The sequence below is a fragment of the Callorhinus ursinus genome, unplaced genomic scaffold (genome assembly GCF_003265705.2).
Source record: "Callorhinus ursinus isolate GAN/ISIS: 27379988/994484 unplaced genomic scaffold, GSC_fseal_2.0 scaffold59, whole genome shotgun sequence".
Classification (NCBI taxonomy): domain Eukaryota; kingdom Metazoa; phylum Chordata; class Mammalia; order Carnivora; family Otariidae; genus Callorhinus; species Callorhinus ursinus.
In genome coordinates, this window is record NW_027397121.1 from 4,303,831 (window position 1) to 4,374,858 (window position 71,028).

Consider the following 71,028-nt stretch of genomic DNA (forward strand, 5'->3'; position numbering starts at 1 on the left):
TTATATTATTAAAGCAAGTAATCAATCAGTCATATTCACCGGAACACACCATGTGCCAAACTGTACTAAGGACAGTGTTTCCTCTTGTGCTCACCAGGGCTCCTCAATCATTCTCATGGTCACATATTAAAAAAATATATATATTTGGGGGCCTGAATGGCTCAGTTGGTTAAGTGTCTGCCTTTGGCTTTGGCTTGGGTCATGGTCTTGGGGTCCTGAGACCCCACCCCACCCCTGCCACCCCACTGTCAGGCTCCACGCATTCTTCACCCTGGGATCATGATCTGAGTGGAAGACAGATGCTTAACCGACTGAGCCACCCAGGCACCCCAGGAAAATCTTATCCTAAAATGAGGAAGATTAAGCTTTAAGGTCTTGAAACAATCTGAGATTCACCCTTAGGAGTTAGGAGGTGAAAACACTTGTGAGCTTCTGTTTGGCATAAGTTGGCCCATAGGCCTTGATGTCTGCCCTGAATGTACCTCCTGCACAAAAGGAACCGCCCTGAGGGAATTCTGTTCCTACGATACAGTGCAACTGAAAATAGGGCTTCAGGGATGAAATCCTATATGAAATCAGGATTGTCAGTGGAATAATAGAGTTCACTATTGAAAAGAACCCCTTTTAGATTACTTCATTTTGGTGTATCCGTCATTGGAACATTCTAATAACCCTTTAAAAATGAGGCAGTTTTATTTGTCCTGATAGGAAAGGATTTCCAAGATGTTTTCTTTCAGTGAAAAAGTACAAGGTGCAAAACAGTGTGTTTAGAATGCTCTTTTCAAAAAAGGATATATGTGGATATGTTTGCATATGCAAAAACTATGGAAAGATAACACAAGAAACAGACAACAGAGGTGACCCATGGGGAGGAGAGCTTGGTGACCAGGGATGAAGGTGGGGCATTTTCATTGTGCGCTCTTTTGTATTTTGTACCAAGTGTAAGTATCATTTATTTAATTAATAAAATATATGTAAATACATAAAAGATGCCTTTGGTGAATCATTTTGCAAGATTCATTTGTAATACAAACAGCCGCTCCCTCATTTGCTTTGGAAATGTTGACATTTGTGTCCTGGATTTTCTTAAAGCATGAAATACCAGAGTCTATAAACCACACCCCAAGTGTTCTAAATTTGAGGTCAACTGACAAAACCAGCCATGCAAGTGTGACTTTCCAAAAGGCCAAATATTGTCAAGAGGGGGCGAGTGAGAAGCAGGGGCTTAATTCATGGCCAGCATGTGAGAATGTCAGAGGGTGGGGGGAGAGAGTTGGTATAATATCCTTTCTTTATAAATGGGGAAACTAAGGCTTGAATGGGAAGAGACTTGCCAATAAAGAGATCATGCCATTTGTGTAAATAAGGGAGAAGAATGACTATCTGCATAAAGAACTCTGGAAGGAGGGGCACCTGGCTGGCTCAGTTCAAGGAACATTTGACTCTTTTTTTTTTTTAAGATTTTATTTATTTATTTGAGAGAGAGAATGAGAGAGAGAGAGAGAGCATGAGAGAGGGGAGGGTCAGAGGGAGAAGCAGACTCCCTGCCGAGCAGGGAGCCCGATGCGGGACTTGATCCTGGGACTCCAGGATCATGACCTGAGCCGAAGGTAGTTGCTTAACCAACTGAGCCACCCAGGCGCCCCAACACTTGACTCTTGATCTTAGGGTTGCCCCATGTTGGATGGAGAGATTACAAAAATAAATAAATACATAAATGAACAAGCTTAAAAAAAAAGAACTCTTGGGGCGCCTGGGTGGCTTAGCAGTTGAGCATCTGACTCTTGATTTCAGCTCAGATCTTGATCTCAGGATGGTGAGTTAGAGTCCCACATTGGGCTCCACACTCTAAACCCTATTTTAAAACTGTATAAGGAGAGGCCACGTGCCCGGTATGTGGTAGAGTTGGAGTATGAACCCAGGCAGTTATTAGGGTTAGAAGTGTCTGCGGTTGGGGCGCCTGGGTGGCTCAGTTGGTTAGGTGTCTGCCTTTGGCTCAGGTCATGATCCCAGGGTCCTGGGATGGAGCGCCACATCGCATCAGGCTCCCTGCTCAGCCGAGAGTCTGCTTCTCCCTCTCCCTTTGCCTCTCCCCCTGCTTGTGCTCTCTCTTTCTCTCTCTGTCAAGTAAATAAATAAAATCTTAAAAAAAAAAACTTTATAAGGAGAGATGGGCCATGACATCCACATGACTTAAAATTCAGTTTTCAAGGAAGACATCATGATGCTATGGCCTCAGAGATAAATGAAGAATCTGGTGTTGAAACCACAGGTCAAATCCTGCTGCTTCAAATGCCAATGATTGTGACTCTCTGAATTATTTTGTCACATTGAGGTTTGTTAGAGATCGTATGGGCCATCAGCTGGCTTAGATCTCATTTTTGATAATAGGCAAATTTGTCAGAATTGTGCAATGACAGCCCATTGCTAGTCTGTGGATTCAGTCATATGGAGAGGCACCAGAGAGCAGGAGAAAGATCAGTGGACAGGAAGTCAGGAAACCTGGCTCTAGCCAAACTGCAATTTAATGTACCCATGACTTTAGGTAACTTAATTCTTGTCCATAGGCCTGTTTCACCTCTGTAGAATGGAAGGATTAGTTGAAGTGATCTCTAGGTACCCTTTTAGCTTGGATATTGGATTCTAAAACAGTTGTTAGCAATTTAGAACTAAAGGGGAATTTATGAGATCGTATTTCAAAGCCAGGAGGTGGTAACAGGCCGTTGGGTCTCCTTTTACTCCTTTGATCAGAAGCTACACAAGAACTAGCAGGTGATCTTGGCCCTTCTCTCCTATAACCACACACACACACCCTGGTGTTAACTATCTAGTTCTGTGTTCCTCAGAGCACTAGTTAAGGAAATGTTAACTAGAGCTCTACGAAACATCTCAAATACATCTATGGAATCTTGCATAATAAATGTTCCCAATGGAGAGTCACAATGCTATTAAAGGTCCTGAGAAGGCCTGCCATAAAGAAACTCACATAATTATACTTAACCCAGCATGTTTCAAACTTATGGATATAGAACATTTTGGTGTGTCCTCTCTCTTATGGAACAAATGGGATTATCTCTATTTGGAACAAATGGGATTCACAAGCCTCCATTTTTAGGGAATATATGACATCAGCCATCAGCTGGCAGTTAGGACAGTTTCGGGGCCTCTGCGAATATGGGAATATTTAGTACATTCCTAAGGGAGCCTGAGAGTCTTGACTCTTGAAGCTCTCCACCCGACCAATTAAAAGAAAACCTTTCCACAGTGGAAACCTCAGGAACTCCCTTGTTTTACAGGAAGCCTTCCATCTAAGCACAATGAGGTCAGTGACATCTTATCCCTTTCACTTCTGGTTTTGATTTATTTTTGCTTTGGGGATTGCTTTTCAGCCTTCTGGCTAAGATCATGTGTATTTTTTCTTTGGGGAACTTGTTTTCATCACTCTTTTCGTTTGGCAATTATTGTTCTCTTTCTTTCCTTGCTCCATAAGGTTTGTATAATTTCTTCCCTTCTAATATTTTCACTACCAGATGGGTAGGTGGGAAAAGTTTATGCATCATTTGGTTACTGGACGTGCCATGCTTCGCATCCTTCATTTGTTTTTGAGATTTTTCACCTTCGATTCCCAAAGAAACATTGACTCATCATGACACACATCCACACACATACACGGGTGTGCACAGTCATTTGGAAAAAATTAATTTAAAATCTGTATTTCTTAAGACTTCTTAATTATTTTGGCCCCATCATTAAGCAGTTTAAAGAAAATAAAAATCCCTAAGCAGGCAAAGCCATATGATCAAAGCTATTATTGTACTATGTGTTAGCATACTTGTAAGTCTGCACCCAAGAAAAAATATGAAAAGCTACGTTTGCCTTTAGTGCTTTCTTCACGTTGAGGTTTTCAGGTTTGAAGCCTGAGCATCGGGATAAAAAAATCAGACAGCTGTGGCAGGCCCAGTCAATTATACTAATGCTTCCTGAAGGACTGCAGCTACAAATAAATTCTCTTTCTCCTGGCTATGCATGGTTATTGGCAGTTACCACAGATTATATGCTGTGTGAGCTCAGCACTGTCCCTTCTGCTCTCTTAGGACCATGGGAAAGAAATGGAGATGAGAAGGCAGCTGGATGGGGCTGGAGGAGGTGCCCACTGACTCTCCTAGTATTTAAATATTACGGTTGATATTTAAAGGGGAGGGGCTATGAAATTGAGTGGGAGGGGAACACTAATGAGAAAACAAAACTATGGTAAGAAAGAGATTACTTAGAAGGATGGTTAATTTCATGGGTCAACTTGGCCAGGCTATGGTGTTCAATTTGGTCAAACACTAGCCTAAATATTGTTGTGACTGTATATTTTAGACACAATTAACACTTATAATCCTTTGACTTTATTTTTTTAAAGATTTATTTATTTATTTGACAAAGAGAGAGCACGTGCATGAGCACAAGCAGGGGGAGCTGCAGGCAGAGGGAGAAGCAGGCTTCCTGCTGAGCAAGGAGTCCAATGCAGGGCTTGTGTCCTGCGCTGAAGGCAGACGCTTTACTGACTGAGCCACCCAGGCGCCCCTAATCCTTCGACTTTTAATTAAGCAGATTACTTTCTCTAAGGTAGGTGGGTCTCATCTAGTTAGGCCTAGAAGCAAAGGCTCAGGTGTCCAAAGGAAGAAGCAATTCTGCCTCAAGATGACAACATAGAAATCCTGCCTGAGTTTCCAGCCTGCTGGCCTACCCTGTGGATTTCAGACTCAAGGCTGCCACATCAACCCTTGCCTGGGTTTCCTGCCTGCCAGCCTGCCCTACCGATTTAGAACTTGCCAGCTCCCACAATCATGTGAGCTAGTTCCTTAAAACAAATCTCTCTCTTTCTATCCTATTCCTTCTCTTACTCTGGGGAACCCTGACTAACACACAGAGCTCCAGGAAGGATGACCCTAGAGAAAAAACTGGAGCTGATAAACTGTGAATTTGACCATGATCCAAGAAAAGTTTTCCAGTTTTGACAGAGAGCTTGCAGATAAATCAGTGATGGGTATTTTATTATTTTTTATTTTTTGAGAGGGAGAGAATGAGCACAAGGGGGAAGGGGAAGGGGCAGAGGGAGAGAGAGAATCTTAAGCGGGCTCCACTCTGGGTGTGGAGACTGGAGCCCAAGGCAGGGCTTGATCTCATGATCCTGAGAATCATGACCTGAGCCAAAATTAAGTGTCAGATGCTTAAGCAGCTGAGCCACCCAGGTGACCCGGTGATAGATATTTTAAAATAAAACTGTGCAAGGGGGAAAAAAAAACTGAGGCAATTGTTAACTTCAGGGAAAACAAAAAGTGGTACAAAAAGGCAGAGTAATTATTCTGCCTTGTTTAGGTCAGTTGTAAACACTAAATACTGATTTAAGGAGAACAGCAGTGGTGGAAATTGTGTTGAGTTCAATTGTGAGGAAAATTGAAAAATATCTTCACTGAGGAAATTAAAAAATATCTAAGACTGAGAATTGGTTATTGGCAGTTACAAAGTATATGCTGTGTGAGCTCAGCACTGTCCCTAAATAACAGTAATGTTATTTATTTTAAAGATTTTATTTATTCATTTGAGACAGAGAGATACAGAGAGAGAGAGAGCATGAGGAGGGGAGAGGCAGAGGGAGAGGGAGAGGCAGGTTCCCCACTGAGCAGGGAGCCCGACGCAGGGCTCAGTCCCAGGACCCTGGGATCATGACCTGAGCTGAAGGCAGACGCTTAACCATCTGAGCCACCCAGGCGCCCAACAGCAATGTTATTTAGAAGCAAGGAGGTAAATAGCAGAAGAACAACTATGTGTTGAAAACAGCTGTTTTTGGGGCGCCTGGGTGGCTCAGTTGGTTAAGCGGCTGCCTTCGGCTCAGGTCATGATCCTGGAGTCCCGGGATCGAGCCCCGCATCGAGCCCCGCATCGGGCTCCCTGCTCAGCAGGGAGTCTGCTTCTCCCTCTGACCCTCCCCCTCTCATGCTCGCTCTCTCTCTCTCAAATAAATAAATAAAATCTTTAAAAAAGAAAAGCAAAAAAAAAAAAAAGAAAACAGCTGCTTTTCTTTTTTTAAAGATTTATTTATTTGAGGGAGGGAGTGAGGGGAGGGGAGAGGGAGAGAGAAAATGTCAAGCAGATTCCGTGCAGAGCTCAGAGCCTGACCTGAGATCATGACCTGAGCCTAAATCAAGAGCTGGATGCTCAACCAACTGTGCCACCCAGGTTCCTGAAAGCAGCTGCTTCTGCTGAGTGAATCTGATAGGAGTGGATGGGGCAAGGAACTGTTGTTTATCATTATAAGTCTTGTAGACCTCTTTTCTTCCCCCCCAAGTCTATATGTGCCTTACTTTGATAAAAATAAATTAAAAGTTATATGGGTACAATATGGAAAATTTGGAAAGTAGAGAAAAGTAAAAAGCAAATAATAGTCATTCATAATTCTTCCATTCAGAGAAGCAACAATGTACATTTTAGAGGAACAGAATTATTAAATGAATTTGAAATTAAATTGTCAGAGGTTGAGGTTTTCAAAATATCACAACACAGATGTAAATGGACAAATAAGAACAGTATTGTGTATGTGTAATATCATAGGTATAATTACATACAGTATAATCATACACTGTATGGTCCCCATTTGTTTATATGTATATTAGAAAGTAGTCTAGAGGGACTTGGTAGCCAAGCAGGCAAACAAGGTGTCTTGTGTGCACAATATAAGGAGGTGCTCACTCTCAGGGTCATGCAATACAGTTGCTTCACCTGAGCTTGGAGCCTCCTTCAATGTTGAGCCGAGGTGCCTCACTTGCCTCCCCTGAGTCTGGCCATGGTAGGGACCTAGGGCTGCTGGATCATGGGCACTTTCCCCTTATTATTTTTCACTTGGGTATATATTCAAGTTACCCCAATATATATATATATATAATGTATATTATATAATTTTACATATATAATTATATATATTATATATATTATATATTATAGAATATAGAATATGTATATAATATATATACCCCAAATGTGGTACATGGACCACCAGCATTACTCTCACCTGGAAGCTTGTTTGATATGCAGAATCTCAGCTCTGCCCAGACCTTCTAAATCAGAACCTGTATTTTATTTGAATCCTAGGGGATTCATGTACATATTAAAGTTGGAGAAACACTGGGCTAGCAGGCACCAAGAACAGTTCCTACCTTCTTACAGAAGGAATATTCAGAGACAACTGTTGTCATTGCCCCCACTGGGTGAGACACACACTGCCAGGGAGTAAGATGCCTGTTCTTTGTGGTCTTCGACAGGGGGATGAGCTTCAGCCAGTGAAGCAATCGAAGGTCAGCCTGATGGACGAGAAACAGGTGATTTCCTTGGAACAAAGAACAATTTGGGCAACTTTTATTATTTTTTAAAGATTTATTTATTTATTTTAGAGAATGAGAGAGAGTGGGCTTGCTCTCACTCAGTGGGGGGAGGGGCAAAGGGGAAAGGAGAGAGAGAATCTGAAGCAGACTCCCTGCTGAGTGTGGAGCCTGAGGCAGGGCTCATCTCCTGATCCTGAGATTCTGACCTGAGATCCTGACCTGAGCTGAAATCAAGAGTTGCTCAACCGACTGAGCCACCGAGGCACCCCTGCAGCAACGTTTAAAGAGAAGGAAAAGTTTAGTGGGTCTGAAACGGGAAAAGAGCAAGACAAAAGTGTTAATATTTGCAGTGCCTGGCTGGCTCAGTTGGCAGAGCATGCAACTCTTGATCTTGGGGTTGTAAGTTTGAACCCTGCTTTGAGTATAGAGCTTACTTAAAAAAAAGTGTGGGGCACCTGGGTGGCTCAGTCGGTTAAGTGTCTGCCTTCCCTTTGGGTCATGATCTCAGGGTCCTGGGATTGAGCCCTGTGTCTAGCTCCCTGCTCAGTGGGGAGTCTGCTTCTCCCTCTCCCACCCCCACTGCTTGTGTTCTCTCTCTCTTTCTCTCTCCCTCTCTCTCAAATAAGTAAATAAATAAATAATTTAGGGAAAAAAGTGCTAATATTCTGACCAACTAACTCAAGTCCCATGGGGATGAAGATAACTTAGTATACTATAAGGTTGTTGGTATTCCAACGGTTTTTTTTTAAAGATTTTATTTATTTATTTGACAGAGAGAGACATAGCAAGAGAGGGAACACAAGCAGGGGGAGTGGGAGAGGGAGAAGCAGGCTTCCCGCTGAGCAGGGAGCCCGATGTGGGGCTCGATCCCAGGATGCTGGGATCATGACCTGACCCGAAGTCAGACGCTTAACGACTGAGCCACCCAGGTGCCCCTTTCCAACAGTTTTTAAAGATTATCTGTAATGAAACTGAGAATCTTGGGGGTGCCTGGTTGTCTCAGTTGGTGGAGCATATGACTCTAGATCTGGGGGTTGTAAGTTCGAGCCCCCCACTTTGGGTGTAGTGATTACTTAAAAATAAAATCTTAAAAAATAACAAAAACCAAAATGGAGGTCTCTTGCTGCAGCAACAGGAGCGAGTGCACCAGGCACAGGGCTCGAAGGGAAACTCCACGATGGCTTTAAGAAAATGGCAGACAAGCCGGGCATGGGAGAAATCCCCAGCTTCCATAAGGCCAAGCTGAAGAAAACAGAGACCAGAATACCCGGTCGACCCAAGAGACTATTGAGCAAGAGATGTGGAGTGAAATTTCCTAAGAACTTGGAGGATTCTCTACCCCCGTCATCTTTGAGACACTCTAGTCGTGATATGGATGAAGAAGAGCCACCTGCAAGATGGACTCGAGTGAGCGGCAAGCTGCACTGTGAACTCGGGCACTCTGTGCGGATGATACTGGCCTGTGGGTCTCTCAGGAGACCCCCAGTTGGACTGCCAAATTCTCCCGTTTGCCCTGGGATAGTACAGCAAATTATTTGTATGATTAATGAAAAGAACACATACTTTGTAGCAAAAAAAAAGACACATACACACACAAAACACACCAAACTGAGAATCTTGATTAGGTGAATTATATTGTAGTTATAATTATATGAGGACAGAGATAATACAGAATAGAAAATATAAAGGGATTGGGGCATCTGGGTGGCTCAGTCATTAAGCGTCTGCCTTTGGCTCAGGTCATGATCCCAGGGTCCTGGGATCGAGCCCCACATCGGGCTCCCTGCTCAGCGGGAAGCCTGCTTCTCCCTCTCCCACTCCCCCTGCTTGTGTTCCTGCTCTAGCCGTGTCTCTCTCTGTCAAATAAATACAATTTAAAAAAAGAAATATAAAGGGATTGACTGTTTAGTGTTCCCATTAACCAGAAGTCAATTAATAAGGGCCCTGGATGGCTCAGTTAGAGGAGCGTGTGACTTTTGATCTTGGGGTCTTGAGTTCAAGCCCCACACTGGGTGTGGAGAGTACTAAAGAAAATAAATAAACTTAAAGAAAAAAGCATCCTGCAATATGCTATTCTCCATTTAGATTAAGAAGTGAGATTAAAAGAGAATAGCAAAGTAATATATACTCCATGGTAGACATTATTGGCTGGATCACCCAATATCCATTTCACTCCCTTTCTTTTTTGCCTGCCTCCATTACAGAATATAAAAAAAACTGAGTACTTGCTCTCCCAGGAAGGGTGGCCATGTGACACAATTCTGGTTTGAGACCTCTGTGAAGGTCTCTAGAAGCTGTATGGAGCAGCTACACTCTGACCAGAATGGATTCAGAATGATTTTTCCAGGGTCTGGAGTAGGGTGAGGTGAGCAAGACACTTACCTTGATACAAGATTTATGAGGATGGCAAAAGACTCAGTAATCACAATAATATTTTAATACAATGTTTAAAAAAATAAAAATTAATGCAAAAGATGCATGATGAACAAAATATCAGCATTTAGAATAAAGGCAGGATCCAACAACACCAGTAGTAGAGGGAGGCAAATAAGGCCCAGTCCCGTGGGTGTAGGGTCAGATCACACTCGCTTCTTCCAGCTCACAGTCTGGGGTGGGTATAAGTTGACTGGTGGCATTTACGTTTTGTGCCTACTTCCTGGCCACAGGGGAGTCTACAAGAGAAAAGCAGCATATTCTGGCTGAGCTATTCTGAGGAAAACCTTAGTGTTTATTAGAGTTAGGGTACAGATAAATTAATATTGAACTACAGAGAATAGAGAATGAGATACTTCTTGTGAACCTGGGAAGGCTCCAAGGAAAAGTTAAGGTTTCAGCTGGGGAAAGGGGAAAGCAGAAAGAACACTGGATTTGCAAGCAGAAAACGGGACTCCCCTCTTTGCTGCTTGCTTTACTAGCTGTGAGAATTCAGGCAAGTCACTTTGCTTCTCTGAGTGTTAGTTACTTTACGTGTAAAAACTCATCCTATGTGACCTGCCAAAGACTTGTGAGGATGAACTGAGATTAAATGAGTGAATGGGATTTCTAAACTGAAAAGCTCTATGCAAACATCTTGCACTGTTAAGTCATTAAGGACTGGTAAGACTTTAACAAAAGGCATTGGGGGAGAAGGGCCTTTGGGCAGAGAATGAAGGGTGAAGTGATTTTTGTATGAGGCGAGACAAAAGGAAACTGGGTTTTGAAGTCTAGGAAGATGAAAGTAGTCAAGGAATGCCTATGTTTTTTTTTTTTTAAAGATTTTTATTTATTTATTTGTCAGAGAGAGAGAGCACAAGCAGGGGAGCAGCAGAGGGAGAGGGAGAAGCAGACTCCTCACTGAGCAAGGAGCCCGATGTGGGACTTGATCCCAGGACCCCGGGATCATGACCTGAGCCAAAGGCAGATGCTCAACAACTGAGCCACCCAGGCGTCCAGAATGCCTATGTTTTTAAGACCATTAAGGAAACAAAGCCCAGGACCCCAAGCTTGAAGGGTAAAACAAAGCTCTGTAGTCTTTTTTTTTTTTTTTTTTTTAAGATTTTATTTATTTATTTGACAGAGAGAGACACAGCAAGAGAGGGAACACAAGCAGGGGGAGTGGGAGAGGGAGAAGCAGGCTTCCCACGGAGCAGGGAGCCCAATGCGGGGCTCGATCCCAGGGCCCCTGGGATCATGACCTGAGCCGAAAGCAGGCCTTAACGACTGAGGCCACCCAGGTGCCCCCAAGCTCTGTAGTCTTAAAATTACTCAAGAGTGAGGCACCAGGCTACCTGGGTGGCTTAGTCGGTTAAGCTCTGCCTTCGGCTCAGGTCATGATCCCGGGGTCTTGGGATCAAGTCCCGCATCGGGCTCCTTGCTCTGCGGGGAGCCTGCTTCTCCCTCTCCTCACCACTTGTGCTCTCTCTCACTATCTCTGTCTCTCTCTCTCAAATAAATAAAATCTAAAAAAAAAAAAAAAAAATTAAAAAAAAGTGAGGCACCAAACTAGCACAAAACACCATAATGAATAACTTGCGCATTTTGCTTCCTACATAGTCTTTTTGAAGGCAGTTAGCCACCATATCTTACTCATCTTTGTTTCCGGGAGCCTGACACTTTCTGGTCAAGAGCAGTGTGCTCCATTCTCAAGGAAAGAATGAGTGTCCAAACGCTTGGGACCTTTTTACCCGGGGTTGTACAGACTAAGCAGTTGCATAGCCTTGAAAAGCAGGTTCTTCTGTGCACACTGGGATGCCCTCCTGATGGCCTGATGTTATGAGAGCTCTCCAGATCCCAAGCAAGGTGTGTTTGTCCTTACTTTAAGGAAGAGTAAGATGGGACCAAGGGCTCTAGCCGATTTATTGCTACGATAATCAAAAATCAGGGGAAGATGGGGGATGACGACTTTCCAAGTGATACAATTTAATAGAACGGATGAGTGCGAGAACACAAGCACACGCAGATGAACAAATGAGTGCGTGGCAAACTGGTTAAATCTGAGTAAGGTCTGCAATCTAGTCGTTTGTATTGGTGTAGTTAGTTGTACCGTGCCAATGTCAATTTCCTGGTTTTGATAATGTAGTATAGTTATGTAAGATGGTGAGGGAAGCTGGGAGGGTGATGGGTACACGAGACTTCCTTGTATTAATTTTGCAGCTTTTTGTGAGTCTATAATTATTTCCAAATAAAGCAAACACACAAAGAAACCAGAAAACAACGGGCACCTTCCCCGAGCCCAGCCTAGCCCTCCCAGAATCCGCGCCACATCTCATACTTCTGCCCTCCATACGGCCTCTACTGCTCAGGTAAGGCGGGCAGAGTGGGTGCGGCGGGGCCCGCGCACGCGCAGTCCTGAAATCCCCCGCCGCGGCGCTGGGAAGTCACGCTTGCGCAGTCTTGGCCCTTGGCCGCCGCGCCAGCCCCTCTACGCGGCGGGGGACTCGGCTGCCTTGGCCCCTTCGCGCTGCCGTCTTTTCCGGCAGTTGGAGCGCTTCCTGTTGTCCTTACCCGCACCCGCCCCTCGGCCCCTGCCTCAGAGACCCTAACGCGTCCCTATCTTCTTCTCTGGTCGGCGGGGTGCTGCCGCTGGGGCTTCGCCTGTCCGCCCGTCGAGAGAGGTCGCTGGCCCGGCCGGCGTCTGCGGCTGTCCGCCGCCCCCAGCTCTTCCTTCCCCGGGGCCCTGGTGAGTGTCTTGCTGCCGCCGTCTTCAGTCCATCCCAGTCTCTCCCCCTCATCTCCGCCGGTCTCTTTTTCGGGTTCTCCCTTCCCGCCGGCGCCCTGCTACCAGCCGTGTCCTGACGGCCCCATGGCCGCTCTCCTCAGCCTACTGACAGCCTCCCTCCTCCCGGTTTTCAGAGGCTCTGCTGCCGGTCCTCGCCACATTTTCCCAGTCTCAGGCTCCCCACCCCATTCTTTCTTTTTGTACAGCTGGGGCGGGGACCCGGGCTCTCTTCTCTTTTCCATGTTGCCAGCTTTGTCTGCTCGCCGCAGCCGCTTAAGTCTCCTCTGGAATCTCAGTCATTACCAGTTTCCATCTCTTTTCTTTTTTTCTGGGGTCTGAGAACCTAAGAGCTGTTGTGTGAGGCAGAGATATGGAAAGCCCGTCTTGGGGTGTGGTTCCTTTGAGTCGGGCCCCTTCCCCATGGCTAGTCTTAGAGTACTGGGCTTCAGATAATCTTAAAATCACAGGAAAATTGAGTGACGGTTTTTTTTTTTAAGACAAGAGTGGAAAAGGAAAGTCGATAAGGATTTGGAGGAAGTCTGTTTCAGAAAGTGTGCAGAAACAGCTAGTAGAGAGATCAGATCTCCCAGTTTGCACTTTGAATTGACTAAAAGGCACAAAGAGAAACTTGTTGGTTTTGAAATGTACAGAGGAAAGTTGAAGTGAGGTAAACCTTGTGCTTCCTCTCCCTTTCAGCTCACCTTGGCTCCGAATTAGAATTAGCTAGGCAGTAGATGGCGTTTCCCTAAATATAAAACAAACACCACGATAACAGGCTCCACTCATAAGAGGACCAGAACTCTATCCTCCAACTTTGTATAGAAAACCACTTGCCCTCCCAGTTCTATCCCCATCATACATGCATATTCTCAGTTCCTAGTAATGGTCAGGAAAGATGAGTGCTTTCTCAGTAAATCTTTTATAGGGTGCTTACTACGTGCATAGCATTGTGCATGAGATGGGAGAAGGATATTAAAAGTAGTGTATGTAAGACAGGTGCTTGCTTTCCCATGGCTTACAGTTCAGGAGGAGAAATTAAGATATGTGATTTTTAAGGAATGATATCCGTGTTCATTTACCCAAATGAAAGATACTGGATTGTCAACCACAAAGAAATAAATAATTGGTGAGGGAAGGGGTATTCATAGAGATAACAGTACCATTGTAAAGTCAGTCAATCAAGGATAACCATCTAGGTTGAATAAAACTGGTTTTCATTTAATCTACTCTTATGTTTGCAGTACTTTTGCAGATCACATTCTTTTGTTAAGTTTTTAAAACTTTTAAGAATTTCTTACCTACCTATTCCCTTATTCTGCAGAGATGGAGAATGAAATGAATAGGGAAGGGGCCTGTAGGTCAGGGCATGAAGGTTTGAATTATCAAAAGTGTGAGGGAAAGCCCTGTGTTATAAAAAGTACTTGGTTGACCCAGTAAAGCTATAAATTGCTATAGGGCAATAGTAATTGTATCTTTTGATGAAAGGTTATTAGAACAGGCTAAGCCTTTTATGAGTGGAGGAAGGGAAGGAGGAGGAGGTTTTGAAGAAAGGTCAAAGGGAAGGATAGTGCAACCTTTGCCATTACATTAGAGACTGTACGTGAAGGTTGAAAATCATTCTGCTAGGAAATTTGTTGGTCTGTTATGTGAGCATCTTTGAGTACACTTAATCTCCTGTTGATCTTTTTAAAAGCTTAGAAAGCCATGCCAGTGACTTAAATGAGTAAAAACATTCCACACCTCAGTATTTATATACTTATCAATGTAAATATAATTTTGTTCTTTAGTTTTGTTGACAACTAAAAAATCATTAACTTGCTCAACTTACATTTATTAACCACCATTAAACAGTGCCATATGAAAGGCACTGTTTGTCTTAGTTGCATTTTTGAATAATTTCAGTTGTTAAAATGTAACCACATATATGTATATAAAAAGGGTCTCTAGAAAGTGTTCAGACAAGGGAGGAGTACAAAGCACTCCCTTGCTTCAGACTTGTTTTTAAATCTGGTTTGAAAATTTCTTCACCAGACTCAAGAGTGCATGTGGTTTTCATTGTGGGTGGAGGGGGTACAGGCTGACAAATAAGGAACCACACCCAAGCTTCATAAACCAGAGGTCTTTAAACAATTCTACTGATATCCTAAAAATATTTGGGTTTGCTTTGGTATTAGCAGAAACTTCCTCATAAAAAATAACATTGTAACAAATAACATAGTAAGGTAGAGCTGAGTTCACTTTCTTGAATTTGTTATTACTTATAATTTTGGCACTTCATGAATAAAAATGTTTGAAGTAGAGCCCTGATTTTGAATCTTTGCTCTGAAAGGATTATTCTTTTACGTGATTTTCCCCTGAATATCTTTTAATAAAATTGCTTAATGTTAAGCCTTTTGTCTTAGTAATAAATAACTGCACATTCCTTAATAGCCCTAATCTATGAGAAAATTTAAAAAGCTGCTAAGTATTAAGGGGAGAACCTTAAGGAAACTTTCATAAAGTGTACTATCTTTGAAAATGGCCTCTGGCCCCTCCTGATTTTTACTCAGCTTTTTATTGGGATGAAAGGACAGACAGAGGCGGTCATGTTGGAGGAAGGCATGATAAGGATAAAATATTGAGCATTATTGCCAGTGCTGGAGCAAGTCCAGACGTGAATGGTCTGGCCAACTGTGAGAGTATGGGCTGGTAAAAATATCTGGGGGAAAATGAGATTTAAATCTATGAAAAAAATGTTCTATAAGCTATTTAAATCTTGTTGGTATCAGTTTTCTCATATGTAAAACGAGGAAGTCAGGGTATTTTGTTTTTAAGATATCTTCCATCACTAAAATTATGATTCAGGTTTTTTCTTTGTAACATTGTTTTTATCAGTTTTTTGTTTTAACTTGTAAATGCAAATAACATACATTTTTCAAATACTGTAAGACATGTCAGAGTACATATATACCTGTAGATGAGCATTTTAGTTACAGATTTTTTTTTAACTGTAGAAATGGTATAAATTAAAAGTTATTGGTAATTTGGGGCACCTGGCTGGCTCAGTCAGTAGAGCATGTGACTCTTGATCTTGGGGTTGTAAGTTTGAGCCCCACATTGGGTGGAGAAATTACTTAAAGATAAAATCTTTAAAAGTTATTGGTAATTTAATAGTAATAGTACATGCTCATTGAAGAAAATATATAAAGTGTGGAAAAGCCCAAACAAGAGTAAAATGATCTATTGCATTCTTACTGCCTAGAGTTATGCCATTAGTAGCATTTTGATATATATTTCAAATAATTCTGTGCACATCTAGTAAACACATAAATAAAATTGAAATCATGGTATATATTCTGGTTTGTAACCTTTTCCTGCTTAATTGGAAACCTTTCCCCTGACATTAAACATTTGAACATATTTTAATTGTGCATTATTCAATTATAGGACTTTTTATAATTTAATCAGTTCTACTGTTGTGTATTCAAGTTTTATCATTACAGTGCTACATTGAACCCCCTGCGTATGAATCCTTATGGGTCTTTGATTTCTTCAAGGTAGATTTTTGGATGGTAAAAAATTATACTGTGTCTGTATTATATATTCTTAATTTATGTTTATATTATGATCTTGTTCTCTTCCTTTTTAAAATTACAACATATGTTTTAAAGATATGTTCATGTCACTTTTAGGTACAGATAGATTTGCTTCTGACTGCTGCATGTTATTTCTTTGTGCACCCACAGCATTTTATTTCCTTACTGAATTGGCTTCAACTTCCTATAACACAAATGATGGCATAATAAACATCTCCTGTAATGCACAAGTTTGTGCATTTCTTAAGAGCCTATGAGACAATTTCTTTAGGCCTAATACCTAGAGATGGTATTTCTGGGTCATAGGACATTAATATATACTTATTTTCATCAAGTATTCTGTTTGTCTGGCTTTTGTTGTATATTATATGTTTGTCCTTCAGAAAACTTGTACCAATTTACTATCCTACCAGTAGGTGAGGAGAGTGTATGATTGGTGGATTCTACTCCAAAACTAATACCTCTTCTTTTTTTGTTTCTAGCAGCCATGGCAATGACAGGCTCAACACCTTGTTCCTCCATGAGTAATCACACAAAGGAAAGGGTGACCATGACCAAAGTGACACTGGAGAATTTTTATAGCAACCTTATCGCTCAACATGAAGAACGAGAAATGAGGTAAAGAACTGTTTGAGAAAATTGTGTCATGGTTTTGGCATTTGTGTCTAGTATCATGAGACACATTCATAATATCGTTGAAAGGAGATAAGAATAGCAGCAGCAATGTAATAGCCTATCCCATTACAGTTGCTATTAACCCACTTATTTCTACTACTAGTCAATAGCACAGGGGCACCTGGCTGGCTCAGTTGGTAGAGCATGCAACTCTTGATCTTGGGGTTGTGAGTTTGAGCCCTACTTGGGTTCAGAGGTTACTTAAACTCTTAGGAAAAGAAAATAACACACAATTCCATAGTAGTATAAAAAAATAAATTGGGCTAAATCCTTGGATTCATTGTTAAGGCAGTATGATGTAACGGAAAGAACAGCCCTTATAGAATCAGACCTGGGTTTAGAATCCTGCCTTTATCGTTTGGTAGCTGTCTGAGGCCAGAATAAGTTTCCTAGTCTTTTTGTGTATCAGTTCCCTATCTGGAAAATGGGGATAATACTTACCTTGCGGGATTGCTGTGGGGATTATATGTATAACGTATGTGAGTAACCACCATAGTGCTTCTCACATAGTAATCACTTAATCACTTGGCACCTGTTGTTATTGACCTGGTGTACACTATTCATGTAGTAACTTGTAATTAAAATTTTATTCCCAACATTTTATTATGAAAATATTCAAAAGTGCAGAAAAGTTGAAGGATTAATATGCTGAATACCCTTATATACATCATCTAGGGTCTATAATTGTCATTCATTGTTGTGTTACATATTCATCCTCTATCCGTTCATTAAACCATCTTAATTTTTTGCTATGCTTCAAAGCATGTTGGAGATTTCAGTGTTTTACTTCTGAATATGTGTCCTTGTATAAAAAACGGGTTCAATATGTGTGTATATATATACACGCACACACACACGTATACATGTGTATATATACACACATATGTATATTTAAGAGAGTGTAAATCTTGCATACGGTAAAATGCACAATCTTCCTCTAGGTGTGTTCTTTTCTTTTTTTTTTTTTTAAAGTAATCTCTGCACCCAGTGTGGGGTTCCAACCGAAATGCACAATCTGAAGGGTACCATTCAATGAGTTTTGACAAATGTATATACCTGTAGAACTTGAACTCCTATCAAGACATAGAACATTACCATCATCCCAGAAAGTTCTTTGATTCCTGGAGATGTTCCTTCAAACCCAGGCAACCACTGTTGTAATTTGTTTCTATCATAGATTAATCTTGCCTATTCCATACAAATGGAGAATGTAAATGGATTCATATAGTAAGTACTCATTTGAGTAAGGCATCTTTCACTCAGCCTGATGTTTTCAAAGTTCATCCATGTTGCTGTTGTATCAATAGTTTGTTCCTTTATATTGCTGAGTACCATTCTGTTTTCTGACTGTACCTCTGTTTTACATTCTTCTGTTGAAGAACATCTGGGCTTTTTTCAGTTTTGGGCTGTTTTGAATACGTTTCTATGAACATTTGTGTACAGATCTTTTTGTGAACATTTGTTTTCAATTCTTGGGTAAATATTTAGGAGTGGAATTGCTGGATCATAAATATACATAAGTATATGTTTAGTTTCATAAGAAACTGCTAGACCTTTTTCCAGAATATTATCAGCATTGTGTGAGAGTTTCCAGTTACTTTACATTTTTGCTAACAAAATGTCTGTTTGTATGTCTTTTTTTTTTTTTAAGATTTTATTAGAGAGAGAGTGAGAGAGCATGCGTGCGCGCGAGAGAGAGCTGGGTGGGGGAGGAGCAAAGGGGCAGGGAGAGGGAGGGGAAAGAATCTCCAGCAGACTGCTGAGCACTGAGCCCAACATAGGGCTCGATCACACAACCCTGAGATCATGACCTGAACTGAAATTAAGAGTCGGAGGCTTAACCAACTGAGCCACCCAGGTGCCCCTCCTGTTCATTTTCTTTATAGTGACTTTAGATGAGCAGAGGTTTTAAATTTAGGTGAAATCTAATTTGGCATTTTTTTTCTTTTGTAGTAAAACTTTGCTGCCCCCAAGTCATAAAGATATTCTTCTGTATCTTCTTTGGGAAGTTTTATAATTTAGTTTTTACATTTAGGTCTATGATCCATCTTGAATTAATAAGTCTATGAGATGGGGGTTGAGATTTATTTTTTTTTCCTTATGGATATCCAGTTTTTTAGCATCCTTTGTTGCAAAGATTTCCTTTTCCCCATCAGATTCTTTGGCACTTTTGTCAAAAATCAAATACCCTGTAGTATGTGTGTATTTCTGGGTTTTCTTTTTTCTTTCTTTTATCTTTTTTTAAAGATTTTATTTTTAGGTAATCTCCACACCCGATGTGGGTCTTCAGCCTACTACCCCTAGATCAAGAGTCACATGCTCTACGGACTGAACCAACCAGGTGCCCTGATTTCTGGGTTTTCTATTCTATTTCATTGATCTGTTTGTCCCTATGCCAGTATCACACTGACTTCGTTACTGTAGTATTGTGGTAAGTTTTGAAGTCCTCTAGTTAGTGTAAGTCTTCAGCTTCATTGTTTTGTTTTGTTTTCCCCCAAGATTGTTTTGGCTATTCTAGGTTCTTTGCATTTTTTTTTTAAAGATTTTATTTATTTATTTGACAGAGAGATAGATAGGGAGAGCAGGAACACAAGCAGAGGGAGTGGGAGAGGGAGAAGCAGGCTTTCCACTGAGCAGGGAGCCCGATGTGGGGCTCTGTCCCAAGACCCTGGGATCATGACCTGAGCCAAAGGCAGATGCTTAACGACTGAGCCACCCAGGATCCTGGTTCTTTGCATTTTTTATATAGATTTTAGAATTAGCTTGTCAATATCCAGAGGAAAGCTTGATGGAATTATGATTATAATTGTATTGAATCCGTAGATCAGTTTGGGGGAGAATTGACATCTTAACAGTATTGAATCTCTGATGCATGGACATACTATATCTCTCCATTCTCTTAGGTCTTTAATTTTTCTCAGCAATGTTTTGTAGTGTTTAGTGTGGGGATCTTACATGTTATTTTGTTCTTCTGTTACTAGTATTTTGGGTTTTTTTTTTTATGCTGTTTTAAGTGGATATTTAAAAATTTTTTTCCAATTGTTTGCTTCTAACATATGGAAATATAACTGAATTTTGTATATTGACCTTATATCCTGAAACTTACTAATTTATTTATTCTACTAGCTTTTTTGTAGATTCCTTAGGATTTTCTGTGTAAACAATCATGTCATATTCAAATAGAGAGTTTTACTTCTTGTTTTCCAATCTATACACCTTTTCTTTCTTTTTCTTGCCTTATTGTATTGGCTGGGATATCAGGTACAATGTTGAATATAAGTGGTGAGAGTAGACATTTTCGTTTTCTTCCTGATTTAAGGGTGAAAGCACTCACTATTTCACTGTTGTGATGTTACTTGTAGGTTTTTCAAGGATGCCTTTTGTAGGTTGGGGAAGTTTTCTTATGTTCCTAGTTGGCTGAGAGTTTTTTATTAGAGTGGGTGTTGAATTTTGTCAAATAATTTTTCTGCATCTTCTGCATCATTGTTTATTCTTTTAATATGATGAATTCAGTGGACTGATTTTTTGCATGTTAAATTAACCTTGCATTCCTGGGGTAAAACCCTCTTGATCATAACATATTATTCTTTTTGTATGTTGCTAGATTTGATATGCTAATATTTTGATAAGGGCTTTTGCAGTCACATTCTTCATGAGGGTGTAAATCATGTTTAGACTTTAAATATGCAGATCTGTATGTGGAATAGCAAAATATTTTATAGCTGGTGGTGGCTAGCTGCTGCTCTTTGAAATAGACAAATGCCTGCAGAGTGCCCTATGTTAGGATGATGGGGAATTCAAAGATAAATTTGCACAATATATCTCGAGGTATGCTGTTGGAGGTAGATAGTTCTTTTTAATACAACCACTGTATTGAAATCAGTTTCTGGTGGTGTAGTTACAAAACAAATACTATGAATTCTGATTAAGTTCCTTGTTTTGTTTATTTACTTAAAGATTTATTTATTTTTATTTTAGAGAGCACGCACATGAACAGGGAGAGGGGCAGAGAGAGAGAGAGGGCAAGAATCAGACTGCTTAGTGTGGAGTCTGATGTGGGGCTTGATTTCAGGAACCTGAGATCATGACCTGAGTCGAAACCAAGGGTCAGACACTTAACCACCTGAGCCACTCAGGCACCCCAATTTATTTCTTTATTTAAAATTTTTTTTTAATTTATTTGGGAGAGAGAGAGAGAGCAACCATGCAAGCGAGCGGGAGGAAGAGGGAGAGGGAGAGATAATCTGAAGCAGATTCTGCGCTGAGCACTGAGCCTGATGCGGGCTCAGTCCCATGACTGTGATGATATGACCTGAGCTGAAACCCAGAGTTGGATGCTCAACTGACTGAACCTTGTTTTATTTAATAATAGTTGATTTTTTGGGGCACCTGGGTGGCTCAGTCGTTAAGCGTCTGCCTTCGGCTCAGGTCATGATCCCAGGGTCCTGGGATCGAGCCCCACATGGGGCTCCCTGCTCAGCGTGGAGCCTGCTTCTCCTTCTCCCTCTCCCATTCCCCCCTGCTTGTGTTCCCTCTCTCGCTGTGTCTCTCTCTGTCAAATAAATAAATAAAATCTTTAAAAAAAATAATAGTTGATTTTTTAATCCTACTGGCTCTGCCTTATGGTTCATTATTAATATATATCACATTCTCTAGGAATAGTATGACATATGGTTTTGTTTATGTTTTATATAAACATAAGTGTTATAAGTGTTACATTGTGGGGGTGCCTGGGTGGCTCAGTTGGGTTAAGCATCTGATTTCGGCTCAGGTAATGATCTCAGTTATTAGACTGAGCCCTGTGTGGGACTCTGTGATCAGCTGGGAGTCTGCTTGTCCCTCTCCCTCTGCCCCTTCCCCTGCTCATGCTCTCTCTTTCTCTCAAATAAATAAATAAAAATCTTTATTTTATTTTTTTAAAAGATTTTATTATTTATTTATTTGCCAAAGGGGGAGAGAGAGAGAGAGAGAGAGAGTGAGCACAAGCAGGGGGAGTGGCAGGCAGAGGGAAAAGCAGGCTCCCTGCTGAGCAGGGAGCCCAGTGAGGGACTCCATCCCAGGACCCTGGGACTATGACCTGAGCTGAAGGCAGACGCCTAACAGCTGAGCCACCCAGGTGTCCTAATAAATAAAATCTTAAAAAAAAAAAATAAGTGTTACATTGTGATTTATGCTAAAATTGCATCCAGAAATGAGTTGAAATCAGTGCTTTTTGTTTTGGATTCTTAAGATGGAAACACCTTCCAAAAGCATTGGTGGTTTTGCTTTTCTTAAAGACCAAATTAAAAGACAGGTGTAAGAAGAGAATGTTAAACATTTAAGAGGATTAGAATGTTTGTTTTTGGTAATTTTTGTTGTTATCAAATCATCATTATTTTTCATTAAAAAAAAAAAAAGCAGTAGGGGTGCCTGGTCAGCTCAGTTGGTTAAGCGTCTGCCTTTGGCTCAGATTATGATCCCAGGGTCCTGGGATTGAATCCCGCATCAGGCTCTCTGCTCAGCGGGGAGCCTGCTTCTCCCTCTCCCTGCCACTGCCTATTTCTGCGCATGCGCTCTTTGTCAAAAAAAAATCTTAGAAAAAAAACTGTTAGATGGGGTGCCTGGGTGGCTCAGTTGATTAAGTGTCTCACTTTTGATTTCAGCTCAGGTCTTGATCTCAGGGTTCTGAGTTTAAGCCCTGAATTGGGCTCCATGATGGGCGTGGAGCCTATTTAAAAAAAAACCCCAAAAAACAAAAAAACCCAACCCTGTCAGAAATGGATTTTCAGGAATGGGTGGCTCAGTCGTTAAGTGTCTGCCTTCAGCTCAGGTCATGATCCCAGGGTCCTGGGATTGAGCCCCGCATCGGGCTCCCTGCTTGGTGGGGAGCCTGCTTCTCCCTCTCCCTCTGCTGTTCCCCCTGCTTGTGCTCTCTCGCTCTCTCTGTCCAAAAAAAAAAAAAAAAAAAAAAAATCTTAAAAAATAAAGAAATGGATTTTCAGGCTTTTTCATGTTATGGGTGGAAATGTCATAGAACCTTGATAAATAAGCAGAGTTTAAATAATATGAGACAATCAATGATAAAGAAACATTTTATTATGAGTATATAACTAGTATGTGATGAGTGGTTTGAAATAAGTATTGGGCTAGTAAATTTTGAGATCAGGTTGTAATAACTTTTCAATGTATATGCCTTGTCTGGGTGCCTTAAAATCTCTAGTATTTCTTCCACGCATATGTACCTTTTGCATTGTTCTATATATAGTAGAAATGCACTATATATTCAGGTTATATTTGAAACAAAGTACTTAACAACAGGGGAGATGAAACCAAAGCCTAGAAGTAGAAGAAAGAATAAAAATCATTTAGGAATGGTTTCCTGTATAAAAGTAGAATATGAGAACATTGGGTGGGTTTAGAAACATTACAGAAAGTTCTACTGATCGATTTAAAAACAATTAAACCCCCTGAGTCTGGTTCTGTTTGATGGTCTCCTGTTAATGCTACTGGTAGACTATAAACTGAACCCACTCAAGAGTGCAAGTTCATCTTCTTTATTTAAACTTTGTTTTGCCTCTGATGGTAAGGTTATCTAGGAATAGCAGTTCTCCTTCTATTCTCTCTCTTACGTGATCCTAGGTACCCAGTAAATATTGATGATTGCCTAGTTATTCATACAAAAAATAATTTATAGCAGCCTGAAATCAAAACCAAGGAAGCTGACATTTTTTTCTTATAAAATATTCTGTGTTATTTTTGTTCTTCATGAATACTATTTTGGTGGATTAATTAAAGCCACAAAAATCCAATTTATAGGAAGTAATGGTATGCTTCCCTCCCCTCCTGCCCCCAAATCAAATAAGAACTTTCCTACATTTTACCCTTTGAGAACCAGCACTGTCTGCTACTCCTTTTAGGTATTCTTACCCAGGTTTTCCTGTGGCTGTGTTTGGTCTGATCTGGTACTGAGTTGCAATATGTGATTATTATTAATGAGCAAGTGTCAGTTTTATTTAAGTCCCAGAGATGAGTAAGTCTTGACCTTTGAATGTTATTCACTGACTAGATGTATCAGTCAAACCAAAGTAATTTGTTGAGTTTTTTTTTTTTTAAGAGAGCAGTGGGGAGGAGCAGAGGAAGAGGGACAAACGGACTCAGCTCCAAGCACGGAGCTGACCCAGGGCATGATCTCATGACCTTGAGATCATGACCTGAGCCAAAACCAAGAGTCGGACACTTGACCTAGGGCACGACCCACGCACTGCAATGTGTTGAGATTTTTTAAAAAATCTGTGTAAAACTCTTTTTAGGGTATTTCTTGAGATTTTTCTCAGTTTTGATCATGGAAATAACAGCTAGTGCTTATTTCTGTACTGTTTTTCCTGGTTTTAAATGTCTCCTCAACAGAAATGAGAAATATTGTCTAGTCAGCTCTCGTAGAACGGACTAGCCCTTTTCTCTCATCCCTGAAACCTCTGAATCAAGTTGTGCTGTGAGATGAACTTAATTTACGGTTAGCAAAGGGAGCTAATCACACATAGTCATGAATGTGTCTTGCACATTGTTACAAACTCTGATTTTCTTTTTCCCCCCATTTGGCAACATGCATTTTATAAAGTTGCTGTGTACAAACACTATTCTTAGTGGAGAAGGAGGATTCAGATATGGGCCCTGCCTTCCAAAGATCTTACTGTCTTCTATGAGAAGTGGGCTCACACGCAAATAAATAGAATAGAGCTCATGGAAGGCCTTGATGGGGTGAGGATGGGTGTGGCCTCTACGTGTGAAAGTGGCCAGTCTCTCTCCCAGAGTTCTGCTCTGGAACATTGGAGTTGAGTGGAAGAATGGCTTCACCAAAGCCTGGAGTGTTAGCTAAACTGGTCTTTGATCAGAGACATACCAGTAGAGGGGCCTGCTTTTCTTTTTCATTATGAACACTTTTTTTTTTAAAGATTTTATTTGTTTATTTGGCAGAGAGAGACACAGCAAGAGAGGGAACACAAGCAGGGGGAGTGGGAGAGGGAGAAGCAGGCTTCCCGCTGAGCCCGATGTAGGGCTCGATCCCAGGACCCTGGGACTATGACCTGAGCCAAAGGCAGACGCTTAACGAGTAAGCCACCCAGGTGCCCCCATTATGAACACTTTTAAACACACACACAGAAAGACTAATACAGTGAACTCCCATATATTCATCCCTCAGATTCAGTAATTATCAAGATTTTGTTAAATTTGTTCCATTTTGGGCGCCTGGGTGGCTCAGTCGTTAAGCGTCTGCCTTCGGCTCAGGTCATGATCCCAGGGTCCTGGGATCGAGTCCCACATCGGGCTCCCTGCTCAGCGGGAAGCCTGCTTCTCCCTCTCCCACTCCCCCTACTTGTGTTCCTGCTCTCGCTATCTCTCTCTCTGTCAAATAAATAAATAAGATCTTAAAAAAAAATTTGTTCCATTTTATTTTTTCTTGCTTTTGTGTTTTAAAGCGAATTTCAAACATCTGTCCTTTCAATCCTATGTAGCTCAGTGTACATCTCTAAAAATATGGCCGTTTGCTTGTATAACTGCAATGCCAACATGAATCTAACAAAGTTAGCAGTAATTTCTTAGTGTCATCTCACAGAGGATGTCACTTGTAAACCTCATTTCGGGCTGTGCTTGCCATTTTGGGTGTCTTTAAGGTCTTCTTTGGCTTGGACCCAATAAATCATTACCATGGATAATTCTGCATGATGGGCTTTTTCTGGATACTTTTTTCTAATGAAAGAATCTGATTGTGTTCAAGGAGTTGATTCTGGTAACTTTACTCTCGGGTAGGTACAGAAACTAATTTAATTACACTTGCAGTCAAGCTATGGAAAACTTCTTAGTTTGAATTAAGATTTAAAATATAGTCAGAAGCAGCCATCTCTGGGACACACACTGGGCACATTGTTCTAGCCCAGTCTGGTGTGGTCATTCAAAATAGAGTCAGAAAGTATGATGGTGTTTGCTATTCAGGGCATAAAAAATGCTGACCATAGTTGAGTTACAGTTCTTGCCATGATGTTATCTTTGATTCCTTTTACTCTTCTCTGCTTCACCTAATTAACATACACTCCTGAAAGTACCAGCAGTACAGCCTTATCCCTCTAATACACATGCTAACAAAGATGCACATCACAAACTATTCTGGGAACCCAGAGAAGTCGGCAGACTGGAAGCCATGTAAGTGCTTTGTTTTTTTCCCCCATCAGGGTCAGAGTAGATCTTTTCACTTTTGGAGAGCTTAGATCACAACTTGTTATATATCATCTGATCCTGTGGATTTGTAATATGATTTCTAACATGATACTAATTTTAATTACTATTATTTTAATAATTATTTATTGACCAAAATAAAACCCATTATCTTTTCGTGGTCCTTTCTCTTGTGTTTCCTGTCTTGTTTAGCGGCATCATTATCCTCCCACACAAGAAAGTCTAAGATTTTTCCTTTGATTCCTATCACGAATTAGTCATCTTTGTAGTACCTCTGTTCACTTCATTGTAGATTTCCAGCCCTCCTTTCAGATCTGTACTCCATATCATCTGAATCATTAGGAGAGCTTTTAGTTTGCCTCAGTCTTTGTCAGTTACTTTCCCTGCCAGTCCATCAGCTCCTTACTGCTGACTGTCATTTTAAAATAGAAACCTCATCACATCACTCTTTTACACACAAGCCCCTGTAGCTCTTAGTTCTCTGCAGACGAAGAGCCAGCCCTTTTAGTGTGACATTTGAAGTGCTACATGCCTCCCCACATTAGACTACAAGCTGTTGCTTCATATACTCCCTACTTTTTTTTTTTTTTAGTATATGTGCTGCCGAAGCGAGCACCCTACTTTTTTTTTTTTTAAGATTGATTTATTTGTGAGAGAGGAGAGACAGAGTTCTAAGAGGGGAGAGGCAGAGGGAGAGGGAGAGCAACAGTCTGGTAGAGCCTGACTCGGGGTTTGATCCCATGACCCTGAGATCACAACCCCAGCCGAAAATCAAGTCAGGCACTCAAGCGACTGCAGCACCCAGGTGCCCTGTATTCCTACTTTTCATTCTTCCCTGTCCTGCTCACATTACCTGTTATCTGAAATGCTGATAAGGGATAGAGATCCCAGCCAATGTGCTTTCACTTACGCTGAATAAATGCAGGTTGTGTGGAATTGGTTACAAGGAAGTTTTTCTTGTTTCTTTTAGTTTTATCAAATCTGTATGAGACTGTAGAGCCAAAATATTCTTGGATGCAGTTTTTAAGGTTTAATACTCCAGGGATTTAGAGTCTTAAGTTTTAATAGTGGTGACAGTCACCTGTTTTGATCATTCGTGCCTCTCCCCTTGAATCTCTAAATTCTGCCTTTACTCTTGTTTATCTAAGCTCTTTGCTTGTGGCAGGGAGGAGGAGGAAGATGTAAAAATAAAGGAAGTAGATTTCAGTCAGGGAGAGAGAGACACCCTGATAGAAGAGGTTATCAAACACTGCTGTTTGTGGTTTGTTAAGGAGGAAATACTTTAAAAAAGAGAGAGAACTTTTCATTTTGAAATAGGATTCTTTGTTACAGTAACATACAGTTTTTTTCAAAATGCAGAACAAAGGGGGGGAATCTTTTCACTTATCTTTGTAACTAATTTTTTTTTTTTTAAAGATCTGTTTTTGAGAGAGAGAGAGCATGTGCATGCCACAAGTGGTGGGGAGGGGGAGGGGGGCACATGGAGGGGGAGAGAGAGAATCCTCAAGCAGACTCCACACTGAGCACAGAGCCCGACATGGGGCTCCATCCCACAACCCTGAGATCATGACCTGAGCTGAAACCAAGAGTCGGTCGCCCAACTGACTGCACCACCCAGGCGCCCCTGTAATTTATTGTTTTAATGAGGCATTTTGAGATTTACCTTTTTTTACCATTAAAAAATACTGTGTTTAAAAAATAAAAAAATACTGTTTATATAGACTTATCAGAAAGGTATTCAATTGTTATTTCAAATATCTTTATTTTTAGACAAAAGAAGTTAGAAAAAGTGATGGAAGAAGAAGGCCTAAAAGATGAAGAGGTAATTCATATTTGGAAATTTTTCCTTGAACCCAGCATGGCAAATCTTGTTCAGCAAGTTGTTAGCCTTGGTATATAGGGTACTTGGCTTAGTAACAGAGAAACTTGTGAGGGCTGGGGTACTTCTGGAATTAGGTATTCATGCAAAGGGAAAAATTCACTACTAAGTACCAGGGAGAGGAAGATTTATCTAGGCACAGTTGTAATAAATGGACTAGATTTAGAATTCCAAGAAAAGAAAAAGATGAGATCACATTAAAATTAAAAAAAGCAAATTACAGCATACTTACGGAAATCCCAGAAAAGTCTCTATAGAAGTGGAGCAAAGTTCTGAAATCATTATCAAGGCAAAACTTCTCTTCAGATCAGTCCTTTCCCCAATGCCTACAGATGTGGTAGGAGAAAATATAGTTAAGAAACTGTGCAGGGAACTGAAATGACAGTGGAAATGCCTTCAAAAATAGGAATGAATCATAGAATCCAGGAAAATGGTGAAAAATACTGAAAACTTGTAGGAAATATAGAGTATAAAATGAACTCCAATGTGTAAAAAAAACACCAAACCCAGAGGGAAATTAAAGAAAAAAAAAACCCACCCTTTTATTTTATATACAGAAGTTTAAAGGAAAGTATTGTTTATTCTTCCTTCATTAGAAAACTTAGAATAGTTGATTGCCAAAGTAGGTTGATCAGAGTCCTCAGAGGAGGCACTCATCTGTTCAGTATGGTTTGGTTATTGTGTCCAAAGGCTGGGGAGGAGAGATGTGACCTCTTAAGGGTTCAGAAGTTTATGCTTAGTCTGGCGTGGTCCTGCTTTCCAGTCACAACTAAGACTGCTGTGGAGGTGCAGTTTCAGCTCCTCCCTTTCCCACCTCTCTCTCCCCCTTTAAACATTAGAAGCAACTGAGGAGATCAGCGCATGCTCGGAAGGAAACGGAGTTTCTTCGTTTGAAGAGAACAAGACTTGGATTGGAAGATTTTGAGTCCTTAAAAGTAATAGGCAGAGGAGCATTCGGTGAGGTAAAAAACCACAGCTACTTATCAGATATAAAAACACCTCAGAACTTTGAAGCTGCTGACATACTATGAGCTCATGACTGTTAATAGAACTGAAATATGGGGTAGGTGGGTCAGGCACGCCAGCCCCACCTTGTAACTGCTATTTCTGGCCTTTATTTCCCCCTCCACTGTCCCAGATCTCTGATTGTTCTTGTCTTTTGCCAGAGATGATGTTGATGCTCTAAGTATTGATCTAGAAGGAGAGTTAAAAGGTATAAGGAAATCAATATTTATTATTTACTGAGTGCTTCTCTCCTACAATCTAACTCATTTTATGGATGATGAAATTAAGACTCAGAGGGGATGTATAATGTTCCATTGTCACACAGCCAATGAGCAGCAGTACCAGAAGCTGGGCCCAGGAGTTCCTGATTTTTTTTTTTAAGTTGTTAATCACCGGGTGCTCATCACAAGTGCACTCCTTAATCCCCATCACCTATTTCACCCACCCGCCCACCCACCTCCCCTATGGTAACCATCTGATTGTTCTGTATAGTGAAGAATCTGTTTCTTGGTTTGTCTCTTTTTTTCCCCTTTGCCCATTTAAGTTCCTGAACTTAAGGCTCTTGCTTTTCGCAGCATCACACTGCCTTTCCAGGAGCAAACTAACAGCATATCTCCACCCTTTATTTCTTCCTGCTGGATTGCTATTGCTCTAAATGATGGCCACAGGAGACAGAATTTATAGAAATGGGTTACACAGGTAGTGGTAGAGAGTCTAAAGTATTTGCAGGTTTGTCCCACCTGGTCTTGTGGATGCATCCTGCTTGGTCACAGGGGCAGTTTGTTGGGGAGGGTTTGAATGAGCCCGTGCAAGGTCATCTTCATTAATGGAAAACACCCAAAGTGAACGACTTACTGATGCAATAGTTTCATTAACTTTGTATAAACGGAGCAGCATATTATTAAAAACCCATACCTAGGGGAAATGTGAGTACGTACTTGGAGGCACACAGGTGAAAGATTAAATTGATCCCTCAGTGTTCAGAATCCCTGTTGGCTCGTGAAGAGAGGGAAAGGTACAGTACCACCTCTAAAAGGGCTTTCTGTTTAGTGAGGAAGGGATGTGGGACACAGTCAGGAAGAACATGAAAAAAGGTGCAGGGAGAAGAAAGCATACGTATCTGGGGGGGGGGGGCGTTGGGGGGAGGATGTGCAGGGACTTGCCAAGAAGTTTGTCTTTGGGTTTGCAGACCATTAGTTTTCATCATAAAATTATCTGTTCTTTCTAAAAACACTGGAAGATAAAAAAAGAGAAAGGAAAACTGCATAAAACCCCATTTCCCTAATTATACATTTTAGGTTTTTTTTTCCTTCTAGACATTTTTCCTATGCATGAGCTTTTGCTACAGTTGTTTTAAACATTGTTGTCATGGCTTCCTTAGGGTTTCTGAGCTGACTGGATGACATGTGCCTCTGGTGTAATGAGTCCTTAAGTTCGAAAGTGAGGGTTCTTAATTAGATTGATTTGTTCAACTAGGGAGCCAAAGCTGTTCAGATATGGAGATGTTTGAGAATGTTCCCAGGGCTGACTTCATGGTGTACAATAAGTATATCCATTTTGGAACATTAAAAAGCACTTTTTTTCTGCTTTGTTATTGCTGGTTGCTTATATTAATATTGTAATACTTTCTCATTTTAAATTATTTCCTAAAACACATGAAAGCTCTAGCTTGACATTGAGAACTTTTGACTTGGCATTTCTTTTATAACTCTTAGGTGCGGCTTGTTCAGAAGAAAGATACAGGGCATGTGTATGCAATGAAAATACTCCGTAAAGCAGATATGCTTGAAAAAGAGCAGGTAAACCACAATTGTAGCAGTGATTTTAATCAGCTTATAAATTCTTTGTCATGTAAAACTGTTCTTTTAATTTGAAATGTATTTTCTTATTACAGTTTTCTTTAGCACTGTCATGTATGAATATATAGTTAATACTACTTTTCTTTCCCCAACAAAGAAGCAGTTATATATATTTTAAAAAGGACAAATAATGCCTTACATTGTGTGGTCTTTTAAAAGTTGAAAACCTATTAGAAGCATCTGCTGTTTGTGTCTCCCAATTGATCACAATCTGTGCTTGTCACGAGGAGCCTGTTTTTGAGGTCACACTTGCTGTGGTAGCGTGTTCCTACTGAATGCTGAGAGAAATTGTATATATATACCTTGGAACTGAGACTTAGGAACTAGAACTTGGAATTTGCAATCTAAAATGTGTCTTAATATGCTTCATTCTGTACATTCAAACCAAAGTTGGGTCTTCTGAGTAGCTCGTTATTACCCAAGAGAGACCAGTCTTCTTTCTGAATGAGTTTGAAAAAATCTAATGCAAACGGCAGAGCAGTGCAAATTCTCTTTTAAGGATTCAGAACACTTTCTAAAACCTAAACCTACTTTGCATATAGATTTATAAGATGCAGAAGTACTTTATGCAAAATAAAATTTTAAATATTGGGCAGTATATTAAAAACAAGAATGCTGCCTTTCTGTAAATCTAATTTCATTCAGCAGTTTGCTTAAGAACAGTAGTGGATGAAGCCTGCGTATGTCCTGTAAAGAATCAGGGCAAAGAGAGACCCTGTGGCCAGAAGAGCTCTGGGTATAGAGCGCAAGAGCAGGGATGGAGACCGGTCTGCACCTGGTCCCTTCTGCCTCTTGAGAGGAGATATAATCATTGAGGCTTCTCTGTCCTTCTTTTGAGTGCCGGTCACAATTTGGAGTTTTTATTTCCTCTTCAATTTTCATGTGCTACCCAGAAGCTTAGACTTGCAGGAATTTCGGTTGAGAGTATCAAATACCCTGGCAGTGAACCTTCAGACACCATAGCTTATGCTAATACCAACCTCACTCAACGCTCAACAGCCCTATTTATGTATTATCTAAAAATTAGTGTGTGGTATGGGTGTAGGCACTGAAAGAGTTTCAGTTAGTCTTGAAAAGGGAAATGTAAAACTGTATTGATTAGTCAGTATATTTTGTATTTCATAAGTAAGTTTTATTTTTACAAGACCTATTTCCTGTAGTTTTAACGAAGCCTTAAAACGTTTCTTTATCAAATAATTAATGTTCAGATTCACATTGTAAAAAGAAGTGTGCATCATGGTTTTCCCTTATTGATCCTTCATAGCGTGTGCCAGTTGCCCAGCATGGTCACAGAGGTCGATCCAAACATAAGGTGTAAAAACAGTTTTTTGAATATTGTACCTTTTTCAAAATCATTTTCTAAAATTCTCCTACATGAGAGTAGAGGGACTTTCTGTGAGAATTAGGATTTTAAACAATGCATTAACTGAATTGTTAGCTCACCTTGCTGCTGCTGGACTCTGCTCCCTGGGTTTGATCTCACTGTTGTCCAGTTACAGTTTCTGGCCACACACAGTGCCTGGGTCAGCCATCTCGAAGCGTAGTTTGTGCTAAGTGTGCGAGGAGGTGGACCAGGACAAATCCATCACATTTGGGTAGGGCTGACAAAGTTTAGATTCAGAGCCTTATTTTTTGTAGGTAGAGGTGCCTTATCCATAGGAAAAATTTTTTGTTTGCTTTTACTAAACTGAACGGGAATTAAAGCTACTCACTGAGAGTTCAGGTTGTTATTCTGATCCATAGGGTGGAGATTTTGCTCTTCGGAAAATAAATTTTAAAGGATAAGAGACCAGCATTTAGCTAGTTTTTTCATGTGTCTCTTACACTGCAAAAGGACAGCCTCTAGTTGTGATGCCAGGATTGTATTAGAATGGGACAAAAGACAGACTTTTATCTCTGCTTTTCTAGTGCTCAGGAGAGCAGCTAGCATGTAACTCCCCACCCCATTAAATATTTATGGAACAGGGAAAGGAAGCCTCTGATGAGAGTTGCACCTCTGGTTCTTTCCTCCCTGACCCTCTATTTACTTAACTCCACTCCTAGTTGCTGTGTCAGCCCCAGAAGAGAAGAGCAGGTGTGCACAGGTGGCCTATAGCTTTCCCCTTGACACACAGAGAATGTGGCAGTCCCCATTCTGTCCTCCAGGGGCACTGACAAGTCGTAGTAGTAGTGCCTCCCCATTTCTTTGGCTCCGTGTGGCAAGTAAAGGCCTTCCCTGCAGCCAGGAGAGCAGAAGCAGGTGAAGGTTGACTTGTGTGGGCTTCATGTCTGCTAATGCCCGGGGCCTAGCCTCAGCTGCAGTCGAGCAGGTGGCATTACTGTTTCCCAAAAGCTTCGCCTCTGTATGAAAGCTGAGGAAAAGCATCTGCCCTTACTCAGCTTCTTCATGATTTCCTTACCACCTTTCTCTTCCATTTTCCCACCCTTGTATCCTAAGTAGAGATGTACAAAACAAAGTTTTCTGCAACATTGAAGCTATTTAAAAAGTTCCCAAACCATTTTAGTAGAGCCTTGAAACTGAAATCTGTAAACTCGAGTGCCCTGAGGCCCGTGGGAAGAAGGAGGCAGGTTACGTGTAAGACGGAAGAGGGGTGAGAGCTGCGTTCAATGGGAAGAGTGAGTGCCTGACTTTGCCGAAGACATTCCAATAAAACAAGCAAGCATATAGGACATCGTAGCAAACAAAACTAACAACCAGGGGTCGAGTTTGCCAAGGAAGTGCCAGTTTGTGAGCTTTGATACATCTTCACCTCCGAATATAGAGTAGAACTCAAGCCCCGCATATGTTAAGAACAAAACCTCTATTCAAGATTTGGACTGGGTCTTAATAAACATAGTCCTGATAGGACCCAGCTTTGCATCTTGTGACACTTACGTAAGGGGGGGTAGGATTTGATAACATGCAGCAGTGTTTTGATTACTATTACACATTTAAGGTGGATAAGGTAAATTTGATAATAAAACATTATTTTAATGAAGTAATTCTTCCAGTTCTCCCAAACCTTTGGCAACTTGGTCTCCTTAGCTAGATAGTTTATAAGAGCAGAAAACTGGAAATATCAGAAATTTGAATCTGTAACTTTTCTTAGGCATTCTTATATTTCAATTCAGTAAGAACTGAGCACTTACTCTGTGCACAGCAGTGAACTGAGTGCTGTGGAATAGTATTCTAGAACTGTCAGCCAGGGCACTGTCCTTGGAGATACATCGCAGACCTGAGGCAGGACTTGTTTATAGAGAGTCTCATCTTGGGGATTTACTTTTGTCGTAAAAGGTTATTGGAACAAAAAGCTGTGCCAAAGAATGGTAGTTTTAATTAATCAGAAGTTCAATTTATAGCACTGCGAAAGTTGCCGTTTGCATTACAGCCCCATTCATTATTATTTTTTTAAGCCTTTCATCACTCAGGTGTTCATGACTGAATACCTTCAAGTCAAATGTTGTCTGTTTTGAGTTCATACGTTTGCCTGAGCAGAAATTAGATCTTTTGCATCATCACAATTTAATACTCAGATAGTATTTAAATTGTTTAAACAAATATACAGTCGAATAAAGTGGAGCAAGGCTTGTCATTAATCAAATGCGTATACCTCCAGGTTGGCCACATTCGTGCGGAGCGTGACATTCTAGTGGAGGCAGACAGTTTGTGGGTTGTGAAAATGTTCTATAGTTTTCAGGATAAGCTAAACCTCTACCTAATCATGGAGTTCCTGCCTGGAGGTAATTACTTGATGATGAAAGGTCATTTTTCCTTTTTGTTCTGTGGCTTCTCTCTCACGTCAGTTAACCCTCCTTTCTACTTTTAATTGTGCTCACGAAGTTGCTTTCTATATCTTTTTTAGGTCTGTAAAGGAGGTCAGTAACCTGTCTTGTGCTGGGGTGCCTCTCTACAATTCTTAGTGCCATAAAAGTAACCTTCTCATTCATTCTCATGATTTCAGATGGACATTTCTTTCTTTTTTTCTTTTTCAATATATAGGAATAAAATAGGGACTCTGCCTGCTCTCCTGTCAGTGGGAATCATGTATAATCAGTTACCCAAGTGACCAAATTGAAGCTATTACATTCTTTGCTTCAACTTTTTTGTTTCTTTTTCTGTAACTTATATTAATAAGGAGTGAATTTCTCATTACCTATATTAGTAGCCAGAAACAGTTTCTCATTTCTGAGATTTCAAGTTTTACATAACTCAGCATGTGTATCTCCTAAGACTGCTCCAAAGTAAACCCATAACAGAACATACCATCTGTTCACAGTCTGTTTGCCAGTGAGCAGATGAGCTGTGAGCAAACTCTGGTGGGGGAAAAAAAAGAAAACTTTTTCTCTTTTTGGTTCTATAGCAAAGCATATACAACTGTGGCATAATATTTTGATCCTGTGATAACCTTTATTTAGATCTAGGGTCATCAATTTTTAATGAACAATTGATAAAAGTTAGGAGAGTCTGTGCCGTAGAATGAGGAGAGACTTTTGAACATTTAGATGCCAGTTCTTAAATAGGAATAAGAACCAGCTCAGTCCCCAGCCCCTTGACACGTGTCTCCTCAAGCCTTACATGCGCCATCTTCCATAGCTCCTCATGTCTCCTGGACCCTGCCCTTTGCACTCGGTGGAGCTGGCCTGCAGAGCCATAGATCATCTGCCTTGAGCTCTCAGATCATCTGGGCAAACTCGCACAGGTGAGGCCACTCTCCTGGGCCACAGCGCTAAGGCTACACAGCTACCCTAGAGCTGGCCTGAGTGCACCACCCCCACTTCTCTGGTGTGCCTCCATAGTGAATATGTAGCTGCCAAGAGTGATTAGGGAATCCTGTTTTTCAAGTCTTGGGTCAAAAAAGAGAGCATTTTAATAAATGGTTTGATTTTTGCCTGAGCATAAGATATCCCCTTTTTTCCAAGGATACAAAAAATTCCCCTAAAGTTATAAATGAAATTAAAAAAGCAGCATGATGCTCTGTTAAAATCAGAGGTTTCTTTCTCTTTTCCCTGTTTTCTGACCATAAATGGCTTTATATGGAATCTAAACTGAATCTTTCCTGTTTCTCTTAGCTTTAAACTACTTAACACATTTTCTTTGCTTTGCTTTTGTCTAACCATTGAGTTAGGATCAGAATCTTTTTTTTTTTTTCCGCCATTTTATGTTGCTGGTATTAAGCAGGAAATAATTAAATTTTGACTTTGTGGAAAACTAGGGAGTTTACTTTTTAACTGCTAGAATATTGTGTTGTACAAGTTGCATAAAGCATATCAGTGTATATTTAACTACCTGTAATAAAACACTGGAGAAAAAACTCCAAGGATCTTGGGAGGTGTTCACTCTGCACTTTGGGGAGGCAGCCATTACATATCCCAGTAGATAGCATTTTCAGTTCCTTTTTAGCTTTTGTTGACTTACACTCTGCTACCTAAATCCCACCTTTTTATTTTACTTTCAAGTGTTTTGTAAGTAGAGACTGGAGAACTTGTTTTCAGCCTCCTCATACATTCAGTTTTTGTTTGGCATTTCGGCCTCTGTCTATAACAGTGGCAGTATAACCTGTGTGGAAATGCCATTTGGTTCTAGGTATAGAGAAGTTTGCAGGCAAAGTGAAAAGTAAAGTAATTTTTTCCCCTAGTCCAAAAAATTATCCTAAGCAAATTGTGTGTGTATGAGAGAGAGAGAGAGAGAGAGAGAGAGAGAAATTTCTTTTTTCTCTCCAAAGTGCAGTGGAAATCACTGCTCAGTGGTCAGCATCAGATTAGGTTAAAAGCATTTTGTTCTCCGGGGCTGTGAATTTTACCTTTAAGTGTTAGATACTACTTCCCATTTTCACCCATATTGGCAGTGTGGGGTCAGTTTCTAGAACACAAAGTGGCCTGTTTAGCACTGCCTTATGTAGGCAGATAGGGAAGACCTATCTGAAAACTGGCACTTACTCATGTATTGTCGTGTGTGTGTGTGTGTGTGTGTGTGTGTGTGTGTGGTGGCTTGTGTCTTCTTGTTTCCAGGGGACATGATGACCCTATTAATGAAAAAAGATACCCTGACGGAAGAGGAGGCTCAGTTTTATATAGCAGAAACAGTATTAGCCATAGACTCCATTCACCAACTTGGATTCATCCACAGAGATATCAAGCCAGACAACCTTCTCCTGGACAGCAAGGTACTGTGTTAGGGGAGTAGCATGCCCGATGTGTGTTTCCTCATCTGAGCAGTCTCTGCTTTCATACCTGCACCACTTGTAATCACAGTAAGGGAGCCAGAACTGCCTTGTATATTTTTCTCTTTCTTTCTTTCTTTTCTTTTTTTTTTTTACAGGTAAGTTTGCTATTACTTCCTTTCTCTGAAAGGCATATGATTCTATAATTTGATTGAACGTTCTTCTTAACAGTAAAGGACGTTTTTGAAAATGATTAAGAGGAAAATTGATTTAGAAGCTTATTTTATAATAAAGCCAAAGATAGTCACCTTTTCCTAGCATATAATTAACTCTACTAATGCAGCACCTATTGGGAACCCCTCTGTTGGGCAACCTTATTGAGGAACCCAGCCAAGAACCAGGAAGTAAGACAAACAAAAACAACAACAGTCTATCCCAAAGTTCAGGTTCCAGATCATTTGCCCTCTGCTTAAAGAAGAGTCCTTTTCAACCTCTGTACTGGCCTTTTTGTATTTTTCTTTAGACGTGCAAATGAGGGGCGCCTGGGTGGCTCAGTTGTTAAGCATCTGCTTTCGGCTCAGGTCATGATCCCGGGGTCTTGGGATCGAGCCCCGCATCAGGCTCCCTGCTTAGGGGAAAGCCTGCTTCTCCTTCTCCCACTCCCCCTGCTTGTGTTCCCTCTCTCGCTGTGTCTCTCTCTGTCAAATAAATAAATAAAATCTTTAAAAAAAATTATAGACGTGCAAATGAGTTCACTTGCTTGGTTCTTCAGCTCACAGCAAATGAGAAGAGAATCCCAGTGCTGCTAGATTGCTGACTGCTCCTTGGCAAGTCTCCCCATTGTCCAGACCCCATGTATCTAGAAAGTGAATATATTGATCCAGAGAAGCTCCAAAGTCTCTTCCAGCTCTAAAATTTTAGGATGTTATGTTCTGTTACACAGAATTGTTGTCTTGGCTGAACTTTTCTTTTATGTAGTAGAACAGTGAATTTAATTCTTAGGGTATTTTTCTTTCTTGCCATTTTTTTTTTAAAGTTGTATGTTAAGTAACCTCTATACCAGTGTGGGGTTTGAACTCACAACCCTGAGATCGAGAGTCGTACGCTCCACTGACTGAGCCAGCTAGGCACCCCTCTTGCTGTCTTTTGATAATTTTCTTGTGATCTTTGAAAAACCTGAACTTTTGGTATAATTTTTTTAAAAATTTTATCTTTCTATTTCAAGGTGGCAAGAGATTTACCAAATAATTTCCGGTTAGTAGCTTTTTTCTCCATCATAAGAATAATGTATACATAGTAGAAAATAAAGAAGAAAAATACCTATAATTTTACCATTCAAAGGTAGCTACTATTTTGGTACAGTAGCCTCAGTACCTTTACTGTTTGTGTCTATAATTTATATGCAGTTAATATCCTAAAAGTAGCTTGGTATTCTGCTTTTAAAATGTTAATGTATAGGGCGCCTGGGTGGCTCAGTTGGTTAAGCGACTGCCTTCGGCTCAGGTCATGATCCTGGAGTCCCAGGATTGAGTCCCGCATTGGGCTCCCTGCTCAGCAGGGAGTCTGCTTCTCCCTCTGACCCTCCCCCTTCTCATGCTCTCTGTCTCTATTTCATTCTCTCTCTCAAATAAATAAATAAAATCTTTAAAAAATAAAATAAAATGTTAATGTATATAAAATTATTCTTCTATGTCATTATGTTTAGATATACTTTTAATAGAGCACTGGCCCTATGTTACGTGGTTGAGTTCAGATGCCCTGGTCCTGTACCCTGGCTGTCTTAGTGTAGGCTTAGTTGAACTGCATAGTCTATGTGGTGGTCCAGCAAACATATTGAAGGCCAAGAACTTGGGGCCTCAATGTAGCTGAGGAGGAGTGGGGAACCCTTTTAGGTGCACATTAGCTCTCTACAGGATCCTAGCCCAGACTTGTAGAAAAATGTTCTCACAAGCAAGCTTATTTAGGTGTTCAGCCATACAGATTCTAGAAGTGAAACTGTAGATGTTTTGAGTTCCTGCTGCATACTTAGAATAGCTGTAGAATTCCCTGAAAATGTAGCTTGAGTAGCATTTGCTCCAGGTACTGCTTTTTAAGACACATTCCTTTCTTAGAGGTGTCCAGGTAAAATGTAGTTTTGAGAACTAGAAATTAAACTCTGTTCCTTGACTTGTACAAGTTATTTGCAGATCTGAAAAAAATGATACCATGTTAGCAAGCTCAAGGCTGTCTTCGTTTGGCAGTTTACTTTGTTGTGCATGCATGTGTGTATACACACACACACACACACACACACACACACACACACACGGCCAAACCTAATGGGATTTCTTCAAAACAAAACAATGTAAAACCTGACCCATCTGAGCAGGGCTTCTGTAGCCTCCTTGTACCCTGAGAAGTTTATATGTTAAGGCCTAAAGATGTCCTGAAGGAAGGTGGTATGGAAAGACCACAGATGTTGAAGTCACTGGGGCTTAAACCTTTGGCCACACCACTTCTAATTGTGTGACCTTGAGCAGTGTAGATCCCTGAACATCAGGATTCCCTCCCCTATTTTTGGCTTTACTTCCTTATCTACTTGAAATTTCACCACCCCAAGACCACCTGCCTCTTCCTCAGGACTAGTATGTGCCAGGCACTAGGTTAGGAGCCTTACATGCATTAATTCTCATCATTCCTACCAAGAAGATAACATTATTTCCATTTTCCAGATGAGATCAGGGGGTTGGAAAGGGTAGGTAATCCTGGTCTGGAGAAAAGGAACATGAACTGATTTCTGGCTTTGGTTCTGCCATTTCACCAGCAAGCCATTTAACGAGTCTGAGTCACTGAAGTGTGGCTTAAGAGTTATATATGAGATGACACATTTAAAACATGGGGCCTGGCTCAGAGGAGGTGTGAGTGTTCCTTGAAGAGGATGATAAAGCCAGACACTTATGATTAAAATACAGTATAGCAACATTTGTCAGGAACTGTGCAATAACATTCATTCTCTGTCTTTGGAATAATTTATTCCTTGGACTGTATCATAAACAATTCAAGAGGAGAAGTTACATGAACAAAGATTTGTTCATTTACTCATTATTTAACAATCATTTATTGAGACCATCCTCTCTACCATGCGTGGTTAGGGTTGGGAACAAAGACTCTTATCACAGGGGTCCTTATCAGGGGTCCTTATAATCCACATTATATGAAAGTGAAGAATAGAAATGGAGTAAGGATCCAGAATTAGGAGGATGGTTAGGTAAGCAATGAGGTACTAAATCATTTGAATATATTTTTAAAGATTTTATTTATTTCAGAGAGAGAGAGAACGCACGTGCGTGCAAGAGCAGAGGGAGGGAGAAGCAGACTCCTGGCTGAGCAGGGACACGGGGTTTGATCACAGGACACTGGGATCATGACCTGAGCTGAAGGCACCCGCTAAGTCATTCGAATTTTATGTAGACATTAAAAATGGTGATTTTGAAAACCATGTAGAAACATAGGAATATTTGAGAGAGTGAATTTAAGAAGTAGTAAAAGAGGGGGCACCTGGGTGGTTCAGTTGGTTAAGAGTCTGACTCTTGATCTCAGCTCAGGTCTTGACCTGGGCGTCTTGAGTGCAAGCCCCTCGTTGAGCTCCACGCTGAGTATGGAGCTTACCTTTTAAAAAAGGTGGGGGGCGCTGGGGCGCCTGGGTGGCTGTCGTTAAGCGTCTGCCTTTGGCTCAGGTCATGATCCCAGGGTCCTGGGATTGAGCCCCACATCGGGCACCCTGCTTGGCCAGGAGCCTGCTTCTCCCTCTCCCACTCCCCCTTGCTTGTGTTCCCTCTCTAGCTGTCTCTGTGTCAAATAAATAAATAATCTTAAAAAAAAAAATGGTGGGGAGGGAAGTCTGGTGGCTCAGTCAGTTAAACATCTGCCTTCAGCTCAGGTCATGATCCTAGGGTGCTGGGATTGAACCCCATGTCGGGCTCTCCTCAGCAGGGAGTCTGCTTCTCCCTCTCCCTCTGCCTGCTGCTCCCCTTGCTGTGCTCTCTGTCTGTCAAATAAATAAATAAAATCTTAAAAAAAAAAAAAGTAGTAAAAGTATCTTTAGATGCCATGGAGGGTTCAACTGTGTTGGGAAGTTTATATTTGGACAAAAAGATAATATGCAAAAATTGAAATACTTTTATTGGTAGTATTTAGTATAATGGATCTTTTAACATTTTATTTTTTATTTTTCCCTCTAAACAAAGAAAAAAAGACAGCATACTTTATGGAGCTGTAATGGATACTGTAAGGAGCCAGAGAACGTAATGTCTGTTCCACATCCTTGAATGTTCATCCATTACCTTGTTTCTTCTTCCCCATAGGGACATGTGAAGCTTTCTGACTTTGGCCTTTGCACAGGACTGAAAAAAGCACATAGGACAGAATTTTATAGGAATCTGAACCACAGCCTCCCCAGTGATTTCAGTAAGTGTAAACAGTGGTGTTAGCCTTTTTATCCCTTACCTGGGCCTAGAAGAGCTGTTCACCTGGTAACCAAAATATGCAGAACAGATTAGGAGATTCTCACAGCATGAGTCTAGAGAATAAAAATCTCTTCCAAGGTGTGCCTGCAGTTTTTATTGTATGATGAGGCAAGATGAGTGCTACCAAATAATTTTAAGGCAGATGTTGAAAAGAGCCTTCTTTGGAGCTCTGCTTGAGAAGGTTACTGGGGTGAATATAGGGCAGGTAAGCAAAAGTAGAGGAAAAAGTCCTGGGACCAACTCCAGATTAGATTTATCCTAGGGGCTTCTTTCTGTCATGCAGAAATTGATCTTTAGAAGTGTTATTTTCACTCCAGCACTGTTAAACCACTGAAACTATGTAGTACAGTTACAGTTCATCCTGGAGAAGCTTATGCCAAAAATGTGTTCTAAATTCAGAAGTCTCTGAATATGTACCAATTATTACTTTTGGAAACTTGATGATAGTTTTGAGAAATTATCAGTGTCTTAGGTCCACTTTGGGACCTTTGCTACTGATGAAACTGTATTCCCCGTAATTCTGATGAAGGACTGTGTCCTCTCTGGCCGCATGACCCACGTGACTGTGTGATTCTTGAGCTAATGCTAAAGATCAGACCCCTTTGATTCCAATTTACAGACTTGCTGGGAAGTGTGTTATCTAGTGTTACTGATGTATGGGCAGAAAAGCAAGATTTTAAGGCCTCATGTGGCTTGAACCAGAGCCTAAAAAAAGTAGTGAACATACCTGTCTGAACTTTGATTAGGACTTGTTCTCTCTGCTTTTAGCTTTCCAGAACATGAATTCCAAAAGGAAAGCAGAAACCTGGAAAAGAAATAGACGTCAGCTAGTAAGTAATATCTGTGGCTTTTAAATGCTACAAACCGAGTATGAATAAATTTTAAAAATAGATACATAAATTTGCATTCAATAAATGTTTACAGCGTATCTCTTCCTTGCTTCTAAGATTACCTTAATAGGACACTGTCACTGCCAGTGGCACCAAAGGTAATCTTTTGAAGGAGGGAAGGTAGTATTAGGTTGTTTTGGTTGTGAGGATTTTAATGGAGGACCTCATTCTGACCCTTTATATTGGTGACAGCCCCTTTCCTTCCTGTTCCACCTGTTCCCTATTTTTATGGTGTTGTAAAGGGGATATATTTAAATTGGAGGTCTCTCAAGATGAAACTAAGTTACAGATACCTACCCAGAGCTTTAAGGCAGGGGTTCTAAAACTTTTAAAATTTTGATTCACTTAGCCAAGTCAGGACTTCAGTTCACCTGCCCCACGCTTTCCTACTTTGTGGTGGAAAAGAGAACTTGATAAAAATTGGAGAGAAATTTAAGGAAAGTGCTTTTAACTTTATAAGTATTTTAAGTATGTACACATAAAATTATGCCCTACAAGCTTAAAAATAAGTAACATTATTGCATTTACCTTGATAGTATGTTGTAAGTATTTAAATAGAACAAATTCACCAGTGAAATATTGCTGTCTAGGCAGACTTTTATTCCGATTCATTGCTTTATATCTGAAGTATAATCTCTATGTCCCAGGGTCTAGTTATTGGAAAATTATAGAACAGAGATAATAGAAAGGCGTATCACCGCATACTTAGGCTTTGCTAGAAACCCATAGTGGAGGAAATAAATGATGGTAAAGCTAAACTAATGGTTGTAGAAAGCAAGAATAGCAGCTGTGGAAAATGATGGCTAATTCGGAATGATGGTCACGCACATGTATCATCTAGAAATGGTGGCACTTCTGCTTGTCGGCGTATGCAGTAGTAACTTGGTGGGTTTGCCAAACGCTGTATTTCAGTCAGACTTCTTGGTAAAATACTGAATTAGAGTTCTCTGTAGTATCTTTAATAACTTGGTTAGTAGGTCACTGGTAAGTAGCTGTCTGTCCTAGTGAAAATGGAGGCCTGTAAGGTTGCTTAAGAAAGCATCAAAAGAAAGGCTTGCATTTTTTGAGGCCCATCAGTGGGGTCTCAGACCAGACCATGATTTGAGTATAATGATTTCTTTGGTCAGCTGGGCACTGGGAGAGGCATTATCTTAAACCAAACCCTTCTGGAGATGTAGTAACTAAAATTCATCTTTGATATCTTTTCCTAACATTAACTTGGGGATACTTAAGATTGGTATAGTCATTCACATGATAGTCTCCTTTCCTTAGGGACTCTGATACTCTTTAAGTATCTGAATTCTGTATGTGATTGAAAAACTGTTTGCATAGCTTGTTGAGGGTTAGGTAATGTCAGGAACGAATTTGGTCAGATGCTTCTGTTATGTCTCTCTGTTGAGTAGTAGATCTTAACCTTGACTGCACATCAGAATCACCTGGGGGACTTTAGAACCTGCCTGGGTCCTACTCCCAGAGATAGATTCAGTTGGTTTGGGGTATGTAATCTGGGTGTCTGATTTTTTGAAAGGACTCTGGGTGATTTTACTGTTCAGTGAAGGTTGAGACCCTCCACTGAAGAGACTGTTTCTCAAACAATAGCTCCTGCATTATTGGGAAACTGATATTTACCTGTGTTTTGGAAGATAACGAAAGGTAAGGAATCTTCTGATTTTTAAATTTTTTTTTAAAGCAAGTCAAGAGTTAACCTTTGGCTGCAGTGCTAAAAAATATATATATATATTATTTTTAAGTAATTTGTGTGCCCAATATGGGGCTTGAACTCACAATCCCGAGATCAAGAGTTGCATACTCTACTGACTGAACTCGCCAGGCACCCCCATCTCTGGTTTTATAATAGAATTTTTTAGCAAATAAGATTTATTTAACATTCAGCTTTGCTGGGATAAATCTAGTTTCTAAATTGAAGGGTTTCTGTAGTTTCTTAACTTTTATAATTAGAATGAAAATACTTCTTGAGGAGAGCACAGTCCATGTGTCAGACTTTAAAGCTTTAAAAACAACAACTGGCATTTGTATTATTTAATTTAAAAGAAAACAGTGTACAATTCTATATGGAAAAAATTGATTCCTACCTTTTAGTATACACAAAAAAAGTAGTAGATGGAAAAATAAAACTTTAAAAGTTTAGAAGAAAGTATAGGGTGATATATTCATGATCTTGGAATAAGGAAGGATTTTTTAAAAATATTAAGATACAAGAAGTACAAATCATAAAGGAAAATTTGATTTTACTTTAAAGGAAAAAAAAACCCTTCTATATATTGAAAGACATAAACAAATGAGAAGATAAGCCACACGGTCCCACTACTTTGGAATTATGTTGTAGTTCATGTGCATACCCTACAACCCAGCAATTCTACCCCTAATCATATGGTCTGGAAAAATTTGTCCTTGTGAACCAGGAGCCATGTATAAGAATGCTTATTGCATTTATGTGATAGCAAAAAACTGGAAATAACCCTGTGTCCCCTTGACAGGAAAATGGTTACATTGTGGGGTAGAATATTTTACAGCAGTGAAAGTAATTGAACTACAGCTACATTTGACATCATGGATCAATTTTAGGAACAAAACGTTGAGAAGAAAAATCAAAGAACAGAAGACTGCATGTAGAATGATACCATTTTTACAAAGCCCCAAAATAAGGCTAAGATCTCACTTAGAGACAGATGTGGGGCAAAATTAAATTTCTTTGTAAAAGCAGAGGAATGATAAACAAAATTGAACCGTAGGGGTTAGGAGAGGCAGGAGGATGGAAGGGAAGGAGTGCATGTTTAGCTCTAATGACATTGGTAATGATTCATTTCTTCAGTTGAACTCATGGTTATTCATTTTTATTATTCTTCATAATTTGATAACTACACATTTTGGGTATATAACATATATTACATCACCATAATAATAATGATAAGCCTCACACTGGGAGAAGTTATTTCCAATATGTAAAACTATAAAGGATTATGTCTGAATCAGGATTAATGCCCTGGATTCATACAGAATTCCTACAAATCAATAAGAAAAAAGATAATGCAACTAAAAAACGAATGGGCAAAGGATCTGAACGGGAATTCAGAGAAAAGAGACCTGAATGGCTAATCAATAAATGAATACATGCTGAACCTTACTAAAGATAAAGGAAATGTAAATTAAAACAGCAAGATCCCATTTCATATTCATCAGATTGGCAAAAATTAAAAGTCTGACAGAGCCAAGTGTTGGTGAGATATGGAACACCAGGAGCTCATCCCCACTGGGGTTGTTTAAATAGGTTTAAGCACTTTGGAAAACAGTTGGAAGATGTCTAGTTAAGTTGAAGATGTTTGTAATGCAAGACCCAGTGGTACTCCTTCTGGTATATATCCTTTAGAGAATTCTTGCTCTAGTGCCCAGGAGGTGTCACAGGAATGTCTGTTCGGGTATTGTCATAGTGAGACATTGAAACCAACAGAAGAATGGATAAAAAAACATTGTGACATTTGTATAATGGAACATGTGTACAGCAGTGAAATGGGTGAACCAGAGCTACATGAATAAATCACAAAATCATAATGCTGAGCCAACACAAGTTGTAGCATTGTAGTGAAACCCTTTGTTAAAAATTGAAATATTCAGGAAATAATGTCGTTTATGCAAATATTCATACAAGCATAGCACAGCAACTTCAGGGTGGTTTTGACTTTAGTAGGGAAGGAGGGAGGGACTGGTTTTAATTGTTTCTGTAGCTTTGTGTCGTTAAAAAAACAATTGATCTGAGACAAATACGGCAGATGATTAACCTCTCTTTAATATGGGCAATAGGTACATGCGTGTTGTACTGTCTGTTTTTTTCCTGTATGTTTGCAGTATGCCATAATAAACATTTTCAAAAGACAACACATGTTATTTTTTACCTTAGAAGTTCTGTAATATCAAAAGCGCTTAGATCAGAGCCTTCTATGTTGTAAACGCCCAAATGCTGAGCACACTGGAAGGCTTTGAGTATTGTATGGTAGTCCTGGTATATGAGAATGGATTACTTGAATTTAGAAAACATTCCCCTAAGAACGGTTTGCATAAATGAGTACGTTTGGTAAATAGCCATAAGTCTCTAACCTATAGGATTATGACTAGCTTGTAATAATAAAGCTTCCCTTTATGATTTTGCCAAATCAAGGAATATGATGGAAAGAGGGATGATTTAGACAAGGTATTTCATTTTCAAACTGGGCTCTGCCACTTAACTAGTCCTGAGCCTATGAACAAAGCTGTTTCGGGTGTCAGATTTTATTTGCTGATAAAGTCCTTTGCTAAGTTGTGTCAGGATGAAATAGGCTCAGAAGCATATAAGAGGTATGGAGCCTGGCACTCACTGGGTGCTCAGTAAATTATGGTACTAGTTGTTAAGATGGATACCTTCGTCCTGATTGACCATGGGCTTTGGCTGTATGTAGGAAGCATCTCTTGCTTCCCTGACGAAGCTTTATTGTTCATTTTGGAAGTGCTCTGGCAAATCAGGTTTGCCATTAAGCTACCGGGCATCCTGCTTAGTTTGTGGGTAGCCGTAGGTGGTGCTTGGAACCTTTGGTCTCTAGAACAGAACTCTGGGCACCCTCCTGCCTGCGGGGTCCCCCTGATGTATGGTACGTGTTTCAGGCCTTCTCCACGGTAGGCACTCCTGACTACATTGCTCCTGAGGTGTTCATGCAGACCGGGTACAACAAGCTCTGTGATTGGTGGTCGCTTGGGGTGATCATGTATGAGATGCTCATCGGTAAGTTGCATGCTTTCAGAGGACTTTTTCTGTGCAGCCAGGAAAGAGTCCCATATTGATAATAGACTGTTTCAGTTGGGGGTGATCGAAGCACTTTTTCCCTCTTATCTTTCAACAAGAAGTATCCTAGGTAGAAAGCTCATGGCCGTCAAATAGCCAACTGTGTCATCTGGCTTCCTGGCATCCTGTGCTTGCTTTGCCGGTCGTTTACCCTGTTCTTCTTCCCCCTTTTCATCCTCTCCTAGCAGCTCTTCCGGGCTCTGGCGTTTCTTAAACATTCACTGTATGCAGAGAACTTTGGGGCGTTGCCTCACATACTCTACTTTCTTGCTCTCCCCTTCCTCTCTCTAAGCTTTCAAAGCATGGAACCCTCTGATCTCTCTCCCTCTTATTTGGATGGTGTGTCTGTGTATTTAGGGGACACTTGGGGGGGTGGGCGGCCATATGCCCAAGAGCACTAGGAGAGAGAGTATGTCCATGGTGGTACTGAGTGCTTGAGTCTGTGGATGACTAGGATGGTTTCTGGCTGCGCTGTCTTCGGGAACATTGGATGGATGCCTGTGGAGGCGGATGTGATCTGTGTGGAGGGCATGCGGAGTAATATGGTCTGAGAGTATTTATCCCCTTGTCTGTAGTTCTCAAAAAGAGGCACGATGGTCACCTTTAAAACCTATGCTTTTTTCTTGTTCAACTTGTTTGCACTTTACCCATATATAAGGATATTCCTAGAACAGTCATTTCTCAGTGATGTTGTTTCATCCTTTCATTTCTTCTTTGGGCACAGGGATTTCCCATGTGCAACACTGTGTATGTCCTCCTTTCTTTTCCCAGCTTCCGTTATTAGCTGCTTCCCTTGTGGTACCAGAAGCACAAATTCACCTTGGGCTTGGGAGTTTGGGGGGAAAATGAAAAATTAGTTTAGATGTTTTCTGGAATGAGTGGAAGTCATGGAGGAAGTTATGGAGGGTTAAAGATGGATAGAATCATATTAAGGAGAATGCTCTCAGTCAGATTCAAAGTTTTGGGGTGTAAAAGCTCCGAAGTTCCTTTTTTATTACAGGCTACCCACCTTTCTGTTCTGAGACCCCTCAAGAGACATATAAGAAGGTGATGAACTGGAAAGAAACTTTGACTTTTCCTCCAGAAGTTCCTATCTCTGAGAAAGCCAAGGATCTAATTTTGAGGTATTAGTCAGAGAACATTTCCCCCACCTCCCACCCAGGTTTTTTGACATGAGTGAATTCATTTTTTTTTTTTAACTTATTTACCTGGGTCTGTCCCTTGCTCTCTCCCATTTCTCTCTTTAAAAAAAGCGGGAAGGTTATTCCTTCTCTTTTTCCAAAGAGACTATTTGAGGTATGCTGAAAGGCCTCTGTGTTTTCCAGATTCTGCTGTGAGTGGGAACATAGAATTGGAGCCCCTGGAGTTGAGGAAATCAAAAGTAATTCTTTTTTTGAAGGCGTTGACTGGGAACATATCAGGTATATCCATATAAAAACTTTCAGGATTATTTCAGAAAGGCTGTAATTTGCTTAATAGTAATTTAGAAGCACCATTATTGGCAAGCCAGGTAAGGGAAGAGGGCTTCTTGGAGATTCAGGGTCTTTTCTGGATTTTCCTTCGTGGTGAGGATGGGAGTAGGGGCTTCCCGTCAGCCATGTGCCAGGGGATATGGTGAAGCCAGCAGCCATTTCCTAAGTGAAGTGACATTTGGCTTCCATGGTGAAGGGAGCACCTAAGAAGCGTGTTGCCCTTGCTCTTACCTAGAACACACCAGCTTCTGCAGTGTTGGTAGCCACCAGCAGGGCCGTCCCTGGCCACAGGGCACTCAAGTCCAAAGGACTGCGTGGAGGTGGGAGGGGCATGGAGAGGGAGACTGGAGCTGGCCACGGCAGGGCCGTGGAGGGCTGTGGAGTGCGGCCAGTAGCCGCCCTTCTTACTTGGCATTCGGCAGTTGCCAAACAGAAACAGAAGGCGAAGACCTTGTCCTCTCTTCCATATTTGTGTTTCGATTTGCATTATTCTCAGTTTTACCTTTGGCTCCTTTTTGCCGTATTTTTAGCTTTCTCTTGGTTAGCCCCTCTGGTAGAAGGGCAGTGCCCCGCCCAAGGAGGGGGGCAGTGTGGGCATCCAGAGGGTTAGTTCCCCTTTTACAGACAGGGCAGACCCTGAGGGCAGTGCATTAACTTCGGATTTTAGTTTTTCTCATTATTTTTGTCTTTCTTCCCAGCTATGGATCATTGTTAGTTCTGTTTTCTTATTTTGTTTGGATGTGGCCAGGTGGCGTGGTTGCTCAGTGTCAGAAGCTTTTCAGAGAAAACACCTGCTGCCTGCCTGTGGATAGTCTTCCCCGTGTCAGGCCAGGGGGCTTTGTGGAGAAAGACGTAATTAGCTGTGATCCACGTGATTACTAACCGTAGTAATTTTTGGCATGTCTGTTCTTGGCAGAGAGAGACCTGCTGCAATATCTATTGAAATCAAAAGCATTGATGATACCTCAAACTTCGATGAGTTTCCAGAATCTGATATTCTTAAGCCAACAGGTAACATCACCAACAGTGCCTCCTGTTGCACGATAAGCACATTATTTCCCCCCAGTCTGGGGCTTGTGTTTATAGGTCAGCTAGAGGAACTTTAGTTCTTCCAGTTCTTTGTAAGTGTTTTTCCAGCGCTAATGCTGGGGAGCAGTGACACCCTGTTGAATGGAGAATGTTTAGCTGCTAGATGGGGTGGGGAAATCACAAAGGTTTGTTCTTTTGTTTTTATTTATTAAAGGTTAGGTAACCTGAAATGACAGAAATGGGGAAATAAAACTTTAAAAGTATTTGTGAGAAGTAGGAGGTTCAAAGAACATAGACAAGCAAATGTAGAAGATTTGCAGAGTGAAAAACAATTTTTCCCAAATAAAAACTGTGGTATCTTCTTCCGAATGTCATGTCCTCAGTACTGAGTAGTCCCTCGGGGTAAGGCAGTGAATCAACTCTCACATCTATTTTTTTCCCAGTGGCTACAAGTAATCACCCTGAGACTGACTACAAGAACAAAGACTGGGTCTTCATCAATTACACGTACAAGCGCTTTGAGGGCCTGACAGCTCGGGGGGCAATACCTTCCTACATGAAAGCAGCCAAATAGTATCCTTGAAACAGAATCCTCAGTGGAGCAGGAGTTCTTGGTACAACATCACGGTTTTCCTCTCACACACTCTTTTGAAAGAGTTTCCAAGAAGTTTATGGAACCCGCCAGTGTGTCATGGTAAACTCTGCTGAAATGTGACAGTAAGTGGATTCTCTTCCATAATGCGTTGGAAACCTGTAGAACAAAGACAGCCATTTCTACTACATCAGCCATAAACAGGTGTACTGCTCGGTGAGAAGCCTCATGAGCCGATTTGATAGAGGTTTTAAAAAACTTGTTTTCCTAAGTTCATCAGAATGAAGGAGAAAAACAGCCATCATCAAACATTATTGAAATTGTAACATAGACTTATTGAATATCAGCCAATTTCTGTGATTTTGTGACAGACATGCTTTCTGCCAAGCCCACCCAGTATTTCTTTTTCCTTTACAGCTAAAATTTCCATAGTACTAAGGAAATAAAGCAATAATGAAAGCCTCAGCAACCAGCATTCTGGCTGAAGGAAATGATCCACCATCCTCTGAGTGGGTGGTGATGGTAGTTTCTCCCCATACCTCGGCCTCAGGCGAGTGGCTCTTGATAGCCTCCATTCATGGTGCACTTTATTTATGGTACTAGGATAAAGACCCTTAATCCATTGATTTCTCTCCTCCTGCCTGTCTGAAACACTCATGCTGCTTTTCTGAGTGTTGATGGGGGATACTAGCGTGATCCATTGTCGCTCTCAGAAGAACCAAGCCACTGGGCTTTGCCAAGGACTCCCAGATCATGTGGAAAACCCTTACCGTCTCTTCACGGCTGTATTAGAAAATCCCTAAGACAGATGTTGTTGCGGACCAGCAATAGCCACAAGTGCTGCCAGCAGGAACTCGCTCTGTTCCTGGGAACACAGCAAGGAGAGTCCAGGCCGAGGCAGCAGGCCTGGAACCCCCTTGGCTGAGGTGCTGCCCCTGCTCGGTCTCCAGAACCTCCTTGGAAGTGAAGGAACCGGCCCAGTACGAAGTGCGGAGCCAGCCTACAAATCCCTGTGAAGTTCACTCCTAAGTCCTTGGTGCAACTGTGTTTTGTCTTCTCTCTCTCGGTCTTTGTGTTTGTCCTCTCCAGTTTAACCATTTTGCCTTGGAATCATGATTACAGATTTTTCCTTTGCAGAGGCCTTCCTGGGGGATGCTCCTCTCCACCCTAAAGGGTAGCCTGCAGCTTGGGCTGAGCAGGCCTCTCTGCTGTGGCACTCATGAGAGACCCTCGGAATTTTAGCACAAAGTGCCTTTTCTTTCACAGCTGCCACCACCTTAAGAGGAATTTTGCTGCATCAGAAAAATGTGGAGGCTCCATAGTAATGCATTATTTTAAAGTTTTTGAGAACTCTGAAAGCATCATTTTCACCTCTGTGGTGATTTTGCCTGTTGCAAAGCATCATGGCCAAGCTGCAGCTGGGAGTCTGCTTTCTACCAGTCTTGAGGTTAAGATCACCTTGAAAAGTATGTCCTGGCTTAGCTATTCACAAACGAAAAATGGGATATCAGAGTTACAGGAGTAAATGAAACTGCTTTGGGTTTTAATGTCTTAGAGGAAGAAAAAAAATATTAGGGAAGTATTAACTTTGGACGAAGGTAATGTTTGCCCCTTAATCTTTCATTCACGGTCTGCTAGTGAAAGGAAGTAAATGAGATTCTTTTGTGTAACTCTGTAGTTTCATTGTATTACCAAATAGTTGAGGTTTTGACCCCCAGGTGTTTTGCAAGTATGTGTGGTAAGCACGGTAAAGAGTTCACAGGAGTGGTGATAGTCTGTGTGTGGGGAGTGGCAGGGGATGATTGTTTTAGGGGAAAATGCCCACATTTTAAACTTCTGAATAAACTGTGTGAAAACAGTGTGAATCTGATGTGTTTTAAAGCAAATGTGGGGGCGCCTGGGTGGCTCAGTTGGTTAAGCATCTGCCTTTGGCTCAGGTCATGATCTCGGGGTCCTGGGTTAGAGCCCCGCATTGGGCTCCCTGCTCAGCGGGGAGTCTGCTTCTCTCCCCCTTCCCCCCTCCTCCCCCTCCCCCCCACACTTGTGCTCTCTCTCTCAAATAAAATGTTTTAAAAAAATTAAATGTGGCTTGTAACTGAAAGGGGCCAGATTGCTGGTGGCTTCTTTTAACCCAATTGCAGACCATTGGAACACTTCATCACCATATTTAGGCAATGTGCTTTTCTGTCTTAGGGAGACTGGGGCCTGCTTTTTTCCTTGAGAACGAGCCTTCTGGGTTAGTTTGTATAAAGAGACCATCTTCTGTTGGCCACTTGCATGTGTTCTTCCCACCTGGCTCAGGGTTGCGGGGCAGTGGGATCTCCCCTGCAGCAAGGCTAAGGGGACACCTGCTGACAATTGCTGTGGACATTTGTACAGCTGTTTACCCAGCCTGGTGTTGACCAGGAACCTCACAGGCTCCTGGGATGGGACTTCTGCTGAACCCTCCAGGTCCACCAGACCAGGAGTCCTGTGGGGTCCCCTCATTAGTACCCTCTCTGGGCTAGGGAAAGGAGCCTCAAAAAGAAGCAAGAAGAGCAAAGATCATCCAGGATCAGAAATGCAGGCGGGAGGAGGAAGCTGAATGCAGCCAGAATGTGTGTTGTCTTTGCAGAACTTAGGGTTTCAAGAAACATGTTCAGAACCATTGGTTTGGTGTTGGTCCTCCTCAGATAGTTCTGCTTCCTGCTCTCTTAGAGGGAGTTAGGAAATAGGACTTGAACCGTACTGCCTACTGAAGTGAAACTAAATACTGATGTCATCCAGTCTCCTCTTGATTCAGGGGTGCATCACGATTTTCTTCAGTACTTTTTTTTTTTTTAATTTTTTCAAAGTAGGCTCCACACCCAACATGGGGCTTGAACTCACAACCCTGAGATCAAGTGTCACATGCTCTACTGACTGAGCCAGCCAGGCGCCTAGTACCTGTTTCTTTTTAGAATTACTTTTTCAAAAGTAAGCTACGGATGAGTTCCTTTGGGATTAATATTCAGGCTCTGAATAGCAGGTTGCAATTTTAAAACTCATCTATATGGCATAATAGGAATCCTCTGCCATCAACTGCTAACGCTTTTTCTCTTAATTGGTTCCTTGGAAGGCGTATTTGGGTTTCACTCTCTCCTGTTTGTAACCCCAAATGGTAGTTTTTCTTGAACTCAGAGCGTTCAGTGAATGGTATTTTCCTTTGCTAGGTAGTATACATTTCCCTGGAATGATCTGTGAAAGCCAACACTGACGTAAAAACCACCGCCACAATGCTCTTTCAGGCACACTTTGAGAGAGCATCTTGCCCAAATCACACTGAAGTGTCCATCATAATACAGAGCACAGTACTGGGCACTCTGGGATGCACTGGGGAGCCTGCCATGGTCCTGAACTGCAGAGCAGGTGGAGAATTCCCATCAAGTGGCTCAACAGCACACAGCACTAGCTGTGAAGTTCTTAACGGTGTACCAGTACTGTTAAGCTGGCCTAGAGGTGTTACAGAAGCTGAGGGAAGCTTCTGGGAGAGGTTTCTTAGTTGCAGTGACTTGCAGAGGTGATATAGCCCGGGATTTTGGAGGCTGGTAGGTTTGGTCTTGTGCTGCGGCCGAGGCGTGGGAGTTGTTCCTTTGGGAGGAACACTCTGTGGTCACGTTTGTTACTTCATTTCCCTCTCCCACTTCACCTCATCCAATTTCTGTCCCTTGTGTGAAACATGTATTCATTATTCCGGGTATAAAACATACTAGTATTCATTTTTATCGTCATTCCTCTGGTCACGGGTGTCCTGACTGCCATGGCCAGTGCATCCCAGAGTGCCCAGTACTGTGCTCTGTATATGATGGACACTTCAGTGTGATTTGGGCAAGATGCTCTCTGAAAGTGTGCCTGAAAGAGCATCGTGGCGGTGGTTTTTAAGTCAGTGTTGGCTTTCACAGATCATTCCGGGGAAATGGATACTACCTATACTTCAGCCCTCATCGTTTTTGTTTTTTAAAGATTTTATTTGAGAGAGAAGAGACAGCAGGGGGAGAAGCAGGCTCCCCGCTCAGCGGGGCTCGATCCCAGGACCCTGGGATCATGACCTGAGCCGAAGGCAGACACCTAACTGACTGAGCCACCCAGGCGCCCCCTTTCAGCCCTCACCTTACTTGATCAACCTGCTGCACGCATACTGTTAAAACGAAAACTCTATTCTCACTTGACTTCCTTCTTGGTTCCCTTGCCACCACTTAAATGCTGGTGATCATTCGAGCAATGCCTTTGCCCTCTTTTTACTCATGTGATCTCGGTGATCTCCCCAACACAGTGACTTCAGCTACCATTTTTTGTGGTGAGGTCCTCAAAGTGACCAGCCTCCCAGCTTCATCCGCAGAACTCTAGATCCCGCATAGCCAAGTGCCTGCTAGATACCGCCGAAGGCCTCATTCAGGCTCAAACACCGTCCGAACGGAGCTCCTCTTGCTTCCCATTGCCTGACTCTGTCTACTCAGCTGTCCAGCCAGAAACTTCTTACCCAGCTCCCATCGGTAAACACGCAGAACTCTGGGGCACGGCCATCCATCCTACCAGTGCCTTTGTTTCTTGAAGCATCTACTGCAGTGACCCCTTAGCTGACCTCCTTTATCCCTGGTCCTTCCCCTTTCAAGTCCACTGCCTTCCCTGCTGCCGAAGAAATTCAAGCCTCAGGTCTGACATGTCATTCTCCTGCATAAAACTCTCTTGGGTTCCCAATGGTTTCTAAAAATGAGACCAGACACCTTTGTCTGAGGTAGAAGGGTCCTTCCTTACTCTGGTTTCATCTCTGCATCACCCCACCTTCCCTGATAATCATTTCACCTTTGCATCTTTGCTCATATAGTTGAGTTGGCCTGGAATACCTCCTCCCTGCATATTCGTGGATCCAAAACAACTAGTATTCATTCTTTACAACTTGGTTCATGGATCACGTCTAGAATCCTCTTGTGAACTCTCCTCATGGTAAAAACTGACTACTCCATCCTTTTGGGTTTCCTGAGTGACCTGGACTGTTCATAGATCTCTTTTCCCTGCAAGTATAAAAACCCCTTGGAGAGGAACTGTGTCCCGGTCATGGTGTCCCTGTGGTCATGCAGTGCTTGGCACAGAGTATACTCATCAGGCCATCTCTTCAGAGTGTGTCCGTAACCTCTGTGCTGATAAAGGCAGGCCTGCTGGGAAGGTGCTGGCCTTGAAGTTGGATCACCAATAAGCTCCCGGGCTAAGTGAGCTGGAACTCAGGCGGCACCTGACTAGAGTTGGGCCAAATCAGAGAGATCAGAGGAGCCAGAAGCTTTATAGCAGTGTTTCCAGGGGACCTGCCTTTCATTCCTGCCATGGCTCCTCACTTGTTTTAAACCAGAACATAAAAGTCGGTGAGTCCTCTTATCTATCAAACTTATATTTGGCTTTGTGGGGTCCTACTTGGTTGGACTTGAGGATTCAGGTCTTGAATGTAAATTAGCCAGGAACTCAAGAAGGCAGACTATTAGGGTTCTGGAACCTGTGAGTTACAGATAGTAGGGTGGGAAGAGCACACACAGGCTCAAAGTGATCCTGTGGCCCCGCAGGAAAGGAAGAGGCTCTGTTCCAGGCAATCAATGTGCTGCTGCTTTAGGTCCCTTTTAACATGTTGACTTCCAGTTTTATTTTCTGCTAAAAAAAACCATGGATGCAAATGATAATATTTTATTATAGAAAAAGCATCCCAATTAAAGGATTTCGTAAACACTGGTAGGTGAACAAGTGCAACTTTAAAAGTAAATACAAAGTAAAGAGGCAAAAATCTACAAGCATTTTGCCTTTAAGAGAAAATGTAATGTTCTCCTGCAGAGGTGATCCCACCCAGAGCACGGAACGTGGCTCCATCTCCCCCAGGGAAGGCATCAGGTTTGCTTTCTGAACTTGTATGCGCATTTTAACAATTTCAAAATAATGGCAAGAAGTGGCACTGGATAAATTACTAAAACCCCTTGATTCTTAACTTTCTGTTGACACTCGATAAAAAAAAGACTCCATATCACACTTTGACAATTTGAGTTAAAGCCTGTGCTGATTGTTTTCTGCAAATATTTCCATCCTTCCTGGGCTTATTCCGTAGTATTTTCATAGACCTGTATACATTAGATGACATACTGGTTTCTTGGAATTTAGCTATTAATAATTTAGCTAGTAATAGTGGCTATTACATATTATGCAGTAAATGTACTTTCTAGCTTCCTTACCATTTTTGCTAACATCTTTTCAATACTTTTCCTCCACTTTGGAGAAACCATGATCATCTTACCAGACACATGTTAACACTCTGCCCACTCTCCAGCTCAATGCCAAATGTTTCCCAGTCAGCGATACAAGATAATGATGCATTCACAAACTCAGATTCTAAATCTCAAATTCAGGTTCCTCTTGGCTTGCGGAGCTACCTCTGAGTAAGACCGTCTGAGCGAAACATCTTCCTCTGAAGATGGCTCTGTATAAACAGCCTGGCTTATTTAGGCACTTAGAAGAAAAAAAAAAAAAACCCACCAAACCTGAGTTCCACCTTTATTAGAAATCTCTCTTGCCACCTGGCCAGTAACAGACTCTGAAGGGAATGACTGCAACCCAGCCCCTGTCCCTGTGGGGACTCAGCAGTCCTGCCATCATGGAATGGCTTGGCCCTGGGGAAGGGGAGCTCAGAAACTGCAGTGATGCTGAGCTCCAGCTCCAGGCTGGGAGGGTGGTGGGTGCAGAAGAAACCCCCCTCTTCACCAGAAGGGACCTGTGGGCCCCACTTTTCCCTTCGTCTCCACCATCCAGTGACACTGGCAGATTAACCTGTACGGTTTCCAGCTCACTCACCCCATGGGTTGGGACCAAAAGCACATTAACCCAATTGGGGGGCGGGGGAGAGAGATACTTCTTGAAAGCCCGAGGAAATTAATCATTTACATAGAATAGAGTGCTAAGTCCAAGCCATACTTTCATACTTGGCTTTTTACCTAAGCAAGGACTAATTGGTTTTAGAGGGTTAGCTGCAGCATGTTCACACTTAGATGTTCATACAGAAGATGGAGAACAGACGTTATACTTACTAGACTAACACAGTTCATTCAGATTTCCTTTGTGATGGCATGGGAGGAAGTCAATTGAGAAGCAGAAAAGCAGCACCATTAAACGATTATCTGGGTTGGTCAACTACCAGCAGGTATGAATGAAATACTGGCATGGTCAAAGCCAAACCTGACCTCAAATAGGAGTCAAGGAGCTTCACAGACATAAAAGTACCCTCTGGCTACAAAAAAACCTTCACCCTAAACTTTAACCATCAGCCTTACAATTTGGATGCCAGTGGTAGTCAGAAGAATTCTCTAAGTGGGAGATGGCTCAGTTTAACCCCTTACTACTACTGTTTTCTGAGTAATGAACGGAGTATTGATTTCCACTGTGATGCTGGTCACATGCACAGAGAACACACTTAAGAACATTCTTGTTCTTCAAGCCTGGAAAAAACAGCTTTCGACACCCATCTGACTTTACCCTTGGAGGGCTACAACTAGGGCAGTCAAAATGGAGTCACCTAGCTTGCTCTATGGTATCTTACGGGAATGGAATTTAAGAAAACTAGTCATGTTTCCTTAAAGAACTTGAAGAAAACTATGTACCTCTTTGAAATCTGTGATGGGTAAAGGCTCTGGGTAGGTGATTAGAATGCCAACTTTATCATAAAATGGGAGATTATCCCCAGACACTTAACATCTGGCTCTAGACTCTAAACTTAGTTCTGCTGTTAATAGCCATGAGGACACGAGGGAAAATGGTTCAGTACTGGGAGGAGTGGTCTGGGTTCACACACAACATGCATTATTAACACAGAGCCAACAAGATCAAACAAAATTACTAGGCCTAATACCCCTCAATTCATCTATCCTTTGGGGATGACAGTAGTATGGTTTTCTAACCCAGTGATAGGCTACTTCAAAAACAAATATCCTGATATCCAAAAAAAATTCCATAGTATGAAAAGAATATACAAAGAAAAATCCTGCACTGGGACAAAGCCGGGGCAGGTGACATCTCCCCACCCAGCTTTACCCCAAATGCCCCCTTCCCTGGAGCTCTTTGAAGTCTTTCTATTGAGAAACAGAGCACTTGTGAGAAATTTCTGCCTGTCTATTAAAAGCCTTTCAGCCATATCATCTAAGGTTTCCCAGCCACACTCACAGCAATGTGCTGCCTAGGGTGAAGACCTATGGCTTCACACCAGATTCCAAGCCAGGATAATCAAAGTGGCCTGATCTGGACAGGTTCTTCTACTTGAGTTGTGAATTTCATTCCAAATGATTTCTTTAGACTCAAAAACCTTGAACCTAAAAAGGTTTCATAAATGTTGTTACATTATTATTGGACTTCAGTCGGATCTGTGCGGTTTTGAACTATTCATTGCATTAATGAAAAAACTGAATTTAAACTCTTAAGAAATCTCCTTTTGGACGTTTTGAAGAGAGCCTAGTTCTTCCCAGATGCAGGTCTGGGCACAGAGGCTACCAGGAATGGCATCTTCACTGAACCCTAATGAGAATCCCATTAGCGCCTGCTTGTGGAAGCTAGAGATTGTCTTTTTTTAAGGTTTGGTCCCTTTGCTCTGCTACGTAATTTGTCTGGTATAAAACTAACAAACGAAAAAGCCAAGGACAAAGTATCAAGGATGAGAGGACTGCTTTGATGAATATGAGCCAATGGGAGTCGACTTCCTTTCCTACTTTTTGCAGTTATGCAAAGACTCTGTAAACGGCACCAGATCCAAAATTTTCAAGTTACCAGGGCTGCTGCAAAGCTGGTAGCTTATTTGCCAGTGAGTGCTTTTTTATCCCCTGCCGGAGGCACAGACTTTTCAGTAATGAAAAGGACACACGCTAATTGTAGGAGAAAGGGAAAGGATGGAGAAGCAGGTCTCCTGATACTCGGGGAGACAAACCAAGGGGAGAACTGGCTGTGGGCATCGCAGACAGAGAAGGGCTCTGAAGAGACACGGGTCCACAGCTGGCCCTAATCCTGAAAGTCGTTAGATGCCATCTGAGAAAGTGGGGCATTCAGCCGGTCGAGTTCATCCACCTGAGGTGGGTGGTGCATTACTATCTCCTGGTCCTCTAAGACATCTTCTCCTGCAGCTACCAGATTAGTGAGGGATTTGCTTCGGACACACTGGAAATCTACATGGCGACTCTTCCCTTCTTCCTTTTCCCAGGACATCTGGATAAAGGGGCGCTGCACATAGTTATAGATTACTTCAGACCGGCCACCGGGTCTTCTCTTAATTTTTTCTTTACAGGTAGGGTAACCTAAAACAGAAAAAGGCCATTCTCATGACTCCAGGAAATTGCCCACTCTAGATTCCACACTTTCTCTTCTCTAACCACATTAATTTCCTCCCACATTCAAAGGCTGGGGAAATGACCTCTGACCATGCCCTGCCACTCCCACCCACCTATGTGCTCACTTCCCACCTATCCAGGTTAGTAGGTCTTGTCCCTGGAAGGGAAGTAACAAAAATTCTCTCTCTTCTAATGACAGGGCGGGAACAGCCTCTTAGTAATTTCAGAAGCCTGTACTTACTGGCAACAATGCCACAGAACAGAAATCCTGCTAGGCCATGGTGAATTCCAGTCTCTAATTCTAGTGCTTATCTCATACTGTAGGAGAAGTGGTTAAGAAAGTGTGTAATGTGTAGCCTAAAGAAAAAAAAAAACAGGGAAGTTGCCTGAAATATCTGAAAGGCTATCACATGGAAATGGGAGAAATCTTAGAGTAGCTTCAGAGGCTAGAACTAGAAGGAAGACTGAAGAGAGAGTAAGTTATCTACTAGATATATGGACGAATGTTCTAATGGTAGGACAGTCTGATGGGGAATGGAGTAATCCTTGTCACCCTGTTCCTGGGGTTTCCAGTGACAAAGGAGGGACACAGTGGAAACAGGTTTAATAGACCTCAAAAATCTCTTCCCACCTGAAATTCCAACCTAAGTCAGACGCAGTGAAGATTGATGGGTTCTGCAGGCAAGACCGAGATAGCAAGCACAGCAAAACTCAAGAGTCAAAGACTCATGGAGGGGAGACCAGGATGGCTTCAGCATTCTCGAAGAATCAGTGTCTAAGACCGTTCTATGGAGACCACAGGTTGGGAGCCATTTGCTCAAGATCACTTCAAACCATTCTATCAATACACATAGACATTCCTCAAAGGTATGTAGTGGAATTAAATCAAATTTTGAGTCTCCAAGCTATAATTTTCAGAAGGACTATTATACTTCAGATATATAATGGGCCTATATATAGATATATATCTATACAGATATATATAGGATCCCAAAAAGATCTTCACAGATCCCAAAAAGATCTTCACCAAGACTGTTGGTGGAATGACTCTCCCACTTGGTGAGCCCACGGGCCCTGCTCCACAACCACCACCACCCCCCCCCCCGCCCCCGTGTCTTTAGCCCTCACTGCTTTGTCCCGAAGCAGTACACCGGAACTTATTCCTGCAGCTGCTTTAATTTAAGTAAGCATTTATGACTGGAAATAAAATGAAAAGGAAATACAAGGATTAAAAAAAACAAAACCAGGAATCCCTCACACGGGTAGGAATGTAGTTTTCATGTGTGCCTATTCTCTCTGTCCTCTGGAAGCCGGGTTTTAAGGACACAAGCTGGGCCCATAGATAAGACCTACTCCATGAGCCATGCAAGCTGAATACTAATGGGGATATTTATTACCTTCAATTCCAATGCGAATATTTTTCAGGCCTCGCTCCTTTAACACTGTTTTAGCGACATCACGATTCTCAATATATTTGAAGAATCTATAGAGCTTGGAGCTATAAAGAACTGGAAAAAGAAAAATTGAGTTAATCATGGAGTAAAGACTTCTAAAAGAGGAGGGAGATGAGCTAACAGAATCAGACTGATGAAAGGTATACCTGACCCTGACGCCAAAAAAGAAAAAAAAAAAAAAGATCCAGTTGGATCACAGATTAAATGTTAAGTAATAGATCAAACATAAGAAAGAAACCACATGAGAAATTTTTATAGTCTCAGGGTGGGGAGGACCTTTTGGGTACAACATAAAACCCAGAAGCCATAATATAAAAACTGACACATTCACCTACTTAAAAATACAACATCTCTGCTTAGCTAAAACCACTGTAACAAAGCTAAAAACAAAAAACCAAAAGTCAACTGGGAAAAATACCTGCAACTCACATTACAAAGGGCTAATTTCCTTATTATATATAGAGAGAGTGGTCAGAAATAGAGAGCCTTCACAAATCACTAAGTAAAAGCCAATCCGATTCTGTAATGGGCAAAAGGCACAAATAAAGCTACAGAAAAGGAAATTAAAAGGCTCTTAAAAATAAAAAAGATGGTGAGTGTTGATCATGAAATGAGAAATGCAAATGAAAACATAAATGCGATGCTATTTTTTACCTATCAGTGTGACAAAGATAAAAGTTTAGTAAAACACTGTTTTGGTGAGGGTGTGGAAAACAAACCTGCCACATATTGTTTTGTGAGTGTAATATAGGAGGAGAATTCGGCAACATTTATCAAAATTATAAAGAAACAAAGCTTTGGCACAGAAATTCCATTTCTAGGAATATTATTCTATAGAGATACACGTGTGAAAAAGACTCCATTTAAAAGGCTATTTATTGCAGCATCATTCACAATTTATAGTTTAAGTGTCCAACAACAGGGCTAGTTAATTCCGTCCTGGCACGGTCGTGCAGTGGAACACTAGACAGCCATTAAAAAGATCGCGGAAGCTTTTTATGAAAGACATGGTGTTGAACAGTCTGTAGACTATGGAAGCATTTGAAAAAAAGGAAAAACCATGGATGTAATTGCTTATGTATGTGCACTGAATACGTCTGAAGGATATAAAAGAAGCTGAGGAGGAAAACCGGGTGGATGAGGCAGGGATGGGATCAAGACTCTTCAATGTATATCCATCCTTTTGTACCTTCTGAATCGGTACATTCACTAAAAGTGGAACCAGCGGAGAGGAGAGTGACGCCACCAGTAAATGGCCTCAGTCTGGCCTCTGTCTCACCCCAGTATCCGACACCAGGGGCAGCAGCAGGTGTGACAATGTGACACACTCAGCAGAGACCTCAGCCCTGCATCCCGTGCCCTGATCGTCCAGGTGAGCATGCGCCTCGCCAGCTCAACAGTGACATTCACGCCGCTTCCGGGATCTAACCGCTACTGTGGGCAGCACGTCTGGTGCGGAAAGCGTCTGCACCACGCGGGGGCTCCTACTTTGGGAATACTCCTCCCCCATGGGGGGGGGGTGGTCTTCATCCCAGTCCACGGAGTCCTCATCCGCCAGCACAACGATGTGGCACTCTCGCTCCCCTTTCTTGGCACAGCCCACCATGATGGGCAAGATCAGTTCTTCGAGGTAGTGGTCAAACTGCTTGTGAGCACCGTCGTTGGACAGTTCATGCAGCAAAGCACCTGGGGAGAGAAGCCGTAGGTGAGCATCCCCCCGGCCGAATGCAGATATTACTGGAGAGGAAAAGACTATGAGGTGATGGCCGTTACCACTGAGAAGTTCCAGAGAGGTGGCCCATAAAGGCAGAAAATGGTTTCTTGCTCCGAGGCGCTAATTAAGCTGATTTTGTTAGATATGTTGCACGTTTTACCACTCCTTAACTTCCTCATGTTTATTTTTTATTTTATTATCGAGAGGGAGGGAGGGGGGGAGGGACAGAGGGAGACAGAGAGAGCATCCCAAGCAGGTTCCATGCCCAGTGTGGAGCCGATGTGGGACTCGATCCCATGACCCCGAAATCATGACCTGAACAGGAACCAAGTCAGATGCTTAACCAACTGAGCCACCCAGGTGCCCCCTTCATGTTTAATAATCCCTGAGCATTTTGACCAACTGAGGTTTTGTTAGCTATACAATGTCAAACCACACACATTAATTCTACAAGAGAAAGAACCATCATTTGTAGTACCTCTTCTGAAGATGCTCTGGACCCCAATTTCGTGGAGTTATGGTACCACAGAAGAGGGATCATCTGAAGTTTGAGGACACCAAGGGACTTGCTCTAAGTGTGCGCTAGACCCAGTAGAGAAACCACAAGTCTAGAGAACTTCATGGAATATGCAGGGAAACATATCGTGAACCTCAAAGAATAATTTTTTAAATAATTTCAGGAAGCCTAGGTGTTAATAAGAGAATGGTGTTTGTAGTCAATCAGCTCTAATCCCAGCTTTTTAGAACTTTGAACAAGTCAATTTCTCAGTCTTCTCATTTGTTAAAGGGGGTTATCACCCGACTTGCTAGGGCTCACACTGTTGCAAGAATTAAGCAAGTTCATATCTAGAAAGCCCTTAGTAAACACAAAGTTAATAATAACGGTAAAAATGATTCTAAGAACCACCCAGCCAATTTACGCTGTTTGACTCTATGAGGGAAGGCTCACTCATGTCTAAGAATCAGTATCCTTATTTATTAGTTGAGACACCAAGGTCCCAAGAGGGTAAGCGATTAGCTCGGTGCCTCACTGGACAAGCTAGATTCAGAACCCACCGTGCATTCTCTTTGGTTTACTCCACTTCCTCACAGTGCTGTGAAGCCGGAGAGGGAATAGGTTAGTATCACGTCTCTGCTTCTGCAAATGATTTTCAGCCCACACTTGAAACTCTTCTTTAGTGATTAAAAAAAAAATCAGTCGATTCCAAGCAAACTCAAAGTTCAGCTGCTCAAATGCAGGTAATAGGTATCTGTAACTTACTCAGATCTTGACATCGGATAGTGTTGAAGTCAAAGTTAATGCAGAGATAATCGCATGTATCTCTAAGGTCTGGAATAGAGATGCCATCAGGACAATTGATGATACCAGTTTTGTAATAATCCTGTAAATGGATTAAAAAGAAGAAATGTAGGCAAAGAACCAAGATGAAAAGTGACCTCTTCAACCCCCTATCCATTCCTGGTTCTGTTAAAATGGTAGCTTACTAGAACTATCACCAAGTTGGCTGACTTGTCAGCTGGCAAAGCGGCTCCTGGCTCTCCTGGCATGCTTAGTCACACCTTGAGAGCTGACTGAGCTCACACAAGAAGTACTTCAAAGTTATAGGAACAGAAAGTAAGAGGGAAAGGGAACTGGGAACCAGAGACCCTAAAGTCAGTAACAGTTCGATGGAACTCCTGAGGCTTCTGCCTATGCCTGCCCCTGGGGAAAAGGATGCAACAAGGCTCCTACACACCAGCACTGTTCGAAATACAGTTGCACTGATTCCTTCAGCAATCTCATATTCTCCCTTCTCGTTGGGCCGAGTGAAGTTGTACTCTCTTCCTGGTCCAAACATTCTGAAAGACATCAGGCAACAATGTTAATCTTTTCCAGTCCAGCGGGATTCTTCACGCATGAGGACTGCTCCCCTTTCCACCTCATTCTGGAAGACTCCATTCCATGTTCTCATAGTATAAACTGAAAACACAGCAGTGGGACCCAACCCCTAAGCAGCAGCTCCCTCCAGACAGAAAAGGTGGTAGTGATTGCTTACAGCGTTTGAGAGCAAGGAGAAATGAAGCAGCAAGTCCTCAAGGATCACGGGTGGTAAGCTTCTGTCACAGCAAATGAAGTAAAGCAGCATCTGCAGAGTTGGCCCTTGGAAAATCTCTGGCACGTGTGAGGGTTGCCTCTCACGCCCTCCCCACTGCCCAGGGATATGCCGGCAGCTCAGGAAGACCGTGCATCTCCTGCTCCTGACCCTTCCTGGTCCTTTCCCTCCTCCTTACTTATCTAGCGTGTCAGTCCTCAGTTCTGAGTTTTGCTTTTCAACATCTAATGTGATAGATGCATCTATACTGGTGGGTGCAGATGTTACTGTTCTCCCTTTCCTGGTACATTTTAATGCTGGAGCTCTGGGGAAAATGCCCTTCTTCAATCCAAGGAGTAACTCTAATGACAGGAACTTCAGGTCAAGTAGACAGGGATGGGAGGTATTAGGCTTCTCAGTGGTTTGACATAGTTTAGAGAGGCAAGCCTGCTCTGTGCATGAACTCAGAGGTCAGGAGGGCACAGGGAGATCTTGCTTTTCCTTACTCACCTTCTCCCATCCTTCCTTCCTCCCTCTCAGATCCCCTCCAGTAACACTGGCCCCTTGACTTCCACCACTCCTGTTGCACGTCTGAGCTGTGGAATGGGAAACCAGTGTGAGGGACGGGGCAGGCAGTCAGGATCTTCAGCCAGCCGGATTTAAGTTCCCAATGACGCCTCACTGTCATTTCCTTTCTTAACCTGCTGGGAAGCCCTGCTGTTCAATGTTAAAACTGTTATCCTCCACCCTAAATTGGCTGCTTTTCAAAGGTCTGAAAAAGATTCCAAATCACATACTTTCCAAACCACTAACACCATATATAAGAAATCCATCCTGATAAAAGTGTCTTCAAAGAATGCTGACATTTTTCTGGAATGTTCTGGTTAAAGTCTAGCCAAGACAGTTATGAATCAAAATAGTGAACAACATGCCATGTAATGCCACCCCCTCCAACCCCTTAACTATCATCAGCAAGACCTAAGCTCAGAGTTATTTATCTGGTAGTGGTATGGATTAACATTAATCCATTTGCAATCTCTCGGCTTGTCCCCCTTGTGACTAGTGGCCCACATTTTTTAGCTCACTGCCTAGGCTTACCAACACTGTATGTAACCTCAGGACAGTGCAAACCTAAGTAACTCTCAGAACTGATAACCTCAGCTGATAAACCACCTAGATAAAGAATCAGACGCTCTTGCCATGGGACAACTCATTCCTAGATTCAAAGAAAGAGGGTCACCCAAGAATTAACAGAAAATGCTTGCCTTTCTTCTCGTGATCACTGTCAGAGGCAATCTACCTCAAAGAGCCAGTCAGCACCGAGGGAACACTGTTTTGGGGTGTGGGTGTGGTGGGGGGGCAGTGGTAGCAACACCAAGACTAAGGACAGGAAGTCAAGTCTGATAAAATGTAGGGCCAGTCTGGAAAATGTTTTGATGTTCTAGTTTAGTCTTAATTCAGATGTTTGAGAAATATACAGGTTTCTTTATAGTTAAAAATGGTTCATCATGAATCTGCATGTGTATGTTCAAATATAAATATATTTGAATAGCTGGATTCCATTTAGCCTAAAATTCAACAAATGAGTGTGGTCCATTCTGATTTCTAATGAAATCTAACCTCCTGAGTGAGGTTAGATCTTTTAAGATCTACTTCCAAGTAGATGAAAATCCTCAAAAGCCAAATGTCTATGTGTATATACACATACATCATCATCATCATTATTATTATTTTTACTCTTATCCCAATTTGCTCTTCCTCATGTTAAGGTCTATGGTTGGCCAGAAGGAGAACCTCCTAACTCCCAGTCCAGGCTCCAAGAACACTTTCTGGCCAGTGCTCCTCCTTGGCAGGCTCTTCCATTTCCTAAACTCTACCCCTAAAATGCTGGAGGCAGGAGATGAGGAGAAGAGGGTAAGACTGTGGTCTTCAGTGAAGCAGCACAGAAAATGGAACATGAAGAAAAGAGAGAGCAGTCATGACACAGTACAACAGCCAGATAGAAAGATTCAGTTTTGGAAAACTTGAATAGAGATGGAGGCATCAGAAAATGACAGCCTGACACCTGCTGCCAAGCAGAGCGGGCAACGGACAGCAGCCAAAAGGCTTTCCTGTAAAACAGTTTTGCTGTTGTGTCATATGGAACACGTGTCTAATTCTATTTTTTATTAAAAGACAAAAGAAAAAAAAACCCCACAACTCAGATCTTCCCTTAACCCTGTCTTTGACCTGTGGAGCTCAGACAAGATTACTTTTGTGAGGGTGTACGAATTATGGCTAAGAGAGATGAGGTGTGTGACTTCTGTTTCAGAGGGAAGGATATTCAGCAGATTATTTTCCATAGTTCTGATTGCACTCTCCTTTGTGGGGGCCCATTTTATTATACTGGCTTTGTAAATAAATTAAGTACATCCCCCAAATCATCAACACATATAAGGCTTTGTATAAGCCTGCCCTCCCTGTCTCACAAAGTTGTGAAGGTAGAAAAATAAGCAATGCAGGGCTTCTTTTCCTCACATCTAGTGCAAGATAAACAGAAGATATTTCTATTCATAGAGAAGAGAGTGAATTTGGAAGGAAATTATCATCAATTACCTTCCCAACATGGTATCCGGATGAGCAGTGAAAATTTGTGGATTCACAACAAAACGTGTGCCATCTACAAGAAGTGTCACTTTCTCTGGCGCCTGGGAATGAACGTTACTGCCAAAGCCCACAGTGCTGTTTCCAAATCGTTCTGGAGCCATAAAGGGTTCATGGTTCCGTTTATTCCCATTTTGGAAGCAGGAGCCTTTGACGTCTTCGGGAAGTGGCATTATGTGAGGGAACTGAAGATTTGCTGGCTGAGAGGCATAGTCAAGTGAAAGGTCTAAAAGATCATACAAACAAACCAAAATAACTTGACAGCAAAAAGGCTTGGGGGGGAAATAAACCTCATCTCTTTAAAAAACAACAAGAAAATCCTCAAACTTTTAGGTGTTCGCAGGCAAAAAACTGTTGCCTTGAACAAGTAAAGGAAAAATAGGCTAGAGACTCATACTGGATCCCCCTGAGCTTTTTTCCAGGTTTGCACGGTGGGGAGGAGAGAAGGAAGGCAATAATGCCCACACTTTAAAATGATTTAAAAATTTTATGGGGCGCCTGGGTGGCTCAGTCGTTGGGCGTCTGCCTTCGGCTCAGGTCATGATCCTAGGATCCTGGGATCGAGCCCCACATCGGGCTTCCTGCTCTGCGGGAAGCCTGCTTTTCCTTCTCTCGCTCCCCCTGCTTGTGTTCCCTCTCTCGCTGTATCCCTCTCTGTCAAATAAATAAATAAAATCTTTAATAAAATAAAATAAAATGATTTAAAACTTTTAAAGTAAATTATATGCATGGCTTAAAAAAATTTAAACAGTAGAGAATTTCTGTGGACAACCAGCAAGGCCCTGCCAGACTCCATGCCCTCCCCTGGTCTTGTTTCACAGAGGAAATCACTTTTTACTTTCCACTTCTAGCTCTAAATAATACTCTTGTAGTTCCTGTGTTATATTTAAGAAACCTGCTACCTCTGGGCGCTGAAACTATTCCTTTTCCACATCCTTCTAAAAATTTCCACATGTTTCTAAAGTTTATTTCCCCAGAAGGGATGACAGTCTCTAATTGTCTAATGCATTACTTTTCCTAGAAATTCACATAAAAATGCATTTTCACTATGCGCTGGAGAATCCTACCATCACCAGCACCATTTTTTGAAGAGGCAGGGCTTGCCCTCAGCAGAAAGGTTCCAATGCAAGTGGCCTTGGGTTAGGATTCCTTCACGGAACCTGTTTTTGTCCTAGTATCACCAAGGAGCCGTTTTCTTTAAAAGCAATTTATTCAATTTTCTAAACCTTGTTCGGTTCTGTAAAATGAGAATCATGTTCACTCCACCTCTCTCACAGGATTCTTCTATCAACTGAAATAAAGTATGTGAGAGCACTTCAAAGTGTGCTAATACCATATCATGCAAAAAAGGCTTAAAACTAAATATCTGAAATCTGGATGTATGCAGAAGACAATTTGGGGGAAAATATAAAAGTATTATCATAGGATTCTTTTAAATTGGCAGTTCTCCTAATATATTTTAATGTAAAAAAAGTCTCTTTTACGAAAAATTTCAAACATACCAAAGTTAACACAATATGTGTATCCCGCCACCTAGATCTGACAAGCTTAATTAAATTTTCTACATTTTCTTCAGATTTTTTTGAAAAAAGTAAAAGGTTATAGATACAATAGAATATCTGACTCCCATCCTGCACGTATTTTAAGTCTGTATACAGTAATTCATGAACATGATCACTGCCCATCACTTGTGGTAAATGAGCCTGACTTTGGGCCCTTAGATAAATTGTGACCTAGAGTACACTCACTTTTCTTTCCCATTTGCTTCTAGAGAAAAGGAAACCAAAATCTAGACCAAACGCTTATTGAGGGTTCACATCCTACGATTTTTGACAGATTTTCAGTGTGGCCCTGTTCTGTTTGCACAACAAGAGCTAAGCTTCCACACAATCCACAGGCAAGCTTCTAGCAAAGAAACGCTTTCATCACCAAGATGGGCTTTCACAAAGTGCTGTTCTAAAAAATGAAAGTAGGGACCTACATCACAAATTCAGGATGCTTGATTCCCCACCCTCACCCCCCCACAGCAATGAAGCAATTCAGGTGGGCTGATTGCTGAAGGGCGCCTCAAGGAAGCATACATGGGTGAGCAGGAAGGGGGACTCCGTGCGCAAACTCTCCCTAATGGCACATGCTAGGATGGCAGGCACACCCTGCCCCTCTGCCAGTGGATGCATCTAGAATAGCACAGCCTGGTCAGAAAGACATGGGTTCAAATGGCAGCCGCCCACCTCCTAGCGGTGTGGGCCTGAGTACGTTCTGTAAGCTTCCGAAGCTTCCTTTCGTCATCTGCACAAGGAAGAGGACTCTAAGCAGGGATCGGCACACTTTCGATAAAAGGCCAGAAAGTTCTGTGGGTCACAGTCTATGCCACTGTAGCAGGAAAGCAGCCAAAGCCCCTATGTAAACAAATGGGCATGATGGCTGCATTTTAAAACTTTATTTACAAAAACAGGCAGTGGTTTGGATTTGGCCACAGTTTGCCATTCTTTATCTAAAAACATGTATGTAAAGTTCCTAGCATGGTGAGTGCTCAATAAACAGTAACTGCTATTATTAGTGTTGCCGCTGCCTTTATTCAAAGTTAAAAAGAACCGGACAGTTTATCAAGAGCCTGCACATCCATTAACTCCAAAGCCTCCCAGTCGCGTGAAGTAAGAAGAATATTAATATCCCCCTTTTCCAAATTAAGAAAGCAGGGCTCAGAAAGATTAAGGAGCTCATCCACGGTTACAGATGATAAGCAGCTGAGCTAGAATCTGAATCTGTCTTCTGACTCCAGATCCAGGACTGTTTTTCCTCACACTGTTACCACCAAGTTAGATGTGCAGGACTGACTGAGTCAGGGGGCTGTCTGTGGCGGGCAGCCTTAGGTAACTGTGACATGTGAGCTAAGCCAATCAGCTGGAGATGTTATTTATGCCTCTGGGTAGAGTGGACGCTCTTGGGTCAGAAAGCCCTCCAAATTAAGTCAAGATCTAACCATCGTACCATCGCTCCTGGAACCTAGAGGGTAAGCGAGACTCTGAAGAGCGGAAGCAGTCAGGCTATTTGTTTCTCTCTCTTGGGCCGCAGCTGCAGGGTCATCGCTTAGGCAGCTCGCCTCCTGCCGCAGTACCCTGTCGCTCTCACCGCCACGGTGAACGTTCATCCTTGGGTTCTGGATCCTGAACTGTCTGCTGGACCAGAAAAAAAGCCTGGAAGACAGGAATGTGCAGGATTTAGAAAGCTCTCCAGACAGGTTTCCAAGGACTTTAAGGCATGAAAGCCGAGCTGGAGAACTCACAGACGGCTTGCATTCTTGTTCGGAGAAGAAATGACATCTTAAACTTATTTCTGTGATTTTATACTGGGAGGAACTGGTCTTATTTAAATGGTCTTTACCACATCACTAACAATGTAAGAATGTTGATCAACTTGTTATTTGAGAATAATTTTAAGCCGTATCCAAAACCAGACATCAAATCCACAATTTTGGCCACAATCATGATCAGTTCTCTAAGTTAAATGGTAGTGCAGTAATTTGGTGTTGTTTAGATCACCAAAAGAGGGGAAGAATCCAACGG

General features: G+C 41.7%; 3 protein-coding genes across 8 annotated transcripts in view; 2 read left to right on the top strand and 1 right to left on the bottom strand.

Annotated features, from left to right (window-relative positions):
• Positions 1-12,243: 12,243 nt before the first annotated feature.
• On the top strand, positions 12,244-52,085 carry STK38 (serine/threonine kinase 38). Of its 3 annotated transcripts, none has more exons than XM_025862575.2 (14): positions 12,244-12,525; positions 16,622-16,757; positions 27,795-27,846; positions 28,743-28,865; positions 30,624-30,707; positions 34,364-34,487; positions 36,756-36,910; positions 41,251-41,353; positions 42,181-42,242; positions 46,956-47,073; positions 48,134-48,257; positions 48,459-48,554; positions 49,522-49,616; positions 50,078-52,085. In XM_025862575.2, exons 2-14 carry the CDS (start codon positions 16,627-16,629, stop codon positions 50,206-50,208), a joined length of 1,398 nt encoding a protein of 465 aa, XP_025718360.1. In that variant the 5' UTR covers positions 12,244-12,525; positions 16,622-16,626; the 3' UTR covers positions 50,209-52,085. The 3 variants fall into 3 exon arrangements, with proteins under 3 accessions (XP_025718360.1, XP_025718359.1, XP_073740865.1); XM_025862574.2 differs by having other exon boundaries at positions 16,625-16,757; XM_073884764.1 differs by lacking the exon at positions 12,244-12,525 and adding an exon at positions 17,992-18,041 and having other exon boundaries at positions 16,629-16,757.
• Positions 52,086-55,573: 3,488 nt separating this feature from the next.
• The window catches only part of PXT1 (peroxisomal testis enriched protein 1), an 85,617-nt gene continuing 70,162 nt past the window's right edge, over positions 55,574-71,028 (top strand). Inside the window, exon 1 of the mRNA XM_025862496.2 lies at positions 55,574-55,601. The gene's annotated coding sequence lies outside the window, so the exon portion shown is untranslated. The remainder of the gene's footprint in view (positions 55,602-71,028) is intronic.
• KCTD20 (potassium channel tetramerization domain containing 20) overlaps positions 55,899-71,028 on the bottom strand; it is a 37,265-nt gene continuing 22,135 nt past the window's right edge. For 3 of the 4 annotated variants that reach the window (XM_025862285.2, XM_025862286.2, XM_025862287.2), the window contains exons 2-9: positions 70,454-70,659; positions 67,415-67,688; positions 64,484-64,586; positions 64,009-64,129; positions 63,804-63,920; positions 62,522-62,719; positions 60,977-61,087; positions 55,899-59,546 (exon numbers count right to left, since the gene is read on the bottom strand). In XM_025862285.2, the coding sequence (XP_025718070.1) occupies positions 59,254-59,546; positions 60,977-61,087; positions 62,522-62,719; positions 63,804-63,920; positions 64,009-64,129; positions 64,484-64,586; positions 67,415-67,688; positions 70,454-70,613 (1,377 nt within the window). In that variant the 5' untranslated portion in view covers positions 70,614-70,659 and the 3' untranslated portion in view covers positions 55,899-59,253. The remainder of the gene's footprint in view (positions 59,547-60,976; positions 61,088-62,521; positions 62,720-63,803; positions 63,921-64,008; positions 64,130-64,483; positions 64,587-67,414; positions 67,689-70,453; positions 70,660-71,028) is intronic. The other variant, XM_025862288.2, reaches the window with a different exon arrangement.

Excerpts from the sequence above, each read along its gene's own strand:
- STK38 (XM_025862575.2), top strand. The coding sequence starts at position 16,627 with ATGGCAATGACAGGCTCAACACCTTGTTCCTCCATGAGTAATCACACA. Across the intron at positions 34,488-36,755 it reads CATGGAGTTCCTGCCTGGAG|GGGACATGATGACCCTATTA; the intron begins GTAATTACTTGA and ends TCTTGTTTCCAG. Across the intron at positions 47,074-48,133 it reads CATGTATGAGATGCTCATCG|GCTACCCACCTTTCTGTTCT; the intron begins GTAAGTTGCATG and ends TTTTTATTACAG.